The sequence below is a fragment of the Malus domestica genome, chromosome 11 (genome assembly GCF_042453785.1).
Source record: "Malus domestica chromosome 11, GDT2T_hap1".
Lineage (NCBI taxonomy): Eukaryota > Viridiplantae > Streptophyta > Magnoliopsida > Rosales > Rosaceae > Malus > Malus domestica.
The window spans coordinates 15,166,786-15,238,874 of record NC_091671.1 but is presented as its reverse complement, the minus strand read 5'-3'; the positions used below and the strand labels follow the sequence as shown (position 1 = coordinate 15,238,874).

General features: G+C 38.5%; 3 protein-coding genes across 4 annotated transcripts; 2 read left to right on the top strand and 1 right to left on the bottom strand.

Annotated features, from left to right (window-relative positions):
- The first annotated feature begins 57,801 nt into the window (after nt 1–57,801).
- Nucleotides 57,802–63,427, top strand: LOC103413068 (serine/threonine-protein kinase D6PK-like). 2 transcript variants are annotated; one of them, XM_029088633.2, is made up of 4 exons: nt 57,813–58,038; nt 58,815–60,741; nt 61,276–62,153; nt 63,222–63,427. In XM_029088633.2, the coding sequence occupies exons 2-3, from the start codon at nt 59,042–59,044 to the stop codon at nt 62,129–62,131; spliced, it is 2,556 nt and encodes an 851-aa protein (XP_028944466.1). In that variant the 5' UTR covers nt 57,813–58,038; nt 58,815–59,041; the 3' UTR covers nt 62,132–62,153; nt 63,222–63,427. The 2 variants fall into 2 exon arrangements, with proteins under 2 accessions (XP_008349782.1, XP_028944466.1); XM_008351560.4 differs by lacking the exon at nt 63,222–63,427 and having other exon boundaries at nt 57,802–58,038; nt 61,276–62,465.
- Nucleotides 62,235–65,746, top strand: LOC103413069 (uncharacterized). The gene is made up of 6 exons (XM_008351561.4): nt 62,235–62,373; nt 63,222–63,657; nt 63,912–64,047; nt 64,218–64,285; nt 64,390–64,476; nt 65,405–65,746. The coding sequence occupies exons 1-6, from the start codon at nt 62,366–62,368 to the stop codon at nt 65,483–65,485; spliced, it is 816 nt and encodes a 271-aa protein (XP_008349783.2). The 5' UTR covers nt 62,235–62,365; the 3' UTR covers nt 65,486–65,746.
- A 251-nt stretch (nt 65,747–65,997) lies between these two features.
- LOC103413070 (alkaline/neutral invertase E, chloroplastic-like) lies at nt 65,998–70,077 on the bottom strand. Its single transcript, XM_008351562.4, has 7 exons — nt 69,757–70,077; nt 68,662–69,500; nt 67,987–68,152; nt 67,617–67,828; nt 67,004–67,497; nt 66,875–66,923; nt 65,998–66,553 (listed from the first exon to the last, which is right to left on the bottom strand). The coding sequence occupies exons 2-7, from the start codon at nt 69,385–69,387 to the stop codon at nt 66,236–66,238; spliced, it is 1,965 nt and encodes a 654-aa protein (XP_008349784.1). The 5' UTR covers nt 69,388–69,500; nt 69,757–70,077; the 3' UTR covers nt 65,998–66,235.
- Between the last annotated feature and the right edge of the window lie 2,012 nt (nt 70,078–72,089).

Below are 72,089 nucleotides of genomic sequence, written 5' to 3'. Positions count from 1 at the left end.
GTTTGGGCGCTTTTGGGCTTTGTTTCCTCCCTTGGATGGGCCTTGGCTCTGTTGACCTTGGTGGGATGGCTTCTGGCCGCCCTTACCACGCCTCTTTTGGCGTTTTGGGTGCTGATTAGTGCTATAATGTGCTTCAGGCACAACAGTAGCCCCAGTAGGTCGAGCTTGATGATTCTTCATCAACAGCTGGTTCTGCTTTTCAGCAAGAAGTAAAACAGAGATCAAATCTGAGAACTTAGTGAACTTCTGAGCTCTATATTGTTGCTGCAGGACAATATTAGAAGCAGAGAAGGTCGAGTAGGTCTTCTCCAGGAGATCCTCTTCAGTCAAAGTTTCATTGCAAAACTTGAGAAGTGATCGGATTCGACAAACTTCAGAATTATATTCATTCACAGACTTAAAGTCTTGGAAGCGCAAGTGCTGCCAGTCGTGTCTTGCTTCAGGCAAGAATATGTCCTTTTGGTGATCGAAACGATCAGCCAAAGCGACCCATAATGCACGTGGATCCTCCTCAGCAAGGTACTCAGTTTGTAGGGCGTCATGGATATGTCTTCGGATGAAGATCATAGCAGTGGCTTTTTCAGCCTCGCCAACAGGTTTATCTGTTGCTTCTTCAATAGCAGGACGCAAGTTCTTTGCAGTGAGGTGGAGCTTCACATCTTGAACCCACTTGAGGTAGTTCCTTCTAGAAACCTCCAAAGCGGTGAAGTCGAGTTTGTTCAAGTTCGACATGTTCCTATCACAAAATAGATGGACAAGATGTGGTTAGTGTAATGGAGAAAAATCAATCCATTCACATAGGAGTAGAACATACAGGTTCTAATAGACATGTATTGGTTGAATTTTGCATGAAAAACTTCGGGTTTTCATGGGTGATATGTTTAAGTGAAAACTTCGGGTTTTCTAACAAGGCATGTGTATAAGAAACTTCGGGTTTCAAAGTAATTATGAACTTCAGGTTCATATATTCCTGCAGGCAAACACAAATATATATGCAAACAAATATGCAACAAGTATATGCAAAAATATAACCTTTAGGTGTATAATTATAATTGAATTAATTTATTTGGACTTCGAGCCAAATTAAAATGTGGGGAAAAAATATAAACCCATTGGGCCTAAAAATAATTAGGCGAATAAAATTTGGGATCCAAAAAAAATATGGAGCAGTGGATGGCTAAAAAAAAATTGGGTCCGTAAGACATATGCCCAAAAATTTGGGCAATGGAGGGTCTCGAGGTGAGTTGCAGGCTCACGGGGTGGGGAGAGGCAAGAGGCCGCAGAAAACAGGCCCTAAAAAAAACGCGGGCTGCTAAAAAGCTAACCCCTGAAAAAAAAATTTGCACTCGGCTCTCTGCAGGAGGGCCCAAATTTTTTATTTATTTATTTATTTATTTTTGTTTGTACGCGGGCTGGGGAAAAACATATGGGCCAGGAAACCCAAAAAAAAAAGGTTTGCGGGTCACCGTAGGGGGGCCAAAGAAACAGGCCGAAAGATGGAGCCCAATAGGGCTCTGGTGTTAGAACCAAGCACCTCAGCGTGTGCGGGGTGCGTTTCGCCGGAGAAGAACACCGGACCTGTCGCTTCTGGCGGCGGTCTGGGTTTTGTTAGGACTCGATTTGAGTCATGGTGACCATGTAAACGGAGATTTAAAAAAATCTCGATATTCATTGTAAAACCCTAGAAATTCGAATTGGGTTTATAGAAAAAATCCCAATGAATCGCAGTCCAATTCCGGTGTGGGACGACTTCTGGTCGTCGTCGACGTGAACAAAATGTTCATGGTGATGGCTGCAGGCCATCTAGTGGTCGATATGGACAAGGACATCGTGATGGTGTCGGGGTTTTGTGGGTTTTTGGGATTCAGAGCTTCTGCTCCGTGGGTTTTTATGGGAAAGAAGAGGGCTGCAAGCTCTTCTGCTTGGCGTGGAGACCCCATCCGCAGGATGGTGGTCACGGGTTCTAAAGAACTCATATCCCAATCGCAAAAAAAATGTTTTTTTTGTTTTTGTTTTTTTTTTTCTCAATTCAATTATATTATATGCATGTATAATTTTAATGAATCACATATTTACGTTGATGCATATGCAAATAATAGTTTCAATGCATGTACATATGTAGGATTCAATTCATGACAAATATCAAATTCACATAATTGTAGCAATTTTGATTATGAAGCATACACAATTTATGTAGAATCTAAAATACGTAAAACGTAAAGTTGGGTCATGCATCATGGTGAATGTTCATGCTATCAGGGCTTGCAAAATATCGAGTTAAAAACCGTTGTTTGGAAAGAACTTGATTGCGTGATGATATGGATGAACTGGTTTGATGCAGAAAAAATTTCCAACGTCAGATTCCTAAGCGCAGCGGTAGGAGCGTGCTGATAACGTGTTGTGGTCTATTTTATCTGACAAAGGGACTAGGGCCGGCGGCAGAGAGAGAGAGGAGAGAGATGTGTGTTTGTAGAATTGTAGGGGAATGTGTGTGTTGTTATCCCTCCTACATTGTGCCTTTATTTATAGTAGTAAAGGGAGAGAAGATATTTCTTCTTCTCCAAGTAATACAAGTTGTAATAGGAAAGGATAACTAGAATCAAATCTTATCTAGGATTTATACAATCATACTTAAACTAGGAATGTTTACAACATAATCCACATAAAATCTCACTTTAGAGAAAGTCTTCTTACCATTTCTCCAATTGAATTGGTGGAAACCAATCACTGCAATTAGATTAAGTGATCAACTTCAAGAACACTTTCCAAATTGATATCGTATCATATACTTATACAGTCTCTTTAATGTGACATCCCACATCGTCTAGGGGAGTGATCCTTAAATGTGTATTCCCATCCCTACCTAGCACGAAGTTTTTTGGGAGCTCACTGGCTTCGGCAATCCCACATCGCTTAGGGGAGTGATCTTTAAATGTGTATTCCCATCCCTACATAGCACGAGGCTTTTTGGGAGCTCACTGGCTTCGGGTTCTGTCGAAACTCCGAAGTTAAGCGAGAATGAGGCCAGGTCACTCCCAGGATGGGTGACCTACTGGGAAGTTGCTCGTGAGTTCCCAAAAAGCCTCGTGCTAGGTAGGGATGGGAATACACATTTAAGGATAACTCTCCTAGGCGATGTGGGATGTCACATTTAAGGGAAAGGATCCTAATTTTTTTCAAAAAATGAGGATTAGTTGTGGGACCGAGATTAGTTATAAGACCTACTGTACATCAAACTTTAGCGATCTGAACAGTCTATTTTGTAAGTCTCGATTCATAGATCATTCTTGCAAAAATTCAATTCAATCTGAAACCATTTGCCTATTTACTTATCACGATGAAATTTCATTGTTTTATATAGAACAAAGTGTTCGTCAAAATTTTTGAACTCAATTTTGATATCTCATATATATCCAATTTGACTAATAATTTGTAAAGATGATCTATGAGGTGCAACTTGAAAAATAGACAATTCGGATTGTTGAAGTTCGATACAGAGTGGGCCCCACAACTAATCTCAATTAAAAAAAAATAGAAATCCCTTCCCTTAAAGGCTTCCTATACTTATATTTCTTTATTTGCACTATGAATAAACCAAAAAGAAAGTATATTTTAGAATAATTAGGGAGGTTAAGAGAAGACTTTTCAATTGTTTAAGAGACAAGTGCTTGTTTTATTTTGTTGGCAAGAAGACAAGTACTTCGCAGTTAGAAATCTCTTAAATTTGGGTGACCAAATAAACTTTATGGAAACATCTTTGTTTCCAAAAATGTCTCTTCGTGGGGATGAGAATGAATGAAGAAGGAATGAAATATTATAGAAGTAATAAGGATGTGGATCGTGCCCTAGTATGGGGGTGTTGTTTATCCCAGATCCAATTCTTCACATCCCTATTCATTCTAATCCCTCATACCTTGATATTGCATATTGTTGAGGAATAAGATTTCATGTCGGTCATATAAAAAAAAAAATATAATATTATATATGAGAATTTTCAACCCTAATATAATTAAAATCTTTTGTGGTAAATCTAACACCTAATAATATATTGTTAAGTTGGGACAAGATTGATAATGTTAGTGATGAACCATGTTGAGCCTTAAAGTTTATCACATACCATGTAGTAAACCCGTTGAAGATTCCACATGAGATAACACAAAAGATTACAGTATGTTTTAAAATTTTCTACTATTATGTGCATTGCGGTCTTTTTGTGTATCACCCTATACTAATTAAGTTGAGAGAAATCTTGATGTTGATTTAATGGTGAGTTGTGTCATGACTTTGAGCTAGACTTTTATATAATATATATGTTATTATGTTATTATGTGATTTAATATTGATGTTGATATATATATTATTATGTTGATTTATTATATTGTAATTACATATTTTAGTTTTGATTAAAAGGTCCTTTCCATTTCAGTTGGCAATTAACGCTGTAATTGACGAGTCAAATAAAAAACCTAAAACCTGCATCAAAGTACAAACATGTAAATCTGCAACCACTTACAGCGTGCAAATTTATAAGAACCATTAAACCCAGGCAACCACTAATCCTTTCTGTCACCAAAATTTAACCACCACGTACGCATGCATGCAAACCTGAAATTATGAAATTAATTGAGATAAATTACACAAAACTATCTCAATTATGAGTCACATGACAATCTCATACCTCATGTTTTAAACATTGCAATGTCATACCTCATCTTATGAATTTGTTGCAATGTTATACCTCTCTCAACTTTTCAGTTAATTTTTCTGTTAAATGCTGATGTGGCATGAGCGGGCCGCACTCTCACTAATTGAAATAAAAAATTAATTAATTAATAAATAAATATTTGTTATTTATTTAACAATTAAAATTAATTATAAGCAAATAATTTTGTGGGCCCCTCATCCTAATCTCTCTCTTTCTCCCTCAAACTCTCCATTCTCTCCCAATGCTCGCTCACCATCTCTTACTTCTCTGTGTTCACAGAAAAGTGCTCCCCAAAGATGGCCACCCACCAGCTGGCGATTTCTGAAGCAACTCAAGAGCCTTAATTTTTCATTTGGGTTGCAAGTGTGGGCGTGAGTGCAAGCATTTGTGTCCTTTAAGCAGGTCATCAAAGAAGTTATCCATTGAGCAACTACTGGCAAGTTCACTGCCCATGTTTGGACCCGGAAACACCTCATGGTCGTCCATTAGGGTAAGCAACACGAAGACCAAGAGGAATAAGCTTTAAGCGAGTGAAAAAAACACCAAAATTTCAAAACCTGCCCTTGACCCAGACCAAGTTTTGAGCCCGATACTCTTACCATACTGAAATCAGAGAAACCCAGATAAAAAATTGAGGCTCTTGAGTCGCTGCAGAAATCGTCACTGGTGGCTGGTTGTTCTCTGGGGCTCGGCTTTTGTATGAACACAGAGAAGAAAGAGATGGTGAGCAAGCGTTGGGTGAGAAGGGAGACAAACCGACGGAATGAATGAAAACATCGACATTTTTTCAAGATGGGGTATGTAACTGTGACTGGTCCAATAGTTGAGATAGTTTTATGTAATTTATCTTTAATTTTAATTGTTAAATAAATAACAAACAATTGATTATTAATTAATTAATTTTTTATTTCAATTAGTTAAAAAGTGGGATCCGTTCATGCCACGTCAGCATTTAACAGAAGATTTAACAGAAATATTGACGGAAGTATAACATTGCAACAAATTTATAAAATGAGATATGCCATTGCAATGTTTAAAACATGAGGTATGATATTGTTATGTGACTCATAGTTGAGGTGGTTTTGTGTAATTTACCCAATCAATTAATTAAGAGATGATTGATGTAGCTACGTACCTGGAGTCGTGGTTGTGGAATAGCAGTTGCAAACCATCCGATATTTACTGGCAAAGGGCTGTGGATTTGAATGCAGTCATATTTATGACCATACTCAAACTGAAATGTGTTGACCAACACCTAGAAGATGACGAAGTTATAAAGTAGAAATAATGTGTAAAAAGTTGAATAAATTAAAACAAAGTCTAGAATTAAATTAATCTAGGAGTCTAAGTGCGCATTAGCAGGATAAATCCTTATTACATATGCAATGTCAGAGCATAAGTAGTTGTGCAGTAAAGTAAAGAATATTCTCATCCTAAATGGTGGATATTAGAGCATAAAAGGAAATTACCTACCTACGTTTTCAGAAGTGTTGATTAGCTAATGTCAGTTATTCCTCATTTCCACAAGAGCTCAACCTCAAAAGTCTTGGAGGAGCGTAAACCAAAGGAGTGGGTCGAAAAAACAAAGTATTGTAAAACCTGTACATTTTTCAAATACTCATACTACTCATACGTATAACAGTAAGGTACCCATATAGCAATAATAAATCAAGGATGTGAAATAGTAGTAGTAAACAATAATATATGAAAAGATCAATATATTCATGTAAGCACACATTTCATGCAGAAAGTAACTACATGAACAAGTTGGGATCGAGTATAAGTTACGTTCTAGTATTACAATCATGTGAAGCTGGCGCAAAACGCACACATAAGGGTCCTAGTTGTCTAGTGCAATCTAGGGACAAGTTGTCACCTACACTGGATTCAATGCGGATGTAACGGTGCATGTGAACATACACATGATGTTGGTTCTGGCCCAAGCAGTACAAATAAGGGAAAAACCGTGCAGACGTTTATGATAAGTAGATATAGTACAGGTATTAACATGCCAGAGTTTGTAATCACAACATAATAATAAAATAATAAAGTATAAACATTTATTATTTTCAAAGTCAAAACATGAAATGTCACACAATCACAACACATTTATATATGGAAACGATAATTTGAATGTAAAGACTCACTCACAGATACTTCATCAACGAAAAATAATTCAAACTAGGAGGGACAAAGTCACCAATAACAATCAAACTTAAGCAATACAAGTACCCATTAGCAAATCTCTACTAATTAATAAAACACCCATTGTCAACAAACCCTATGAAATTATCAGTTTAACCCTCAAATTAAAACAAAACATGAATAAGAAATATAGGGCATAAATGTAATTTCACACAACCAAATTTTGCTATTTTTTTTTCAAAGCCTCACCTACATGTAATCCTAACATATCTCTAATTAAAAAAAAAAAAATTCTATCACTCTCTTCCTCTCTCCTTCTATTTCAAAAAAAAAAAAAAAAAAAAAAAAAATTCTCACACACTTTGTGTGTGCCCATATGCTAGTCTCCATTAAAGCAACTGAATTTGGAGAAACAGAGTGCGAAAACATAATTAGGACGTCAACATAGCTAGAAGGGGTCCCGAGGCCAATTTTGTAAAAAAAAAATCAACACTTTGTTGACGGTCAACGGTCAAAGTCAGTGCCGGTCAACTCCCGTCCGAGTCGGTTTAAGCCACGTGGAATATTTTGTTACTAGAAGTGGAGTATTCCATCTGCCAAACGAACTATTCAGTTAAAACTAACGATAAGGTAATGAAATATACTTGGAATATTCTACTCAGATTCAGAAATGGGTCGGATTGGTTTGGGTTTGGATTGGGATTTGGGTCAAGTCGACCCACCAGTACTAGGTCGCGGGTTGTTGGATTCTTCCTAAATTCGCCTAAAAATTGGCAAAACTTTGAACGCTCCGTTATATGTCATTTCCTCCACCAAATAAGACAAACAATAAATGAAAATTCATCTACTCAACTAGATGAACATATTGGTAGTAGTTAGAGGTTTTGTCTTGGCCGTAATCGGTGAGAAACTCGTCGTGAAAGTAGTGTCTGAGTCAGAGCTTCTCAAATAAGAGGTTTCAGTCCGATTTCAATGAAACAAAAGGCATGACTGAGTTCGTGATGGTGGTGTTTGGTGGTTGGAACTCGCCTTAAATGGCGATGGTGGTGGTGTCTTTGTAGTTCGGGTGAAAGAGAATAAAAGGGATAGAGAGTGAAATGAGAGAAAATGGGAGAGAAGAGGGAACACGAGAGAGAGTTGTGGGCCCCCGTGGCTCACACAATAAGGCCAAATAAGACAAACAAGATATTTCTAACAAATAGAAAATTATCTATTTGCCCTTAGAGCAGTTCCATTGTTGCTAAGGCCCCCCGGGCTATTCACTATTCAATCCACCTAGTGAACAATAACTACCCTTAATAAATAGTAACTGCCTTTTGCATCTCCACCCCTAAAATTGAATAGCCATGACAATAGATAATAAAATATTAATATTTTTTTTCTAACCCAATCCATTAAACCTTGCAAGCCCCAAAGCCTCATGTTCCTGTCTCTATCAACAACTCTCTCTCTCCCTTCTCTGTTCGTCCCTATTCTTCTTCCTCCCTTAAACCCCTTCAATTTTTTCCCCAATTTCACAAAGCGCCATGGCTGAATCACTGAAGTTGCTGCCACGCACGTGCTCGTGATGGAGGTATTAGAATATCTGCTGGATAGCCACATGGCTGGATCACTGATTTCATATATCTGTGTATGTATATATTTTTAAATAAATATTTTCTTTAATTTTTTGTTACACTTACAGGGTAGGGTTAGTTCTTGAGAGAGAAGTTTTCTAGCTGTTGGGTTTGTGTAATTAAGTTCAAAGCTGAAGTGGGTTTTCTGGGATTAGGGTGTAGTCTGTGAGAGATGTTGAGATTTGGGAAGGAAGGGGATAAGCAAATTGGTGTTTAGAAGAAAGGGGATGAGTTGAAGCAACATGTCGAAGAGAATGGGGAGATGTCAAGGGCAGAACCAACTGAAAGGAGTTGGCTTTAGCCAAAGGCAACTTATGCGGTTAAGGCCGTGGATTGTGGCGCTGGGGCGCAGTGCTAGGTGAGCCACATGGCTCATGTCCTTGGGGCTTTTGGACCTTACTCGGGCCAGGCTGGCGACTGAAATAAATGAGGAGGTCGTGGGCCTCATGGGTTGCTGCAATGCTGGGCATGCAGGCCTCATGCCTACTAGAATGCTGGGTTGATCTCTGGTTCACCTTTGGAGAGACTTGCTATTATGAAGAGTGGTAAGGTGGACTCTGCTGCTAAAGTGGCGCCAAAGCCCACTCCCTTTGCTGCTGAGACTGATTCACCTGCTAGGAAGGAAGATACTGCTCGTGTGGGCAGCTGTGAGAAATCCATTAAGCCTGCTTCTGGGAAGGCTGCTGAGATCTATGTGCTTTTAAAACTATATCTGCTTGAAGTCATGGATGCTTATGCCAAGTTTGTTAATAGCGGTAGAAAGGTTGTTTGCCCAAGTTCCTTTGCGAAGCATACGACCCACTATAGAAGGACTGTTTTGCTTGCTGTGATGCATATATAACAAGGCTGTCAAGGAGGTGGCGAAGATTATGGCAGCTGAAGCTTATTCCTCAGCCGAGGAAATCAAGAGGTTGGATTCTGAGCTTGTTGCTTTGAAAGGGTCTAATATTTTTGCACCCACTTCTCTGCAGCTTGAGACCGCTCACCACGATATCGTTGACTTAAAGACTAAGCTTGACGCGATCCACGTTAAGTATGAAAGTGCAGAGAATGAGATTGAATGTTACATACCTCAGATTAAAGATCTTGAGTTTGCAGTTTTTGAGCTAGTCTACTTGAGAAGAATGAGCAGCTGAAGGGTGAGAATGATGGGCTTGAGGTTTCGAGACCTTATCTATTTCTCCGGAAGACTTGCTTGCTTTTACTTTTGAGGCTTCCATTGGTGAAGTAGTTGGAGAAGTTAGTGCCCAGGCTAGGGCAACCTGGGGTGAAGCGCCGGATGATGTCGCTGTTAAGAGCATTACAGCTGCTGAAGGTGTGGCAACCGAGTAGTTGTGGGATGTCCAAGCTGCTGTAGTGTAGTGTTTTAGGTAGCCTTTAGGATTTTCTTTGTTTTTCCTTGTAGCTCTTGTTTTGCTTGAACTCATTCGGCATTTGCTAGTTGTTTATAAACATGTTTTCCTTCGCTTTTCTTCATCTTCGCTTCTTTTGTTCATGCCTTAACCTTTAGACTTGATAGACCAGTGGCAGACATGCTACTTTTTTATAAGCAGACAAGCTCGCGTAGCCTATGCAGCCGTAGGTGTTGGTGTAGAACTTTGCAAAGTTGTTAGCCATAGGGTTGGTAGCCGGATGCCTTACTTACAGAAGTAGACAAGTTCGCAAAACCACTAAGCTGTTAACCTTGACTTTCTCTAATTTCGTAGGTTGCGTAGCAAGTATCACAACACTTTAGGACTTGGTGTAAGTTGTTCCGCGTTTGGCAGAGGTAAAGCTTATCGACTACGTAGCATGTCGGCAGTGGATAAAACTTCGTATATGCGTGCTAGTTTATTTAACCTTTCACAAGAATGTGTGGTTGTATAAGTCTAGCGTGGCTTTACTGCTCGAAGGGCGAGCCGTAGGCAGTCTTCCGAAATCCGTAGGCTACCTTAGTGCACTTGTTAGCAGCTTTTAGGTTCCAGGATAGCCGTCTGTAGGGCGTATTGAGTAATGTGTCCCCTCCGTTTCTAGGGCCCGGTTCCCCACGGATTAGGCCAAGAGACCCAAAATCCTTCAATTAGCTAAGCCTTGAAAAATACCATTGTGGTTGAAAAAGACCATTGTGGCTACTTCTATGAATCCCGACGCAAGCAATCGTGCATCTAGTTATACTAGGACAGCCAGGCTCATCCACATCTGGATATTCAGAGTGTAAAGTTTATCCTCTCGTCTTGGAGAGCTGACCCATATGGGTGTCGGAGAATTGATTTACCCTATCGCACTAGAGAGCAATTAGTTTACCCTTTCGCACTGGAGAGCATGGTTGGTCCCTCGGGGGGCGCAATTCCTGCGATAAGTCTCTAAGAAGGGCGCAGTCTTCTTTTGAAGTGCCAGAGTGATCAGTTGTTCTAAGCATGCAGCCGAGCTAAGTTGTGATTACTTCTGAATTCTTCATTGAAAAACGAGTGAAACGAACGAGAACTTAGCTGTAAGATAGGAACTGCATAATAACTGGACAATCATTGGCTTGTGAGGTGGTGCCCATCGAGCTTCTTGAGTCTTCGAGCTTTGATGTAGTGGGAGGTCACATATGGTACTTCTTCAGATTGTAGGCGCTTCACTACTTTTTGATCTTTTTATCGTTTCATGGTGGCGAGGGTGTAATTAAGCTTACCGCCTACTCTACTGATCTTGTACGAACCTTCCCAAATGAGATCCATCTTTTTGGAGCCTTCTCTGTGGGCAATGATGAAGGCTTTTCTTAGGACCAGATCTCTGGCCTGGAATTGCAGGATCTTGGCCCTTTTGTTATAGCTGGAAAGGAAATGTTGCTGGTAAGTTATGATGCGGGTGATAGTCTGCTCGCACTACTCCTCTGCCAGATTTAAGCTTGTGGCCATCTCCTTTCGGTTGCTCATCTTTTGGTGGTGCGATATGCCCATAGACATCCAGGGAGTTTGTCTAACCATTTTCTTTTCTTACTAGTGGTGGATTTCTTGTGGCAGTCGAGGATCATCTTGGTGGATACTTTGGCCCGCCTATTGCCTTGAGAATATCTTGGCGTAGACATGTGCTACTTGATGCTATATTTTTGGAATAACTTAGCCAAATCTTTGCCCACGAATTGCTGGCCGTTGTCGGTGATGATGGACTAAGGGATGCCAAATTGGCAAATGATGTTCCTCCATATGAAGCGCTCTATGTCTGTCTGGATTGTGGTCATCATAAGCTCTGCTTCTACCTATTTGGTGAAATAGTCGGTTACCACGATTATCATGCATTTGCCCTTAGTAGTCTGGCTGGTGATTAGTTGGGAATCGGAATGGATTGAAAGCTTTTTCACCGCCAAGTTTTTTGTTATTCGAAGGACTGCTAGTAGGGCTTCGTACTCTGCTTCGTTGTTAGATGCTTTGAAAGCTAGAATGATCGTCTGCTCCTAAACCTTTGTAGTTGGATGCGCCGTTGACATGTAAATTCCAGAAGTCTCAATCGGGTGGAGCAAGCGCTGCTAGAGTATGTTCGGTTACTTATGAGGTGTCGTTGGGCCGCTCTGTTGCGTCATAAATGCGTGGTAGGGAGCGTGGAGCTGGGGCCATGTTACACACAGCAGGAGATGCTTAACTGCTGGTATTGGACCACTCTAAGGTTAAATTATGAAGCAAGGGTCGGCTAGGACCGTGTGACACATAGTAGGAAATGGTGTTCGACTGCCAGTACATGTTACTCCTATGTAGAATCTTTTGGGGCGACGAAGACAAAACTTGCTTCCGAGTGTGTCATTCTAGTATTCGTCTGCCCTTGGCGTGTCTTTTAGGCCGAGTTGTTGTGTTCGTCAGAAAACTTTGCATTCGCCAGGATTTTATGCCTTTATTGTCGCGTGTCTGGATTGGGCAAAATAGTGCGTTATGAGGATAACTGCATGCGTTTAAAAGTAAAACTTGAGCTTATGGGTTACAACAACTATCGTCAAAGTTAGCTTTTGAATTTTTAATAGCATCGAGAAGAGCTTTTGAACTATATAATACAGGTATTCGGGCCCCCAGCTCTTCTCGTATGATGGTAGAGCTTATTGCTACTTCAGATGCGACTACTCGTCCATTCAGACTTTGAATCTCCTTCAGAGTAGTGGGGAACTTCATATTCAAGATCGCTTGGAAAATGCGCAATCGCTTGGTTAACTTCTTCATGAATTTGCCTTTGTTGAGGTAGTGGAGCTTTCGGCTGCCTCTAACCGTGACTTACTGGTCTAGGTTCCTCTTCCATATGTTTGGCTCATCTATGCCGTGGATGCGGTGCGTGTAGTGCGTTCCTAGCAGGCGAGCGAGTTCTTCGTAAGCTGCCGAATGAACTTGAGCCGTATTAAGTGACTACTTCTCTCAGTCCATCGTGCTGCCTACTCCGATGTGAGATAGATGATGCTTCTTGCGGGCTTAGCCGCGAATGAACACTTCGCCTGGAAGGTTGCTTATGTTGAGTATCGGAGTGTGACCCCAACCGTGAATGTATGCTCGTTTGTGGGCTTAGTTGAGAGTGCACGCTCTTTCGCGCTCTAAGACGGGAGTATAAGCTATCTCGAGGGCCCAATCGGGAGCGTAAACTGCTAGAATGCTCAGATCGTGGCTAGTTGATGGGCTGCTTGCCGGGACGCTGATAAAGAGGTTCATTGCCCTTGTCCTACTTCGAGACACCTTATCCGATGCACGTTGGATCTCGGTGCGTTGCAAGAGTTGATTCACCAAGGTTGTCTGTTGTGTAAGGACGCTCGTCAACTCTATGACTTGTCGAGACAAGTGTTGTTCGCCATTTAGATTGGAAGAACTTGGAATGAATGTGCCTTCTTGAGCAGTGGAAGTGTGGTAGGCTCTGGGTGCGAGATTTGAGTTGGAAAATATCAAATTTGCGAAGAAATGTGGTGAAAATGCCCTCAGTTTGATGATAGGTCCGGATAGTTGAGATAATCTTGGGCCGACTTGGGCTGCTTGGAAAGCCACAAGAGCAGATTGGGTCACGGGAGCAGGCTAGGCCACGAGAGCAGATTGGGCCGCGGGAATAGGCTGGGCCACGAGAGCAGGTTAGACCTCGAGAGCGGGCTGCTCGGCAGAAGCAGGATAGGCCGCGGGAGCAGGTTGCTTGGCAGGAGCAGACTGGGCCACAGGAATGGGTTGCTCGGCGGGAGCAGGCTGCTCAGTGCGTGATGCATGCGAATGCGAGGCTTGGGCTCGGGCCCGTGCAATCTTGGATGGCACGGCTTGGGCCATGGTGGAACCTCGTAGTGGTGGTACCACTCCGCCTATGACCACATTTAGCCTCGTGGATCGCTGCGGTCCCATTTCTTGAGTACTATAATTTTCACTTGTGGAATTTTCTAAATTTCTAGCCATTATATTTTTCGTATACGTTTTTATCAAAGAACCATTGCAAATAAAAATTTCTAATAATAAGAACGTATGAAAAATATTCAAATGGACTAGAAAATAGAGAAAAACCTTTTTATGCGAGAGTCTTCTATGAGTATGGATCTCACCTCTCAATGAAAGCACCAATTTGTGGATGCAAATTTCTTCCTCCTTGATCTTGGACAAAATTGCACCTACAAAACAAATAACACCTTAGGTTAAGGCCAAGAGCCTCATGAGCCCACGATGAATGGGGGGGGGGCTTTGGCCAAAGAACCTCCGATGCGAAAGTTAGAATTTTGAGAGAAAAGTGTTTGAGGGCTTTGGAGAATTTTAGCAAGAGTGAAGACCTAGGTTTATGGTGAGAATGAGAGCCTATTTATAGGGATAGGGTTCTTGATTTAGGTTGAATTTAGGAGTTATGGGAATAATTGACTAATTAATTTAGCAAATAAAATTATTGCCAAATTAACTAGCTAATTAATGTGATAAAATAGGTAAATATGATGAGATCAACAAGGGTGGCCGGCCCTTTGGGATTTTTGGGTATATTTTGTGGGTGATTTAATTGGTGATTAATGGATTAATTAGGAATTAATCCATTAATTAGCCAATTAACCTCCACTTAAATGTAATGTTATGTAGGTTATAAAATAATTACCTAAGATGAGGATGGATGAGAATATCTTTGAATTAGTTACCTATTTTGGACACTTTTGACTTGATTGACGGATGATTGTCCGCTGCTCGGGTGTAGGAATCCCGGTATGCCTCAAGGGTATTTTTGTCCTCTTTTACCCAAAAATTCACGTGTCGCCTTGTGATTATTTTTGGCTCCACAGTAATGTTGAAAACTGTCAAGACTTGTCAACTACGGTATTTCATCAAGCACATGGTGCTCAAGTCACAGACAAGAAGAGATAAAAGGGAGACAAACATGATAGAATAAAATAAAAGAAATAGGAGAAAGAGGTTGTAATTTAGTTTGCCTTAGCTGTTTATAGGGGTCAAATACAATACACAAACAAATATGCATGAAGTTTTTAAAGTTGTTGGGGTCAAGAATAACCAATGAATCCATACTGGCTCCACCACTGACCACCATGCCAACCGCAAATGAAGAGCTTTTAAATAATGTGATTAGTGAGGAATTGTCCTAATGATTAAGGTATTTGAGAGCTCTTGCGAGACATTGGCCAACCGAGAACAACCCAAACTCTAATACCACATTAACCGATCAATATTAGGTCTTTGAGTTTGGTCAAAGCAAAAGATTATTATATGATGTACAACAAAAAATGAAAGGTGACCAAAATTGAATTTTAAAAGAACACTATTTAGCTGTTGCATATTCAGCAGCAGAATTTGCTGTTACACAATCATGTTTGAACATGTGTCTAAATAATTGAATTTGTAAACATAGATTGAACACGTATTCAACGTGATGGGGTAACAATAGGGGTTGCTGCCGAATTTGCAACAGAAAATAATGTTTATTTTTTATTAATTTTTAATTTTTAATTTTTTTAATTTTTAAATCGTGATAAATAAATGATCTGCAGATGCATGGTAAAACCTTCAGTGGAGACGATCACTGGAATAAAAAAAACATTATAAATTAATGCTCTGTGTTAAGTTTAGATCTTAGACACCAAATATCCTTTTTATAAGAGTATTATTTAAGAACACACACATGTCGTACAAAAAATAGCTTCACATATGAAACTAGTAGCAATCAATTAAGTACCTTTGTGTTGAATATTTCAAGAATATATGCATATATTTGTTGGCTGAAATGTTGGGTATTTGCTCAACGGTTGCTTCTCTTTGAGTGAAGCATTGCAGCATATGACATATTATAATACACACACACACACACACACACACACTTTCAGGATACAACAAAGTATGAAATATTTGATTAGCAAAACCGAATTATATTTCCTTAGAAATAACTAGAAAGAAATTGTATGAATTTGATGGAGAGAGTAGAGAGCAAGGAATGTAGAAATAAATTTCTGAAATTGTTGTGTGTGAAACATTATGCCACAATAGGTATTTATAGGCATTAAAGCACCCGTTCATCGAGTCCTTTCATTTTAGTTGAAGATATACAATCCTTCTTAATAGTGTTGACCCAAAAGACATGTTTTCTATTTAGAATTTTAAGAAAATAAATATTGATTATTTATATCTTTTAATTTTACTCATACAATTTGAGTAAGTATCATGTTTTTTAACCAAAAGTTGTAGTTCAAACAAAAGATAAGGTTGAATTAAATCCAACCTTTTGGTACCAGCATTTTCGTACACACATGCTGCACAATGCAACACCAATATAAAAGCCATGATGATTACTCAAATTGTATGAGTAGAATTAAAAGATACAAATAATCAATATTTATTTTCTGAAAATTCTAAATAGAAAACATATCTTTTGGGTTAACACTATTAAGAAGGGTTGTACATCTTCAACTAAAATGAAAGGACTCGATGAACGGGTGCTTTAATGCCTATAAATACCTATTGTGGCATAATGTTTCACACACAACAATTTCAGAAATTTATTTCTACATTCCTTGCTCTTTACTCTCTCCATCACATTCATACAATTTCTTTCTAGTTATTTCTAGGGGAATATAATTCGGTTTTGCTAATCGAATATTCTATACTTTGTTGTATCCTGGAAGTGATTTGCCAAGAACCCTTTAGCAAACTCGTTTGAGTGGGGGCGAATAACACTTTAAGGAAATGATTCAAGTTGTACCTTAAAGTCATCATTCGGATTTTTCTCTAAATTTCTACATTTACTCAAACACCTTGCGGCACTTCATTGACCTGTAGAAGAGATGACCTAGTCTGGAATAGATGACATTAGCCTCACTCCTAAAATTGAAGTTCGCGATTTCTAAGGTGCAGACATAGCTTTGCGAACGGTGCGTGTTGATGGAATGTGGACCGTAGGATTAAATTTGAACAGCTAAAAACAAATCCATAAAAAAAGGACTTAGTGTGAAACCGAGTTGAGAAAGACTCGTAAGTTAATGAAAATGATACCCGTGAGAATTTAAAAAATAGGGAATTAAACTCTCCCCCTTCCCATAACAACAACAGTTCAAACCAGAAAATTTTCTTCACCTCTTAAAAATCTCCTTCTAACCCCAAGATCGTGCTCATTCAAAACTTTAGTAGCGGTCGAAAACTTCGTTTCCATTTCGAAACCCAGTCAGAGTATTGGTGTGGTTGTTGTCTCTGGGCTTAGCGTAGTTCGACATTCAGCCATCTTTGGTTTGAGGGTTAGTAGTTGCTTACACGGGAAAAATTCGGTGGTTCCATGATTGGAGTGGGTTAATAGTGGTTGTTTCCATGAAAGTCGATGGCAAACTTGATTCCGGAAACTAAATTTGAAATTTGTTGAGTTTGGAAATTTGGAACCCTAGGGCATAATTTTGTTATGTATGTAAAATTGTGTATATTTTTTAGGGTTTATGGTTAATTATGCAACTGGGTTGATGAAATTAGTTGATGTGGAAGTCATTGGAAAATTTAGTGAGATGTAATTTTATGAACTATGGTTGACAGGTTGTGTACAAGATATAAGTGCTTCACTTTGTTTTGTTGAATTTATATTGTTCACTTGGGAATGATTTTTGTCGATGAATCTTTGTTAATTTTATGAATTAATTTGTTATTTCTTAACTCATGAAAGTAAGTTTATAGTAGATGTACAACTATGAAAATTTGTTGATAAGATGTGTCAAGTAGATGTACAGATATGATAAGTTTGTTGACAGGTTGTGTTAAGGATAAACATTGTTGTATTTGGTTGTTATCGGGTTATATGTTGTTCAATTTGGTTCTGATGAATGGTTGTATTGTTATGTGTACATGAGATGACAAATCATGGGGTTGAACTCGTGACAAAACAGGAAGAATTTTATAGAGGAAGGGTTAAGAACATTTCTTAAGCTAGTCATGTCTTAGGAGTGTTGCGTCACAAGTTTAATGATGCACAACTTTTTGAATTTAGGACCTCATGCATTGGACACTTAGAGAGTGTCGATAGATTAGCCTTTAGTGGGTAGATGGTACATGAGTTATCGATCCGTAGAGTGGCAAATCAGGGGGTGAAGGACCTAGAGGGGCTTATACATTTAATAGGCTGTGAGGTTACCTTGTTCACGAAGAAGGACCTTTGCCTCATTACGGGGCTTTATGATGATGAACCCTATGATCTAGAGGTTGAGCCTTCCAACATTAGGTTGTTGACTAAATATTTTCCTCAGAAGTTTGGTTTTGTTGGAAAGAGTAGCAAAGGTAAGGGTAAGGTTGTGAAGGGAAAAGGTAAAGTGAAGACTGCCTCCAAGAAAGCTGCAAAAAAGGTTTTAGTGACATGTGCCGAGCTTGAAACGACATTTAAACAGTGCGAGGATGAGGATGATGCATTGAAGATGGGGCTGGTTTACTTCGTTGAGGGTGTGTTGATAGGGGTGAAAAGTAATGTTAGTGTGAACCTAGAGTACTTTTACCTCGTAGAGGACATGGATAGGTTCAACTCTTATTCTTGGGGTGCGATATCATTCGAACAACTACATGACATCCTCTGTTTTGCTGCTGCTAGGAGAGGGAGATGAAGGGGATGGTGATGCGGAAGGACATGAGAAGGAGGAGGAGGATGAAAAGGAACAAACGAAGGAAAGTAAGAGGAGGTAAAGATTTGGATGGGGCTGCAAAGGGTGTAGTTATGCCTTTCAGGTACAATTTGTTGGTTTGATTGAGTACTAATAAGGGCCAAATTGTTATGATTGTGATGAGCACTAATTCAGTGTACGTGCAGGTGTGGGCATACGAAAAAATTGCGCAACTGGAGAAGCCACTACATTATTGCAAGATGATTGATTTGGCAACCATCCCAAGAATTCTTCGATGGTCGACAACGAATAAGCAGCCAATCCATGAACAGGTCCAAATGTACATAACTAAAAGCCGAGAGGTATGACCTTATTTCAAAAGTTATGAACTTCTAAAGTACTATGGAGCTATTTTAATATCAGTTTGAAGTTTGATGAACGTTTATGAGTGTTTATGAATACATGTTTTGAGAAATGTACACAACTGAGAGCAGAGATGTATGACATTATTTGAAAAGTTATTAACTTATGATGACTTGTGAAGATATTTGAATATCTATGTGAAGAACGGTGAACCTTTTTGTATGTTTCTGAAAGCTTGTTTGGAGAAATGTAATTTTGATGACTGGCGATAAATGGTTTGCAGTGGGGATTCGGAAGATAGTGCCCACTGAAGTGGAGAAAAACTCAGGCTTCTGGACATGGGGCTATGATGCTGATGTCGTCATGCTGGAACTCCGGAGACAAATGATGTTGGCCAACTTAAAGCACAAATTAAGGAGTTGAAGGTGGCAATGGGGCATTTGGCCCACGAGAAGGATATTTTTTAGAGGAATGTGTTAAAGAAGGTGGAAGAGTTAATAGAGCAAGTGAAGGCATTCAGGAGGGAAGTTAAGGGAAAATAAGAGGAAGAAGAACATGAAATTAAGGAGGAGGAAAAAGAAGATGAGGAAGAGCAAGAAAATGAAGAAGAAGAAAAACAAGAAGAAGAAGAAGCAGATGATGATGATAAAGAAGGGAAAGAAGTAGGTTAAGAACAGGTAAAAGAAGAAGAAGATGGCAGTTAAAACTGCGATGCTTTACAAAATGGTGTCCATGAAAGGAAAGAAGAATCATATGGTGGTCAAAACAAGGGGGAAAAAGGCAAAGTGGGGGAAGCCAAGGGATTAAGAGGGAAGAAGGTTATGGGAGGTATGGAGGAAGTGGGTTTTCAAGAACTTGTAGGGACTGTTAATTTGGAATTCTTGGAGATGTGTGTGAAAGGGTGCTTGCACTGGTTGAAGAAAAGACAACGCACGACCATGCAGAAGTCTAAAGTTTCAATGATGATGATGTTGCTATTTACACATCCGAGGGTCAGCATGTTGGAACAAAGGGGAAAGTCAGGTACATTAGGGCGGTGGCAAAGACTTGGGGCACCAAAGGAGGGGCAAATAAGAAAACAAAAGTGGTGCGTCACACAAAATTGACATTTTGACGTGATAAAATGTGAAAAACTCTAAGACGGTGAGCCAATGGAACATGTTCTGCAAAGGGGAGAAGCATTTAAAGCAATCACTCAGCCTATGTAGTCGAGGCGCTTTAGTATTTCTATTAATTTCATAGATTGAAGAATGCCGGTAACAAGTAAGTGATCATTGTGTTTTGCTTATGGTGCTTTGGAATTTATATGCAATAAACAACTAGAATGATGACGGTAAATCTGTTTTTTTGTTACATTGTTAATCTGGTTGCCCGGTTAGAGACACAGACTTTTGGAGATGCCTCATTGACAAGGAAGGGTGGCTGTCAATTGATGTAAGCCCATAAAACCTATTGTTGATGTAGTGTTTCCATATTGTTGGGATTGTATTGGTGTGAAAGTTTAATTACAAAATTTGTATTGCTGCATATTAATTTGCAACTGTATTTCTTCCGAAAGCATGTCTACGAGGCTCAAATGGTACTGACAGTGTTGAGCACCAACACAAACGATTGGTTTCTGGTAAAATATCCAACATAATCTGTGCTACTTATGTAAATATGTGCAATTGTTATGTTGAGTGTAATTTTGGGGAGTATAATTGGTGTACATGTATTTTACTTTATACTTCAATGGTGTACAGACCTACTGTGAGCACGACCATACTTAAAGGATAGCTCAAAGAGCAACTAGAGGGCGGAAACCCAAAGCGTCCACTCCATTCTTAATTGTCATATTGAATATAGTTAAGTGGGAGAGGGGAGCCATTTTTCTAAATCTTGGTTGGTCAATGTTAAGAGGGTGTACATGCCCTTTAACCTCGATAACCATTCAGTTATTGTGGAGATGAACTTGATAGCTTCGAGAATCATAGTGTACGACTCCTTGAGATCAACAACGCACTCTCAAAAAACGATGACAAAATTGGCTCCAATCTCATATGTGTTGCCCGATGTCTTACGAAGCATGTCGAGAAAGGTGAAGGAGGGACCTTGGCCCATCGTTATAAGTCAAAAGGCTCCACAGCAAGATAACGGGTTAGTTAAAAATATATTGAATTGTTAATTAAGTTAAATGATTTAATTTTGTGTGAATTGTTTCTGAAACTTGTTGGTGGCATAGGGGGGATTGCTGCATTTTCACTTTAAAAGTATAGAGTTAATGTCTGTCGACCTTCCCCTCAATCTTATTAAGCTGCAAAATGTCTCTGCATTCCGATTAAGAATGACGGTCGACATGTGGCTTTGGGTGCATAATTTGTAGGCAGCGTTTGATGATTCAATGGTTGTTGATGTAATCTTGTAGACTTGTAGTCGATAAAACAAGTAGTATTTTGTAGAATATGTGGTGGTGTATATATTTTTATTTTTTTAACATATGTTCCATTGCTTGGGATGAATATAATATCTCATTCCTGGTTATTTGTTATTATGGATCAGTTAAGTGGAATGAATTTAAACCACAATGTTTCAAACAACCTTTTATGTGTCGTGAAAACAAGTGACAATTTATGAATACTTTATTACAAGTTATGAATGTTTGTGATCAATGTTGTCCTAAAGCAAGTTGAAGTACTATGAAACCCACTACAACAAATAAGTTAGACAGTGAACCAAAATCAGACAAAGGAAATTGGAAAGTAAACTTTAATAATTTGGACAATTTTGTACTTGGTGTGGAAGAATGTATTAGGGTTGGGGAAGAATGTACTGGGGTTAAGGATGCTTTCATTATGTCATTCCAGATGATTTTTTGTTAAGGATGAGTGAAGTTGAATAATTTGAAAGAGATTTTTGAAACAGCATTTATGTGTTGTGAATACTTGTGACAATATATGATGGAGTAGTAGGAAAAGGTCATGCACAAATGATAGGAGATAGTGAAACTAAAGGTGAAAAAATAAATTGTACAGTGCAATGCGATGTTTCCAACCCAACCAACACACTAAAAATAACCTTTGTAAATGCAAACATTTCAAACTTACTTAATTGGTCAAACACAAACATAAATTAATACATACTAAAACGAAATCTACTCGTCCAACTGCCTGAACAGTAATAAATAAAAACACGTCCAACATATAAGACAAACTAAAACATTAATTAAAACATGCTAAAATCCACTGAGCTACTTCATCACATCATCCAGCGTCATCAATTATTTGCACCCACACCGTCACCAGCACATGCACCTGGACCTGCAACCTCACCTTAACCTTCACTTTCATCTTCACTGTCACATTCATTCTCTATTCTTATTATTCTCAGAGCCCAACTGACAGTCCTCTCTGAGTCGTCCGCACCCACCCTGGAGTGTGCACCATCGGTGATAGCTTTTGGTGGTTGAGGGAAGCAAACGATGAGGTCATTGTCAAGGTCATCTAAAGTGAAGTTCGGATCGATGAAATCCATCAACAACATGTTTGGCTCATCACTAAACACCTTGTTCATCATAAACCAACTGGCATCCAATGCATTGACATCACAACCGCATTTGAGTACTATCATCCTTCCACAGTAAAAGCAAACCTCAAATAGACCTTCATAACTAAGGAAGGTTGGTAGCTCTTTGTCTCCGTTCACCACAAGGACCCGTTTCAAGGGGAGACGAACATCCACTTCCATTAACACCCTTATGGCCATTCCATTGAGGGAGTTAATACAAGGGTTATGAAGTCTAAGAAGGTCGCTGATGGGTTTAGTGATAGTCTTCAAGATGTTCAGCTCCCTATATTGCATTGGTATTCGAGGGATTTTAACCCACACCTCAAGTAAGATATAAGGTCTGATTCCCTAAAGTCTGTTATCCACCTTTGTAAGTGGAATATCTGGATTCTCATAAACCACAGACGTCTCTCCAATACGTTTTCCAATTCATCCTCGTTGGTGAACTCTGATGCAAACCAACTCCGGCCAAAATGGTCGACAAAGAATGGGTTTTTAACAGCTTCACCAAACGACAGAGTTAATTAGTTTGGTGTGTATGACCTCGGCGCTCTTAGGTTTCCCGACCAACCTTCCTATGAAAACACGTCGTTTCATATGCTCGACGTTCGCGGTGAAGACGACGTCGATGTTAACCATTGTGACAACCCTTTCAAATTTGAACACTCAGTTATCATTACGGACGACAACTGAGCCTTCCCCCGGGTTAGGAAGTGGGAATGAGTTTGCCCAAGAAGGAAGTTGGGGCATGGAGATTGATCGTCATGGATGGGAAGAAGTTGCAGCGATTGCCAAGTTTAGTGCCATTACTGAAGCCAAATAGTAATGTACAGTTTGCAGGTTGGGTTTTCAATAATGTTAGAGGAGTATTTAAGTTATGTGAAGATGGACAAATATGACGCCCAATAAAAATAGGGTTATAGTGACCTCCGGAAGAATGCGAAAGGTCTGCATGCTAATGGGTGGCAATCATGGCAGTTATTCCTAACACGTGTCTTCCCAACATGCGTGTTTTTTATGACAGCTTGTGAAATGTTATGATTGGAAAATCCTAAACCATTGCATGTGTGCCTATCATTGTGTCGGTTAAAAACCCAACGATCTACAAAAAAATGACCTCTTCCGTTACTAACCGCGAGATTGACCATGCGGATGCTTGAGATTTGCCCCCATCTGTTACCATGCAACCTCACACATTATGTCCCTCTACCATAATGCGGCACATCGATACCAACGTGGCCCCTTCAAGGTTTACCACTTGGATTAAAATGTGTACTAACATGATATTGTTAATGAAAATTAATAATAAAAAAATTCCAAATGGGGAAAATGAGAAAAAAATTACGGATACGCTCAGGTTGACATTATGCAAGGTATGAAGTGGGTGATATGGCTAAATGGCTGCAATAAAGGATCAAAACGCCCGTAAATAGTTTTCACAACGATAGGGACTAACATTGAAAATCAATTATTAACTGATTTATGGCCGTTAAAATTTGGGAAAATTACTGTAAAACTTTCACAAAGGATGATATTTGAAAACCTGTGCAGATTGGGCAATGGCTAATAATAACCGTCGGTTCGTAGTATTCATTTGCGCTTTGTTGGAGATTGCCGTAAAGGTTTGGGGGTAGTTTTATTTCAAATTATAATCTTTTAGCGGGTTGCAAAAGATGAACGGTTTAGATCGTTCACATAACATTCAGACATTTTTGGATTGCTGAAATATTGGTGAATGTTTTATATGTTTTAGAAACTTATCAAACATCGAGCAATATTTCAACAAACTACAAAAATTTGAATTCGATGTCAACAATCCGAACCCTTCATCTTTTCCAGGCCCCTAAAATATTATACTTTGAAATAAAAAGTTACCTCGAAACCCTTACGACGATGACCAAAGAAACCGTAATCGTAAACGATAATCTGACAACTAGCATTGGCCGCAACAGATTCTCCATGATCAGTACGTGGGTTAGACGTCCGTCCTTAACAAAAGTTGTATCCCTTGTCCATACAATCATTGCAATTAATTTTTCACATTATTCCCATTTATGAAAAAATTACTTTATTTTTACAAATTTATAGCCAAACTAGTGAAACCACTATTCATCAGTGTTTGGATTGTAAAAAAATTCCACAGCGGCATATGCCCGTGACCATCACGTATAGGATGCCATCCTGAGTGTGTCCATAATTTTTGGGAATTTTTAGCATTTTAATTCCTACAATTTTCCACGCGGCATTATTTGACTACGCCACGTGGATACTACAGTTGCCACCCACAAGTTGGAATTGAAAAATGTGGGGATCTTTTTCCCTTCATATTCTATCATAAACATTCATAAACACTCATAACATGTCACACCATATGTAGGCCAATTTCGATTAGTGGTGTTATGCTCAGTTGACAACAACCAACCATGGTTTAAGATGACCGTATGACACACCCCGACCCAGAATATCCAATAGGACCCCGAATCGGGCCGTGCTGGCTGACACCTGGAAAGTGACGAAGATATAAAGTGTGATAATGTATAAAATGTGAATAAATTAAAATCTAAAAGTGCCTAAGTACACGACTGCGTGGTGAGCGGATCTGGACCCATTTCACGCCTGATACAAAGCATATGTATAGTACAATAAGGTGAGATAATGATTATACCATCATAAAAAGACATATGTGCTGAAAAGTGCCGCAAATCTTCGTCGATACGGAACTCTGCTGCTAGAACTTGGAAGGGTACAAAAATAGAAAATGTGAGTGAGTGAAACAAAACTTTTCAAACCAATTCCAACTACCAAAGGTAGTAGCCCCTCACCATAATACCTGTATAATTTCCTAGAAAATAACAGGCGTGACTATAAATCAAAACCATAACCAAAATAATAGTCTTACAGTTATGCCACATCAAATATCTCAACAAGAATAAGTAACCCAGGTGAAATAAACCAATATGAAATGGCATGCTAGTCGGATCCACCTATCATGTACGGTTGAATCAATATCTCATCACATGCTAGCCGGAGTTACCTCACGTGACCTGTACGACTTATCCATATCTCATCACATATTCTGGCTCATAACATATCTCATCATATATATGCTAGCTCATAACATATCTCATCATATATGCTAGCTCATAACATATCTCATCATATATGCTAGCTCATAGCATATCTCATCATATATGCTAGCTCATAACATATCTCATCATATATGCTAGCTCATAACATATCTCATTATATATGTTAGCTCATAACATATCTCATCGTATATGCTAGCTCATAAGTCGGAGTCACTTCCAGTGACCTGTACGATTTATCCATAGCTTAATAGTATACTTGCACACGAGTTGGAACCACCTAAAGTGGTCTGTACGACAGGATTGGGTGTGAATAAATACGCTCAAGCGCTACAATCACGTGAAGACTGCGAATAATCGCATGTCACCTACAAGTCAAAACCATCTATAGTGGTCTGTACGACAGGACTATACACCTATTTTGGATCCAAGGTGAGCGTAAGGTGCAGGAGGTGAACATCACATGAAGGACTGTGCCCTGACCACGAGCGGGAGCACTAACACCGGGGGTGCAGGTTTATGAGCTCTAACTACATCTAATATAACATGTACGACTTATGCGCAACCTGTACGACAAGGTCGGAGTTGCATAAAACATAAATGTAGTCATGCCATAACTTCATCATTTCAATGAATACTATAAACTCACTTGAACTTACATGTGTGTCTTGCGTTCACCTTTGCACTTTAGAGCGTTCACCGTTAATTATGTGCAAGTAACATACATGTGAATATACCAGGATGTAAATCTAAAATTCAACCATATCATAATATTTCCAAACATATAAACATATATACAAATGGCATAAAATGCATAAGCTATATTGCCCCACTCCCAAACTAATTACCTTCGGAAATAATTATCGGTAATAAGCCCAACTAAACACTAGCTTAATTAACTATCATTACTAACTATTTTTCACTTCAATGTTACGATTTTTCACACATTGATTTATAATCAACATTTAACCACTAAAACATAAGGTTAAATCTCACATTTTCCATCAATCTCCTTCACATTTCTCAATTCCCCAAACAAGGCTATTGTCTCAATTATTTAGTCTTATTTATTGTATGGCTGCATCTAACGTCTCGTTAGACTGCCTACGTATCCTAAACAGGGATCAAGCTAATCGTAGTTCACAATAATTATTTGTAGGTAACATGCATAAATCAATTTAGAAGTGTTTGTGGAACTATCAATTATATACATATGACAAATTATAGAATCACATCAAGGCGTCCCGAACGATTGGCGCCTGTGACCAATTATAGAATCACATCTCAGAACTCTTATCAATAGAATACGTAATTCACATAAAGCACATCCTCAAGGACATTCTAAAATAGTTTGACACCTATTGACCACAAGTCAACCGTCGATCGATCGACGGTTGGGTCCACAATCCTGCAAAACTCGATCCGGAAGATCCGTATCTAAGATTCCAATCCGAAACCTCCAAATATCCACATTATGCTTCTAGAATAACATACTAAAATTTCATTACGATCCAACGGTCGGATTTCCGCCAATTGCCCAAAACCAAGTGGCGATTAACATTTATTTTATGAACTTACAAATCCAATTCAGGAAGATCCATACCTTGGATTTCCGATCCGTAAATTACTATGATCCTTAAATATTACGTATTATAATGTATCCAGGTTTGGTGACAATCCAACAGTCGGATCATCGATTCATATTTTGGCCAAACCAAGTATCGTAACAAAATTTGATTCAAACGATCAACCTATGTCATTCGGATATCAAAACTAAATTCAGGGCATTTAATTTAGCTTAAAAGTAGCATCGACAGTCTCCTGACCACGCGCCACCACATGTGCCATCGCAGGTGGCAGTCGGCCGCCCCGACTCACCGGAAAATCTAACTATTTCAAAAAATTACCAAAATTTACAGGAATGAAGATCTCAATGAGTAGAGTAACTTTCATACCTGTGACCAAGGCCAATTTGGCCGGTGAGAGCTTCAATTTTACATAAATCCATCGGAAACCCTAAATATGGTGTGCTTCGATTCGATCTCCATGCTCACTCCAACGCCTCTACAAGTGTTTGGTCTTTGTTCATGAGGTTGAGGGGAGTTGATTTGTAGTGGTAATTGGAGGAGGTAGCTTCCAATCATGGCAGAACGAAATCCAACCCGTGCGCCTTCTTTTTGCACGGTTTTACCCAAAATTCATCAATCTCCACCCAATTTCCACATGTAAATGGAAGAGGGATCGGTTGGCCTTGTGGTAAGGGTCATTTGACACTAACCTTGTCATCCAAGGTGGCCGGATATGGGAGAATCCACCGAGTCAGGTCATGGGTTGAGGGAAACCTGGTTTCCCCTTTTTCTTTTCTCCCTCATTTCTCCTCCTTGCTCTCTTCTCTAGTTGGTCCCTCACTTCTCTCTTCTCTTCCTGATTGGGCAGCAGCACACACACACGCGCGCGCGCACACACACACACACACACACACACGCACACACACATGTCCTCCTAATTTAGTATACATTAATATAATATAAATATAATAGTTATTTCTTCAAAATACTTTTGGTTTGTAATTCCAAATTCACTTCTGCTTGCGCTTACTCGTTCATATCTTCGAGTACTTTAGGAATACGCTAAAAGAATATTTAGTACGTCTCACTACACATTGGTCAATGAAAGTCAACACCTTCACCTCTAGGGCATTTTCGTAAATTCACACTTTTAAAATTACAAAAACCATAATTTTTAGGGACGGGCTGTCACACTGTACCCGTCTCTGTAGCACAAAAAATCACCCCCAATGAGCCAAAAAAAAAATGAAGGTCTAATATTTCAAACTCAACCCATCACTGTGGCAGACAAAAACACCCTCAGTGAAGCAAAATAATTTGTATGACAATTTATGTATGTCTGGTAAAGGTTTTATCATGTTTATTTGTGTTTATGAATCATTAAATTTTGGCATATGAAGCAATGCCGGTAATAGAAACCAAAGGTTGTGTTATGAATACTTGTGAGCATTTATGAGAAATTATTTTTGCATTATGAATCTATAGTCTTACGTTTTTTTTTACTGTATTACATTTACAGTTATCATTAAGAAATAATAATAAGAGCAGACATTTAGCGATCAGAAAAGCAACTATATTAATGATTGTAAGTTGGACTACTAAGTGGTGAATTCCCAACAACAAAAGGAAATTTGGCAAATAACATTACATCGCTACATACAATGTAAACCTTAAAACGTAAACCATCATAAACGTCAAACTTAGCAATCTAAAAATATTACTTAAAACATGAAAACATAAAGCTTCAACCTAACCATAATAAACCTTCATAGCATACCAATTCTTCCCAGTCACACTAGTTTTCACCCACGGTATAATTACAACCTGCACCTTCACCTCAACCACATGAGTGACTGTCTTGTTGTGGTGATCCGGAACGACCCTTGACTTGTCCCTGGCCCGTGTTCATAATTTCTGGTTAAGGGAAGCAAAAGATTAGATCATCCTCCATGTTTGGCAATGTAAGCCCTACACCCTTAACACGGTCTTTTGGCAACACGTTGGGATCATCACCGAACACCTTGTTGACCATGAACCAACTGACATCCTAATCTTCCTCATCACATACACAATTCTCTACTTTACGTTTGCCACAGTAAACTAAACCTCAAACAGATTTTCATGACTGATGAAAGTTGGCAGCTTCTCATCCTCATTAACCACAAGAACCCACTTGAGTGGCATACAAACATCCATAACTATCAACACCCTAATAACCATTACATTCAGGAAATTAATAAAAGCATCATCATGCCTTACAAGCTGGCCGATGGGTTGAGTGATGTTTTTCATGATTTCCACCTCCCTAAACTGCATCGGTATTTGAGGGATTTGAACCCACATCCTCAAGAAAGTTACAGGGTTTGATTCCTTGAAGTCTTCCATCCATATTTCCAAGGGGAAAATCTGGCCCCTCACATACCAAGGACGCCCCTGGAGCACATACTCCAATTCATATTTGTCGATGAACTCCAACTCAAACCAATTGCGGCTGAAATGGTCCACAAAGAATGTGTTTTTTACACCTTCAGTCCAAGATAAAGCGAGTTCCATGTGGATGACATCAGTTTTCTCGGGTTTTCTAAACGTTTTCCCCATCAACACCTTTGTCTTTGCATGCTCAATGTTAATGGTTGTGACACCCATTTCGATTGTTGCAATCCTTGTGACACCCATTTCGATTGTGAACTTACAATTCTCACTTTTGATAACAACAAGAGGTTTCCCTCTGTTAGGAAGTGGGAATGGGTTCACCTAGTTAGGAAGCTTGGGCATGGAGATTGATTTTCTAAAGCGGGAAGAAGTTAAATCGAATTGGAAGTTGTGAGCCATTGATACTGTGAAACAATCATTTCCAGTTTGCAGTTAAGGGTTTGAATGAAGAGATAGCAAGTGTGTTGATATGATGCACAAATAAGAGGACCAATAAATACAAGTATATGGTAATGTGCACAAGCACACGAAGAAACAATGATGATTGCAAATGCCACATTATGTGTGCAAATATGGCAATTATGTTTGCATGTACAATAAGTGGCATTTATTCCCAGCACTGAGTTTCTCAACCTGGGTGTGATGAAGCCATCAGTTTAGTTCTTTTAGAATGATGGGTTGTGAAAGGTTATGGCACTGGTTATGGCACTAAAGCCTGCGTTTGTAACCCAGAAAAAAAAATTCGCAACATGTCGACGTGGGAGCCTGTCATTGCGTCCCCATTGGGAAAACCAAATGTTGAAGTCAAAGTCCCCCACCCTACCCTTCTTCCCAACCATTTGATTGAACACATCGGAGGCTACGATTTTCCATGTTCTTCATCAAGCACATAATTGCATTTCCCTTCACCACATTGCCTCTTAAAATTATAGACGTGGCAGCGTCATGGGATTGCTACTTGGCCTTTCAAGTGTTATAACACAATTTTGTAAAAATGAAGTGCAATTTTATCACAAATATGAAAAAATATGGAGATGATCGGGATGACATCCAGTACGATATGATCAGGTTCATACGACGATCTTAGGCTGGGGAACAACTCAACGGTCATGAATACTAATTCAACTAATGTATGACACTATTTTTGACAAAATAGAAGATAAATTTAAAAAGGAAAAATGTGCAAATAATTTTGGAAACGCTTATGAACTCAAGGGGCAATCAATGTGTACAAAGGATTGAACTCAAAAACCTTAATCCATCGTGCATAAATATGAGTTATGAAAACTAAATGTCTGATTTAAGTTCTAGTTGACGACCTCTTGGTCATCGCCGTTAGGGTTTATCGGTTTTTTTTTTGTCCAATTTTCATATTTTGGTGGATTACGAGAGATGAACAGTTTGGATTGCGAGAGATGAATGGTTTGGATTGCAAGTAGGGATGGGCAAACTACCGACGGGTATGGGTAACCGCGGTTACCAGCTCATTTAAAATTCACGGTTATGATTATAGGTAACCGTTTAGACAAACAAACGGTTATGGATATAACCGTTTAACCGTGAAATTTAAATGGACGGTTATGGGTATTACCTGCGGTTATAACGGGTATTCATTTAATCGTTTATTCTAATATATGTAAAATTTAAAAAAAAATTAAAAACCCTAAATTGTTCAATCTTAGTGTTTTGTGAGAGAAAATAAGTTCTTATCATAGTAGGTGCTTTTTTTGGCCTGCATGTTCCATTTTCAAAAGTGCTCGAGAGTGCAGAGGGAGCAAGTAGTAGAGTATGGAAGCAAGGAACTAGTTCAGTCCCAGCTTTCCAAAATTATGACAAATGTTACTTTTTTTAATTTTTAAGTTGTTATAAAAAAAAAACATGTAGACAGTTGAAAAAGGGGTAAATGGGTAAGAAAGTGGATAAAAGGGTTAAAAAAAAGGTTAAACGGGTATACGGTTACGATTAAATGGGTACGCAGTTATCGGTATGGTTAACCTTATGGGTATGGGTATAATCGTTAGGCAATTACCCAACGGGTAAACGGTTATGTACAATGTCTTTAATAATGGAAGTAAGATTGGGTTGAGTACATGTTTTTTGGAACACAAATATTTGTACAGTGTCTTCAATATTGGATGTGGGACTGGGATGAGTACGTGTTTTTTGGAACACAAATGGTTGTACAGTCTTTTCAACATTGGATGTGGGAGTGCTCACATGTTTGTGTAGTACTGATTTTTTGTCTCACTTGTGTATTCATATATGCTCATAAACACACATGTATACAAAAACGTCAATTTTTTTGCCCTGTTGAAGTATACGAACTCAACATTTTGATGCCATTACAACACATTCTTACTGTCGTTACAGTAAAAGGTTTAGGATTTAGAAGGATTTTTTATGAACAAGAAATAGCAAACTCAGTTCCTAACAACTTAAACACCATTGTTCACAAGCCTTCATATACATACAATAGGCAGTCATAAATCAGTCAAGTCCATCCAGTTTTGTTGGTTCACATTTAATGACATCTAAATTGATCATCTACACATGGAAAGTAAGGACAAGTCATTAGACAACACTTGGTTTGTCCACGATACATTCCTAATGTAGTTACACAAAAAAAGGTAAACAATTGGAAGGAATATTGTAGATGAACTAGTTGTAAACAGACAATCCAGTTCCATCCATTTATGTCTTCCTGTGACATTTAATGACATCTAAATTGATCATCTATAAAATGCAGGCAACAACAATTTACTAGCCATGGTTTAACCATACTTGTCAGGGCTCTGTCAGAGAGTAACGGTGATTCCGATGTTCCGACTAAACAAATTGCAGAAACAAAGACCAAATTTTCTACAAACTCACGCTCTATCAATGAGTGACATCAAAAGTGCCTTGAAAAGGAGTCCACATTAGTTGCATTACAGCAACAGCTAAACGAGGCGATGTGCAAATAAGCAAAGTACAAACGCCTAATACATAGTTGAAAGCGTAAGTATGAAGCACTAGTTGAAAAAAGAAGGAAGATGTACGTCGTAGGTCAATCTATTCATGGCAGACAAAGCATCTTTAAGAAGAGTGTGACTCGGTTTTCTAAGATGGGTTTGACAAATTTCGTTCCTATCTCTATCGAGTCTGGCCTAGATATGATTAGGACTGCATTATGGCCTCACAAGTGGAAGACATCGTTAGACATGGTGGTGAGTACACCGAACACAAGTGAAGATGGCTCACAACACACCCAATGATGCTTAACCTCATATCTCCCTTGCTATATATTCGCTCCCATCCTAATTATGTAAATTTTCTAGGGACTTTTGTAACTATATTGTAATTTCAAGCTTAAGTACGTATTGTAAGTACAAGTTTCATAGATGTTCTTGTATATTCACAAATTTTCTTAGGATCTCATAATGCGTCAGCCACATTCCATCACTATTGTCACCCACACAGACTTTGAAAAAATCAACTGTGACCACAAGTAAATAGTAGTTCACCCCCTGCAAAATTAACACATCTTGCATACAAAATGAATATCAACAATTTAATTATTCACACCCTCTTCAATGGTCATTCATCATATATTCATAAAAATTATCTAGCACCCCCGAATTACCGCTCGTAAGTTCAATGTTACTGCTTTGGATTGGCATTGAATTAGGCTCAGGATCAATAGCTTCATTTTTCCTGGTAACATAACTATAACTGGTGCTCGGTAGTGCCTACGTGTGTTCTTCGAGCTCGTTCCAGCAGGAACTGGACAATTACCAATCAATCCAAAGTTATTTCAAATATTACAACCACGTATATATTGTCAAGCAAACTATATTTACATTGTGTACCTTCTATTTGGTCGTGGACAATTCTTCTTCTCGCCCATGCGTCTCTAATTTTGACTTCACTTCTCTTTTGTACTTGTCTTTGATTCCCCTTTTCTTTTAACTTGAATGAGATCTTTAAGCACCTGAGGTTGGGAACTCTTCGCCCCTTCTACATTATGTTTTCTCTTATGATCGATGCTACCACCACCCAAACAGTTCAGCTTCGTATTCAACGCTTTCAGAGTCCAAGACAGAAGTACGGTACCTTCCTTCGACATCACTGCCTTGTTAATCAAGTTTGAAGTTTTTTTTCGAAAATTAAGCTCTTTTGGACATGGTAGAATTGTCGGTGTGTTTGCCCACTTCTTTCCCTTCCGTGTCCAAAACAATGTCACATTTGGATTTGAAGCCACCTTTTTAGTATGTAACGTTCCACTAATAGCTTAATTTTTTTTTCATTCTCAAATATGCCAATATGTGTTGACAAGGATGTCCTCGAAACACTATCTCTTTGCAACTACATTTAGCGTAACCCGAGGTCGTATCAACCACCAACATCTTGATCTTTGTCATCCTCGCATCCCTCTCAAGTACTACGTACATTGCCTCATTCCCACGCCCAAAATGCTCCCTCAAGAAACTAGTCAAACTTTTCAACTCCTCCACTTGAAACTTTTCAAACATAAACCGTGCGTACAATTTGGCCTTTTGCTCTTCCATTGGCGTGTAAAGCTGCAATGGAGGGGCATGGTTTTCATCATTATGGTCACCAACCACCTTTTTCTGACGTTGTCATCCAAAGGCTCGATTAAACTAAATGATGAATTCAATCAAATAATGCTTCATATGCACAAATTACTTGAAAAATGAATGACTACTCCAAGCATGTTGATTGCTTGACATTCCAACAGAAAAAGCATGCTTATAAAATGTTGGAACCCATTGTGCATGCAGGTCATAAATGTCCCGAAGCCACGTTTTATCAACCAACTCACATTGTTTTACCAACACCTTCCACCTTACCTCAAATTCTTCTTTACTTTCAATATCCCATATGCAATCATGCAAATCCTTGAAAGTGCCCCTAACCTTGTCATTGAATTTGTTACTAATATGCCATATGCAGTACCGATGAAATGTGGTTGGTAGCTTGCTGCCAATATCCTTTGCTATGGCTCTATCTTGATCCGTAATTATGACTTTCGGCAGCTCACCCGACATAGCCTTAAGCATTTCTTCAAACAACCACTCAAAGTTCTCGGTTTTTTCATTTTTCAAGAATGTACAACCGAATACCATAGTTTGATTGTGGATATTAACTCCTAACAAAGGAGCAAACATCATGTTGTAGACATTGGTGTTGAAAGTGGTGTCAAACACAATCACATCACCAAAAAGGTCGTAACCACGTCGTGACTTAGCATCTACCCAAAAGAAATTCCCAAGTGTTCCGCCTTCGTTAATCTCCATCTTGAAATAGAATGAATCGTTTTTTCTTTCTCATCCTCAAAATACTCTTTCAACATTTTAGCATCATGGCCGATTAGATGGGCTTGCGATTGATATTCCGCATTATACATATCCTTAGGGGTGCAATCAATATTTCCAATTCCTCCATTTTGCATCTTTAATAAAGCCACTTGTTTACTTATGGAAATATTGGTCTCAGCGCATTGTTCAATTATAGCATTCTTTGCCTCTGAAACTCGACGGTGTGATCTTAATAAGTGTGACGCACTTGACATAGGGTGGTTTTGTCCTTCAATGAAAATCGTTACAACAAACTTTTCACAACCACTTCTCCTATTCAACACAAGTTTTGCCTTGCACTAAGTTCTAGCATCTCCCATTTTTCCTTTCTTATTAGGTTTGGGATTACCATCCTCCTTCTTCTTCCTTTATTTGCAACAAACAAATTCTTTCCTTAACCAACATTCAACATCAATGGACTTTCTACTACTATGCTCTTGAATCCCAAACCTCACTGCAAGTGTATAATTGTTGTAAAATCTATACCCTTCATTAACGAATTAAACTCCATTCTCAATTTCGGTTTCAACTCTTCATCTACTCTTGGTACCACAACAATTCAATCCTCCCTGCATCTATATCCTCTTTATCGACGACAAACCTTCTACTTCTACCTCTCCCCCCATCAAATTATACTTTAATGTCTACCTGCAACAAAGTTACACAAGCACAACACAACTTATCACAAGCTAGCACAACGTTTACACCTATATATCTAAAATTCACTTTCACGATTTCAACCAAATCCACTAATAACCACTGACCATTATGGTTTCAAATCCCAGGTTTAAAAAAAACCACATTGCAATGGAAATGCATTATAACATAAGTTTTACAACTATTCAAACACTCACTTTCAAAATATGGGTTTCTTCTGAGGTTGTGGATGAACCAACAATGTCAACTCCAATCCAAGCACAGCTTCAATTCTCTATAAATCGAGCACACGCACACCCTTCAACACTTCTCTCTCTCTGCCCCTCTTCCCCAGCGAAGAAAACCCTAATCTACCTTCCCTTGCTGTCACAAACAGACCCATTGAACAATGTTTTTTTTTTAAGTTATAGGATTACTAGGTCACAACCACAACCCAACTTCGATCCATTACAAATATGTTCCAAACTCCAACTCCCTATGCCTGCCTTTCTTCCCTTCTTTTTTCCTCTCTAACACGCGCAACTGCCAACCTCTATTTCCCGCTTGCCTCATGTTTCCCCCTGTCAGACAAAAACATGCTAGCTAAATAAAAAAATTTAAAATTTTCTAAATGCACCAGGTCACAACGACCTGGTTTTACTCGCGAGCTCGTCCATTTTCAGCTGTTAGATCCTTGTCCCACGCTCCATCCGCACCTTAGACACACCCAATTGAAATTTCTACTATCGTTAATATATACATTTATAAGAAGCCTTTAAGGGGAGGGATCTCCATTTTTTTTATAAGAATAGAAATTAGTTTTTGTGCCTAACCACATCGGAGTTTAACGATCTGAATCATATATTTTTTTCAAGTTGCACCTCATAGATCATCCTTACAAAATATTAGCCAAATAGAAAACATTTGAGGCATCTAATTGAGTTCAAAGAAATTGACAAACACTTTGTTATACAACAAACAATGAAATTTCATCGTGATAATTAAATAGGCAAATAGTTTTGGATTAAATTGAATTTTTGCAAAAACGATCTATGAATCGAGACTTAAAAGTTAGACTGTTCGGATCACTGACGCTCGACGTGGAATGGGTTCTACAACTAGTCTCCATTTTTACCCAAAAATAAAGTTCCCTTTAGACAAAGGGTCTTTATGTTTGCATATATAATGCATGTATGTAAATAATAATAATAATAATAATAATAATAATAATAATAATAATAATAATAATAATAATAATAATGATGATGATGTACATAATGCACATCATGGATCATCCTTGTAAAATATTAGCTAAATAAAAAATATATGAGGCAGAAATTGACGAACACTTTTTTTCTGTAAGAAACAATGAATTTTCAATGTAATAATTAAATAGGCAAATGGTTTCGGAATAATTTGAAGTTTTGTATGGATGATTTATGAATCGAGACTTACAAAATAGACGGTTCATATCATTAAAATTCAACTTGGAGTGGGCTCTAGAACCAGTCTCCATTTTTACCCAAAAATGGAGATCCCTTTGGATAAAGGGCTGACTGATCCTAATCCTTTATGTGAGTCAAGAAACAAAATCCTAATTTCAACGGGTTAGCCCAAATCCAAACTCACAAAAAACATCCAAACAATCAAATAAACCTAAAATACTAACATTTTCCAAGTAATATAATTGTTGTACAATATTTTCAATCTTTATTTATGTGGGATCAACTGTCACGGGTGAAGCAGTTTATGGATTCTGTACATGGGAAAATTGGAGAACAAGAGAATAGAGAGCTAATCAAACAGGTAACGAATACTGAGATTGAGCATGCTATTTATCAAATCCACCCAAGTCATTGATAAGCTCATATTTATATATATTTTACATAAATTCACTTGTCTTTTCTTAGTTAGTTCCTTATATTTTTGAGTTATTTACTTTGTTTTTGTGTTTTGTGGGATTTGTCAAGCAAATAAAAGAAAAATAGCACAAGTAGGATTTTTAGTAACAAATTCGTCAAAACTGCCTGTGCAGATCAGCTGACTTTGGAAGCAAGTTGCGAATAACTCAGAATGAATTAGAGAATGAGCCTTATATGCTTGGAAAGCTACGGATGTCTATTTTCTGGAGCATTTCGTAGATTGTTAATATCATTTTTCTAGAAGAAGTTATGGCCGTTTTAACACTGAAATGTTTCCAAGACGCTGAGCAGTTTGTAACTGCATTGGAGGCAATAAATCCAATAAAACTAGCAGCCAAAACTGATGCAGCCAAGAACAAGCCAGCTGACACCTATCAAATATCAGATGAAATGGAATTAAAGATGAGGATTAAGTGGGAGTAATTGGCATAAAGGTTGCCCAAAGAGTTACAATTGTTTTACCATTTCCTCTCACTTATTGTCATCACTAAATGACTGTTAGTGGGGTGAGTTATGGAGCAGAATTCGGGCAGCAAGCATGGGCATAAAGGCTGCAGCTTGCAGCGGCAAAAGAGGTTATCTTTTAGAGGAAAAAAAGATAGAAAAAAAAAGAAGGAAAGGAAGGAGAAAGAGGACAAGGCAGCTGCGTTGGGGAAGGAAGGAAAGAAATGAGGAAATTTTGGCATTCTCTTCTTTCAGTTTTATCTTCTCAAACTCATGTCTTTCTTTTGGTTTAATTTGAGAACTATGTGTAACTAAATTTTTAGAAGTTAGGGGCTGTTTTGAAGCCCCGAATATGATTGCAAGTTTGTTATGACATTTCGTTTGAATTACTTTTATGAATGGATGAAAATTGGTTCACTACTTGTCTCATTGATGAATTCTTTATTTGTTTTCTATGGATGCATACTTAGTAAGCATATCTAGGATTCTAATGCTATGAATATGTGTGTGCCTGCCCTTGTCCAATGAGGACCTACATATGTTCTAGAGTAGTACTTGTTAATTGCGATTAACATGTGAACTAATTTCTAGGATAAGTAAGACAATGCTAGTACTTACGATACCTTGTGATGACTCAAACTTTTTTCGTTCTTAATGATTTCTTCTTGTTAAATCTATGAACACGCCATTCTAGATTGCATGCTAGGAACTAAGTTAAGTTGAAAACGCCATTCTCTTAACATACTACGTAAGAAAGAGTAATAGGTTGAGTTCTAACATTGAGCCAACTTGAGCATCTTCATCCGGAAATAAAATAAATTTGAATGAAACATAACATGTTTGCATGATTATTTGGTCGTGGATAGCAATACCCCTAACTCGTTTTTCTTAATTTGTGAACCACTTAATATATGTTTCTATCCTGTTTTTGTTCAATTTAATTTAAATAGCAAATCAACTCCACAAATCCTAAAATTTTGTGTGAGTGTAGCTCTTTGTGTCTAGTATCTGTATATAAAATTTCGTAGAATTTAGATAAGTGTAAGTCGGTCTAATAATTATTTTTTTGGTGGCTGGTCAGTAGGGACAACAACCAGTTTTTGTGACATTTTAAGTAGTTAGATAAAACAATCTTCTGCGGGAAAGACCCTTATTTTCATATGCTACAATTGACAAATCTTATTGTTAATAAGGAAAATCAATAGGACATTTGTGTGCTACTTTATGGTGTGCATTTAATCCTATCAGTCATCAAGGCCTGCTGAGCCTTGTAGCATGGGTTTGTATTTAAGCAAGGCATTAAAGTGATTAGTTGTATAAAACATTACGTTACGAAGGTGATAAATTCATTATTACCTCATAATGAGGTCACAGTAAGCATGATGTGGATGCAACTTTCCATCGTCTTCTCCTTTGACAAAAATGCACCTGCAAAATAATAACACTTAAGATTAAGGCCAAGAGCCTCACACACCCACGATGAATGAGGGGGCTTTGGCCAAAACAATCTCCGATGTCAAAGTTAGAATTTGAGAGAGAAAGTGTATAGGGATTTTTTAAGGAGAGAATTAATTAGCATTTTAGTAGGAAAACATTACTATTTACAGGGGAGTGACCGGCCCTACTTGGAGAATATGAGCCGGCCACATATGGTCAAATTATGAGTATAATTGCAAGATATTATGTGAAATAATATCTTGCAATTAACTTGGCAATTAATCCCAAATTGAATAGGAAAATTGGGAGTTACCTTTTGAGTGAGGATTTGATGAGGAGTGATGAGAGGGTTTTGAATAAATACCATTTTGATCACATTTAACTCTTCCTTAATTGAGCCATTATTGTCCGTTGCAAGCGTGTGGGACTCCTAGTGTGCATCAAGGGTAATTTTGTCCTTTTAACCCAAAAGTACACGTGTCGCCTCCATAATTTTCTTGATTATTTTGGCTCCACAAATGCCCTACACATGCTGGGTTGCCCACAAGAAAGGGCAGCATGTGTAGGAATCTCCAACTTTGATGTAGATTCCCACTTGGACTTGGAATTAGATTATTCTAGGAAAGGGAAATAAATCGCCTCTAAAGCTTATTTAAGCCTACCTTAAGTAGGGGATTAAATCAACTTCGGAGGGCAATTATTTATCCCTACAAAAAAAAAAAAAGCTATAGGATATTTGTTCCCCTCCCATAGCACTCTTCTTTGCTTGCCCATGAAAAGAGTCGTTTTTCGTTGATTTCTTTGTCTTTTCCTTACCGCACCAATGTAAGAAAAACTTAATTTTCATTGTCTTCTTCTTGGGTGGTGCTGTCACAGGGTAGTTGTCGAGGTGGTACAGCACGTCGGCTGGCAGAGGCCAGGAGTCAGCTTGGCATGGGTCGAGAATGAGGTGTGGTAGGGGCCACAACTTGTACTGCTTGACTTGACTGAAGCAAAGGGTTGGCTCGGCATGGGCCGAAGAAGTGGTGTGGCATGGGCCATGGTTGGGGCTGCCACATCTAGGCTGCTTGCCAAGAATGAGGAAACTACTTGAGTTTGATTTCTCAACTGCCGTAGATAGTGCAATCAATGATGGAATTGCCAAGATCGGAGCTGCTAAAGATAAAGTGTTAGATGAGCGCATTGTTGAGTGAAAAATGGCTACTGCCCCCTGACCATTTGCTGCTTAGCTGGTCTTCGAGTATTCGATCTTTTGAGCTGTTTGGCCTTCTCGCACTGGAGAGCAAATAGTTTATCATCTTACATTGGATAGCAGATCTAGATGGGTGTTGGGGAATTAGTTTACCCTCTCGCACTAGAGAGCAATTAGTTTATCCTCTCGCACTGGAGAGCAAACCCAGATGGGTGTCAAGGAATTAGTTTACCATCTCGCATTGGAGAACAATTAGTTTATCCTCTTGCACTGAAGAGCAAACCCAAATGGGTGTCGGGGAATTAGTTTACCCTCTTGCACTGAAGAGTAATTAGTTTATCCTCTAGTACTGGAGATGACACATCCCGACTCGGATTGTCCACTAGGACTCCGAATCGAGTTATTCTGGCAGACACCTGAAAGGTGACGAAGCCATAAAGTGTAGTGATGTGGAATATGTGAATAAATTAAACCTAAAAGTGCCTAAATACGGGAATGCGCTATGAGCAGGAATGAACCCATTTCACACGTGATGTCAGGGCATAAGTAAAGTACAGTAGAGTGGATTGAAAATCATACCATCGAAGGTAATCTCCAATACCAAGACTTGCCATGAATCCTCGTCGATACCAAAACTCTGCAACTAGAACCTGGAGGGATAAAAAACAAGAGTGAGTAGGCCTAACAATAAAGCTTTAATAAAGACCTTCTCAACGATATAACCCCTCGCTGTAATACCTGTATAGTTTCCAGGAAATCATATTACATGTAAGTATGAAATCAAATATAAATCAACAATAAATCCAAAAATATTCTAAATCACTACATATTGGCAAGAACATAATAAAATCAAGTGCTCATCAATCTATGATAACCCACGAGTCGGAGTTGCCTAACGCAACCTGTACGACTCATAAATCAATCTATGATAACACATGAGTCGGAGTTGCCTAATGCAACCTGTTCGACTCATAGGCAACCTATACGACTCATAAATCAATCTATGATAACATATGAGTTGAAGTTGCCTAATGCAACATGTACGACTCATAGATCAATCTATGATAACACATGATTCGGAGTTGCCTAATGCAACCTATATGACTCATAGGCAACCTGTACGACTCATAAATCAATCTATGATAACACATAAGTCGGAGTTACCTAATGCAACTTGTACGACAATGTCGGAGTTACCTATTATTGCAACCTGTACAACAGTGTCGGAGTTGCATAAAACACTAATATAGTCATGCCATAACTCAATCACTTCAAATAACACCATAAACTCACTTGAACTTACCTGTACGTCATGCGTTCACCTTAGCACTTCAAGGCATCCACAACAATTATATGTAGGTAATATGCATATGGTTATGCCATGATGCAATCTAAAACTCAACCATTTCATAATATTTTAGAATATATAAATATATATATATATATATATATATATATATGACATGGCATAAAATGCATAAATCAATTTAAAACATTTGTGGAACTATCAATTATATATATACGATAAAAAGAAAAAGACTCACTCACCTAAAGTCTGCGCTACAATTCTCAAGCAAGAATATCAAAGCGTCATGAACCATCATCGCCTGGAACAATTATCAAATAACATCTCAGAATTTCTATCGATAGAACATGTAACTTACATAAAATACATCCCTAAGGACGTTCTAGAATGATTTGAAACCCATTAACCAAAAGTCAACCGTCGGTCAAAGGTCGGCGGTATGGTCCATAACCCTACGTAATTCGATCCGGAAGATCTATACCTCGGATTTCTAATCTGTAACTTTCAAAGATCCACATTAAGCTTCTAGAACAACATCCTAAGGTTTCGGAACGATCTAACGGTCGGATCTCCTCTAATTGCTAAAATTAAGTGGCGGTCGACGCTCTATTTTATGAACTAACAAATTCAATTCGGGCAAATTTGTACGCCAGATTCCTGATCCCTAACTTCCTATGGTCCTCAAATATTACATACTACAAAGTATTAAAGTTTAGTGACGATCCAACAGTCAGATCGTCAATTCATGCAAGGACCCTATTGCGGCCAACTAGGTGGTCAACTACAAAACTACATTAAGATATCGTAATTTCATTAAACGGATGTCAAATATGGAATCGGGGCTTCAAAATTAGCCTAAGATGGTCAGGTGGGGTCTCGGCCCACACACTGCCACACGCGCCGCCACGGCTCGTCGAAAAATTTCACTGTTTTTAAAAATTATCAAACTTCGTAGAAATGAAGATCTCAAAAAGAGAAATAACTTTCATACCTGCCACGAGTCCAAAAATGGACGAAAGATGGTCAGTTTTGCCCACAAAGCCGACAGGTGCCTAAAACTTCTCGGCGTCAATTCGTCGTTTACGGTGGTCCAATGGGGTCAAGGTTGGTTAGGATTTGCTCCTGGGATGATGGGCTACAAAACCCAAGTGGTGGCATTGGCCATCGTTTTACCGATTTGCCAGAAAATTGAAAAAGTGGTCGTAACACTGTTTTGACACGTCGGATTTCTTGGCTTCGCCCCGCCACATGTGGTGGTTTATAAAGGTGGTTTATGGTTGGGTTTTGTAGAGGGAAACGACAGCTTCAAGATGGTAGTGGTGGCGTCTAAAATCTTCATCAGAGTTGGCCGAAATCGGCCTTGGAAAATGGGAGGTCGCGGAGGTGTAGGTCAATAGGAAGGCTGGGAGCTTCCCTTTTTTATTTTTTATTTTTTTTCTTCTGATTTCTGATTGGCTCTCCTTTCTTTTAATTGATTGGTCCCTTGTCCTTGTAGCTGATTGGTCCCTCTTATTTGTGCCTAAAATCTGATTGGGCTTCTTCCTTGAAGAAGTTAAATTAATTTACAAACTAAAATATAAATAACCAAATTCAAACGTCAGTAACTATACCGTTATAATCCGGACTGGCAAACGGCTTTTGCCTATGCGTTTGTACCAATGAGTACTACGAGGATACGCTAAAAGAATCGATCTTACATCTCTCAAACCGATGGTAAACGAAAGTCAAAATTCTCGCCTCTAGGGGCATTTTCATAAATTCACGCTTTTAAAATTAATAAAAACGTAAAATTAGGGACGGGTTGTCACAGGAAAGCAGACCCATATGGGTGTCAGGGAATTGGTTTACCCTCCCGCACTAGAAAGCAATTAGTTTATCTTCTTGCACTAGACAGCAGCCCAGATGGGTATCGTAGAATTAGTTTACCTTCTCGCACTGGAAAGCAAACCTAGATGGGTGTTGGGGAATTAGTTTACCCTCTCGTACTAAAGAGCAATTAGTTTACCCTCTTACACTAGATGGCAGACCTAGATGGTTATCAGGGAATTAGTTTACCCTCTCGCACTGGAGAGCAATTAGTTTATCCTTCACATTAGAGAGCAGACCCAGATGGGTGTGGGGGAATTAGTTTCCATATCGCACTGAAGAGCAATTAGTTTATCCTCTCACACTAGAGAGCAGACCTCAATGAGTGTTGGGGAATTAGTTTACCCTCTTGCATTAAAGAGCAATTAGTTTATCCTTTCGCACTAGAGAGCAAACCCATATGGGTGTTAGGGAATTGGTTTACCTTCTCGCACTAGAGGGCAATTAGTTTATCCTCTAACACTAGAAAGCATACCCATATGGTTATCGGAGAATTGGTTTACCCTCTCACACTGGAGAACATAGAAAACTGGACTACTAAACAACTGCAATAATCCTCAGCATGTGAGGTCTTGTTTGGCAATCTGCTTGAGACTTCGAACTACTTATGGAACCCACGCAAATGTGCATGTGGGAAGTGCGATGAGCTACTCCCAGACTTTCTTCAAGTATTGCGCCATCGTTAGATGTTTCGTCGTATGCCCTTTTGAAGCTTGATTGGTGATTGGCTGAGAATCTAAATAGATTGCAAGCTTCTTCACAGTTAAATATTTTGCTAGCAGAGGCTGCTAATAAAGCCTTGTATTTTGCTCCATCGTTGGATGCTTTGAAGTTTGAAGTTTGAAGTGTCATGGGCTTAGTCGATGCGAGTCACAGGGTAAGATCTGCACGGCTATGTGTTGTGGTACAAAATCGGCACAGTTATGAGCCATAGTGATAGATCAAAGGCTGCTCAGAGTCATGGAGCAGGTAGGCATGGCTGTGGGCGCAGAGCTGAGGCTGGCTTGGGCCAGGTTATGCACAACATAAGGAATTGGACCAATAGGTCTATGATGCTCGGCTACTGGTGATGTGCAACTTCAGTATTGAATCATCTGGAGTGTTGAAAACAAGACATACCCCTGGTTCTTGGTAGTTGGGCTGGTGTGTCATTCTGGTACTCGTCTACCCATGACGGGCCATTAGGCTGAACTGCTATGTTTGTCGGAATAGAAGTAATCTTTATATTTAACAATCTATGTAGGATAGTCTTGTTTGCTTGATCTTGTCAATGAAAGGTGAGCTGCTTATGTTGGTCATGTTGGAACGTCTCGTCAATAGCTTCATTGCGCTAGAAATTGCGTAATCGTTCTGTCAAGAGCCTATCAACTTCTTCCTGAATTTTCCTTTAAGCTTCACTGCCCTTGGTCGTGACCTGTTGGTCTAGGCTTCTCTTCCATGTGCTCGAGTCGTCTATGTTGTGACTGTGGTGCATATGATATGTTCCTAGAAGGCGAGCGAATTACTTTCAGGTTACCGATTGAACTTGAGCCAAATTTAGTGACTGTTTCTCTTCGTCCGTCATATTGCCTACTCTGATGTGAGTTGGAAGATACTCCTTGCGAGTCTAGCCGCGAATTAACACTTTGCCTAGAAGGTTGCTTATGTTGATTATCAGAGTCAGTCCCCAACTGTGAATATATGCTTATCTGTGGGCCTAACCTATAGTGCACGTTCATCCATGCTCTAAGACGAGAGTATACACTATCTCGGGGGCCCAATCGGGAGTGTACACTGCCAGAATGCTTGGTTCGTGACTGGTTGAGTGGCTGCTTGCCAGGATGTTGCTGGAGAGGTTAATCATCTGCCATTGTCTTACTTCGAGACACCTTGTCTGGGCACGTTGCATCTCGACATGCTACAAAAGTTAATTCACCAAAGTAGTCTGCTACGCGAGGGCACTTCTCAACTCTATGACTTGTCGAGACAAGTGTTGTTCGCCATTTCGGGTGAAAGAGCTTGGATGGTATATGTCTCTTTTGTAGAAGTGTTATGAATTACGGGCTCGAGATTTAAGTTGGGATATGTTAAATTTATGAAGAAATAGGGTGAAAATACCTCCGGTTAATCGTCGATTCAGAAATATGAAGCCGAGACGTTTGAACCGATCTTAGACCGGTTAGGATTGCTTGATGGGCCACGATAGTAGGTTGGGCCACGGGAGTGGGCTGGATCACGAAAATGGGTTGGGTCGCAGGAGTGGGCCGGACGGCTGATGTGGGCTGGGCTGTGGAAGCGCGTATGCGTTTGGCATCTTCTCTCCTTGGCGCAGCGCGGGCCTGGGCTTGGCGCTGCTTTGTGGCATAGGCTTGGGTGTGCCAGGTTGCTGCTGCTGGCGTCTAGCTTTGGGCTGCTGAAGTGGCAGCAAGATGGGCTGCCTCCAAGGCTTACGCCTCTTGAGCTGTGGTCTAATAGTCCCGTTGCCATAGAGCTGGCCCACTCTCTACTGCCATGGTAGTCCCCATGGCTGCCATGGTAGTGGTGCTCCATGGTGGCAAAGTTGCTCCTCTTGCCATCGCGTTAAGCCTCGTGGATCGTCATGGTAGGGTTACGTCTCATCCTTCATCATTTGATAAGGATCTTTGAACATAGGAAGTTCTGTTTGTCGTGGTTTCTGAATTTCTCGTCATTGTATTTTTCCCTTACCTCTATTCAAAGAATTAAAAAATTCTAGGAATAAGAAAGTATGAAAAACTTACGAACGAACAAGAAATGAGAAACTTTGAATGCGAGAGTATTATTCGAGCGTGTGAATCAAAACTCTCAATGAAAGCACCAATTTATGGATGCAATTTTCTGCAGTCTTCTCATTTGACGAAAATGCACCTACAAAATAATAACACCTAAGATCAAGGCCAAGAGCCTCATACGCTTACAATGAATGGGAGGGCTTTGGTCGAAGAATCTCCGATGCCAAAGTTAGAATTTGAGAGAGAAAGTGTTTAGGGATTTTTAAGGGAGAGAATCAATTAACATTTTAGTGGGAAAACATGGCTATTTATAGGGGAGTGACTGGCCCTATTTGGAGAATAGGGGCCGGCCACATATGGTCAAATTGTGAGTGTAATTGCAAGATATAATGTGAAATAATATTTTGCAATTAACTTGGCAATTAATCCCAAATTGAATAGGAAAATTGGGAGTTACCTTTTGAGTGAGGATTTGATGAGGAGTGATGAGAGGGTTTTGAATAAATATCATTTTGACCACCTTTGACTCTTCCTTGATTGAGTCGTTATTATCCGTTGTATACGCATGGGACTCCTGGTGTGCTTTAAGGGTAATTTTGTCATTTTTACCCAAAAGTACATGTGTCGCCTCCATAATTTTCTTGATTATTTTTGGCTCCACACACACCTCCATAGAAATTAAAGCTTCATCTTTGATAATGACTTCCTCTTTGTTTAATGGAATAAAGTTATGTAAAGGGTTGCAGTTGTTGGAGCTTTATCTCGGATGATGAAGCTTTACTACTGCCATTGAAAGCTCCTTTCGTTTTCTCATTGCTTAAAATAAATTAAAGCTTGCTTTCGATATTAAGATTCCCAAGAGAAAGGAATATGATTCTATCTGGATCCTCTTTGTGAAGATCTTAGGGATCAGTTTATCTAATTCATTCATCAATCATCGTGCGACCAAAAATTATTTTGAATTTTTTGATTTGAGCACAAACAGTACCTAACAAAAATTAACTGTATAATTTACCATGAACAAATAAAATAATTTGATTTCTGAAATCCTCACGAAATGAATCCGAAAAAAACTCTTGGGATTGAGAAGAAGATTTTTTTTTCCCTTAATCTGCATTAAGAAATAAAGCCCACACCAGCACAAGAGAAAGAAAAAAAAGCTCAATCTTGTCGAATCCCTTTGCTCCCCTTGTTGACTGCTACCTTTGTATTGAAAACGTGGCGGTCGGGTTGACCAAAAAAAAAAAATCTTGGCGGTCGGGGTTATTCAAAAATAGGCCAAATTGGATTATTCATCCCCGTGGTCATAGGAAACTTGCATGATGACTCCCGTGGTGAAAAAATTAGGAATTAAACCCCTGTGATCAAGAATGTTAGCAAATTTAGTCCAAAAGTAAGATTTTTGTTAAATGACTATTAAAAGTATGGGTAAACCTGTATTTTCAGCTCCAATTGACATTTAAAATAAATAATTTTTTTATAACAATTAACAAAAAAAATAATGCTTAATTTTTTAAATAAAAAAAAAGCCCAAATTCAATGTCAATTGGAACTGAAAATACAGTTTTACCCCAACTTTTAACAGTCCTTTAACAGAAATCTTATTTTTGAACTAAATTTGCTAACATTCTAGACCACAGAGGTTTAATTCCTAGTTTTTTCACCACGGGGGTCATCATGCAAGTGTCCTATGACCACGGGGATGAACAATCCAATTTGGCCTTCAAAAATATGTTGGCGTGGGAATTTGATTTTTTATTTTTTTTAAAGTCATTGGAAGTCTTTAGGAAGGAGGCACAACTTTTTTCTTTCTTTTTACGAGAGGATCAGTTGGTAATTTTATTACGATAGTTTACTCAGAAATTTCTTGATTTTTAACATTTCATATTTTAAGTTTTTTTATTACAGTCTGGTACCTAAAGTTACATTTTTCTTTGAAATTCTTTCTTTTAGGTTGACCATTAATGTAACTCTGTTAAAACAAGACGTGATGCATACGTAGATGATAAATGGACACCGATAAATTAAAAAAAAACCCTATAAAAATCTAAATATCTAAAACTAAAAACAAAATAGAAAACAAATAAAAAGAAGAGCAGCATCCTCCCAAATTCCCCACTCAACCCAGGCCACTTGTTAGCCACAAACCCGTTGGAGCAATATTAGAAAATATAAAAATAATACAAGAATTTCAATTATTATAATTATAAAGAAAATCACAATATCAATTGCATATAAGATTAATATAAACAATTAGAGAGAAAGTAAGAAAAATTGACAAACTTGGAGATTGAGGTTTGTATAAATGCAATGTCCTAATGACCGAATTTCGCTCCTACTTTTGTTCTTGTAGTTTGGTAGACGTCCATCTTCTAGGATTCAACAATCTATAATTCGAAGTTGAAGCACCGCAATATTCGGACTCCAATGAACTTTATAAATTTCGTACTCTCAAGACACGACTCGAGATTAACCAACAAAAGAAGAACATAGAGTATAGGGTAATACTCTATGTCCAATACGTTCTAATTAACTCTATACCATTCCAATTCTACGAATGGAGTGCTTGAGTTTATATGAAACTCAATACACCTTTTGATAAGTTACGTGTCTTTTGGCTTTAACCATATAACACCTCTTTATACAAGTATAAGTTTTCAAGAGAAAGTACACTTAAGTTGCAACCTTTGTGAAGAATAATGCCATCGTTTATCAAAAGATGGCACCTATCTGAAACACTAAAACCGTTTTCACTAATTGACGGTAACAAATAACAACTAGCAATTTTTCCTTCAATTAGAAATTATAATTTCATATAATTTTCAACAAGGGGTGTGACATCCACACACCCCATTTTATTTCTCACACACCTTTTTAATTTTCGGCCGTCGGATGGGATGAATTGAAGAAGATTAACGGACATAAATTATCAAGGGGTGTGTGAGAAGTAAAATGGGATGTGTGGATAGCACACCCCTTTCAACAATCCTCCACATGAACAAAAAATTAGGAAGAAATTGAGAATACATGTGGACAAGAGATGCATAGGGAGATGTGTCTTTTAGACTTAAACCTACCCTAGTGAATACTTATCGAATTTACTTGGTGACGCAGTGGATATGGAAGATCTTGAACTGTTCACTGCAAAAGTAAATTGGGACAATAAGCAACACACATCACTTATCTTAATATATTACGGTTCATATGATTGTGTGTTATTTTGGTCTTGAACAAATCCTGGATCCATGAGAGCCTTAGAGAATTTAGCCATCTCATACTCATAGAAGTGACCCACTTCTACTCTCACATAGGTGACCACTGATTAAGAATATTTTGCAATATTCCTCTTATTTTGTAAGATATCATTGTCATTAAATATAAATATACACCTTAAAACTCCTGTAGGCAACACACTTCTTCCACCAAAGGAATGAGGTATATTGTGTGTTAAGAATACTCTGCAATATTCCTCTTATTTTGTAAGATGTGGGTGTCATTAAATATAAATATACACTTTAAAACTTCTGCAAGCAACACACTTCTTCCACCATAGGAATGAGGTATATAGTGTGTTAACTTCTTTGAATCATGCCAACCAGTTTGCCTATTAAACTTAAGACTATGAGATCTTCAATAAACTAAGTTAGGTTTCCGCCCAGCTGATTCATTGGTTATGTCGGCTTTAGCCTCATTCCCCTTGATGATCAACTTACTCTCTAGTCAATCCTTTAATAATTGGATTCACTACTAGATTGACTATCTTTAATGGTGTGCACAATCCATTTTATGAAATTAAGTTCATATGAGAGTAGTTGTTTTCCAATGTTAAGTCCTCAAAACATATGTTAGGACTTACAAAATAATTTGCTAACACTAGGAAGTAGACTTCCCCCACATTTAAGGTATTTGTAAGAAGGTCTCTAACCTTGTCATGCCTAAAACAATTACTCATTACAAGAGATGACATCTTGATTATCTCATTCAATTAACAATTACTTTTCCATTCTTCTGAATTAAAACTCATTTATCAAAAGATAGATAAGTCACCCTCACAATTTTTCCATTGATGTGGTTACTTTTAACGTTATCATTAAGTTGATCAAGTTTTATATTTTAAGAAGTAGGAAACAATAAAAATAAACTTTATCTATCTTCTTAGGCCTTCATGCTCTCGAGCTTCTTCAAGCTTCATATTCGAATTCTCCATTACCCTGTACTCTATGTTCTTCCTTTGTTGGTCAATTTCGAGTCGTGTTTAAAGAGTACAAAATATATAAAGTTTGGATTTGAAGCTCAAAGAAGCTCAAGAGCAAAACAGCTTCCGTTCTCATGGTTCCGTTACGGGTCAAATCGGGCCTCAGCGAAGGAGATTTCGAAGTGCAAAAAGCACTTTGGGTTTGGGGTTAACAAAAAATTAGGGTTGGGGTCAAAGGGAGTTGGCGAGGGCTTGGACTTGGGTCGGGTCGAATTGCTGAACATTTTGTTGAGCTCAACAGATGGCGGCAAAAGAGGAGTCGGCAAAGGCTTGGACTTGGGCCGAAGTTGTCGTTCTTGGCTAGTCAGAAGGTAGTGAGAGAACAAGATCATTCTTGCAAAGCATTGCTTCACATCTTCTTTGTCTAGACTAGCTTTAGGGGTGTTTAATGCAATGTCGGACTAAGTCACGGATTAAGTTATTTTTGGGATTCGAATATTTTTATAATTCATGTTATTAATATTTTTATTATTATTAAATCCACAACTTTTTGTCTGACACTCTCTCCCCTCTCTCCCTTTCCTTTCCTGTCACCCTCGTTTTCATCGAACCCTGCATCTCTCCCCTCTCTCTCTAGAATTCACTTCACAGCCTCATTCCAAAGAAAAATTAGTATACTTGTTCGCTGAAATTTGCAGGTGCCATTCGAGTAAACTTGTCCACTGAAATTTGCAGGTGTCATTTGGATTGGCCCAACAACCAGTCGATGAGCTTCGTGTAGCTTCAAGATCCTCGAATCTGGAACGATTGTGTGCGTTTTGGTTTCAGAGGCACAACGATTTTGTTTCGAATTTTGGGGGTTGGATCTGGAACGACTAGTGTGCCTTTTTGCTTTTTTGTTTCGAATTTTGCAAGGGTGCGTTTTTGCTTTTCTTGATCTGGAAGGACTGCTGTGCATGATCTGGGTTTCACTGGATAGAAAACAAGAAGCAAGATAGAGGACGCGGGCAGGAGAGCAAAGAGCAAACCAAGCGAATGAAGGTTTTAGCAGTCGCATGAATATTGGTAGGTCTCGCTAAGACCTCCTACAGAAGGAGTTTGTCGTTGCGAGTCCATTTTTAGTCTTATTAATCTTAATCTCACACGTAACTAACACGAGCCTAGACTAATAAGTAGGACTATGCTACCCACACACCTCTTGTTAATTTCTGTCATTTGATTTTTTTTAATTCATCTGATCCGATGACTGAAAATTAAAAAGATAGGTGAAAAGTAAAAAAAATGTGTGGATATCACACCCCAATAAGTAATTCAGTCCAATTCAGTGATTGCTAGTGAGACCAAACAAATACATCCTTAAGAGTTTTATTAGTGAGCTATTCAAGAAAGAGTGAAATCCGATTATATTCCTATATAGGCTGAAGGGGTTCTTCCATTGAATATACTTATGTGGGCTTTAGTATTCTAGTTATAAGTTTAAGGTCCCTACTCACGCTGCTATACCTCACAAACCCTAGAACTCTGCATTAGTTTGTGAGTCAAGAATCAATGATGCATAGAAGAGCTTCAAGCTATCACGTCCTCAAGTTTGTTCATCCATCAATTCATCATATCGATGTTAGTAAGGTTTTGTCTTTTGATTAGCATAGAACTATAAAAGTTTATACAATAAAAACCTATCAATATTATTATCGTCCTTTGTAGAGAATTTTCCACTGTATATAGGATCGCCTCGTGGATCTTAACTTTGTTACGCATGGATCTTTTCCCCTATTCTCATAATCATACCAAGGCAGACAATATCAGTAATCTTGATAGAAGTAGTAGAGCATTCAAAATTTCAAACCCCATAAGTGATCTCCCGTCAAAGAGGAGGGTAAAACCATGCAGAATGATGGTTTAAGACAGCAAAAGCTTCCACTAACCGAGAAAAAGAAGGCAAAGTTTTAACTCACCTTGTTCTTTATAGCCTATAAAGTGTAAAGTTAGTTTAGGTCTTAATTGTTCTTGTTACAATGTTGGCATCATGATTAAGATAATCTCCCCAAGTCTCTCTTTTTAGTATTTACAACATCAAGTTGGATGCATTTGGATTGGACAACAGAGGCTTCTGTCTCTCATGCTTTTGCCGTTTTGGTTCACATGTTGTGTGTTTTTTCTTTTGAAAATGTATAACAGTTTATGCTATTAATAAAACTCAATCCAGTCAAACCTAAAATGACTTTGTGAGTCTTCCCGGCCTTCAAAAAACAAAACCACCGGTTGGTCTTTTAAGAAAATAAATAAATCCTTAAAATGACCTTTTTTTTTTAAAAAAAAAAAAACTTATTAAGTTTTGGCATTTTTTTCTGATTTAATTGTTTAAGAGTAGAGGTCGCACTTGGTGCGATGGCAAGTGCCTTCGCCCATGAGCGGTAGGTCTCGGGTTCGAGACTTGGGAGCAGCCTCTCCATAAAATGGGGGTAAGGTTAGCCGACATTCACCTCTCCCAGACCCTACGTAAAGCGGGAGCCTTGTGCACTGGGTATGACCTTTTTTTTAATTGTTTAAGAGTAGTTTCCTAATTGTCACACTCTGTTTTATCGATGACAAAGCTGTTGCTATTCGAAGTCCACATAAATTTTTTTATCGAAAGAAATAATATTTTGTTTATATACAAAATACAAAAATTTCATTAAGTAAACTTCAATAGTTATATGAAAACTGTCACAGGATATCAAGATTTATATGAACTATGAACAAACACAACAAACAACGCACATCAGTGCAATACTAAACGAGGCTTAAATCTTTAAACTATTGCTATCACCTGAAACAAAGCAACGGTCAAGCTCATTGCATCGTAGTCATGCGTAACTTTCAAACAATTTGATTTAAAAATGGTTAAGAACCAAATTCAAACACTTCCACCCATATATATATCTGAAAAGTTAATAATTTGGTTTTAACTAAAGCCTTAGAGCACTTCTACCCATTGTTTTTAGACATGGCAAAGTGATTTTAAACACCCTCTACCCATTATTGTGATTCTTGGCAATTGGCAGTCATGGCCGGAGGCATTACAATTCTAGCCCCAAGCCCCGCGATGATAGGATGACATCAGTCATGTGAACATGGGCGTGGGGTCTGGTCAAAACCTGAAATGCAACCACCATTGTCACATAGCACTTTTTGGGTCTTTCGATTTGAATGGTAACTTCAATCTAACAATCTCGATTTTTTTCTAAATCAATTTTTTTTTCAAAGAACAAAAAATATTTGAAATACAAATTCCATTAAAAGTTGATCAATATATTTTAAATTTAAAAAATTCCCATTTATTTCCCCAAAAATAAAATGTGGACACATGGTGCAACTATAGTAACCTGTTATAAACCCTCATCCATTGAATAATTATTAAATAATTGAATCATACATGAAACAATAAAATAGTCATTGTGAATAGTAACTATCACATCTGTTACCATTCATAATGGTAGGGAGACGAATAAAGTGGCGCACAGATTAGCACGCGAGTCTGAGTTGTGATAATTCTATTCTTTGGTTTGAAGAACCTCCTGATGTAATTGTAGTACTTCTCTTTGAGAATAGTAATTCCTAATTTGTTTGGTGCATGACACTCTTTTTCCTTTCGACCAGGTTGAAATTCCCGGCAAGGTTTTTATTGAGGCCCATTGTATGCACCCTATCCTCATTGATTGTACGTATTTATATCATTAATGAATATCGTACATTTTCTCTAAAAATAATAAATAAATAAAAACGAAAAAAAAATAACAACTTCCCCAACCTTCTAGAAGCCAAATCCACCAAAATGGATGAAAATGTTCTTAGTTATTAAAACAACTCCACCTCAAGCAAATTGCTTGGGCTATTAGGCAATCCAATCCCCCAAAATCCCAAAACCTCTCCACCCTACCGAATCAGTTGGGTTCTAGGGGCGGACTAACCACACGGGCTAGAATAGCCAACATTGTGACTAAGTGGATCTGACGTCAAGCGATGTGGCTCACTTTGCACCATTGGATTCCCAACACCTAGATTTCTAGGCTGTTAGATTTCCAACAGTTAAATTTGTTTTGAATTTGAATGTAACGACTAGTACACGTGGTGAGTTCTGGTCCGTTAAATTTTCCAATCAACGGTCTAGATTTTTTAGCCTTAAAAAATTAAAACAAAATCAGCAAAAATTCTATTATTACCATTGGGACTACATGTCAAAATTTGGGTTGTTGGATTTAAAAAAAAAAATGGAATCCAACGGTCCATATTAATTAGGTTAGATAAAAATCATTATAAGATTATAAAACAATTCAGAAAAATATAAAAAATATATGTAATTTTCTTATAAATACCCAAACATCATCTTCCATTATACACCACATTTCAATAATTTCATATACTTTCAACCAAGTTTTTCATATACTTTTGTTTGCAAAAAGTTTATGATGCAGGCTCGGATTGGTCGATCATCAAAGATGTTACGTTGTATGAATGCTAGGTTTGAGTTTCTCATGACCCAATTACAGGTAATGAGTAGAAGACTCAACAACTTTGGAAGAAAGTTTGTACCTTGTTTTGTGAGAAGCTTGGCAATAGATGGAGCAAGCTCTAGCAAGTTGGTGAAAAATGCTCAACCAATCGTTTACTAGTTGGAGAAACTCCATCTCTCAAGCTCATGCTAACCTTCGAAGTGACACAAATTTATCGGATGAGGTGACAACATTTATTTATTTATTTGTATTACACCCAAATTGACATTAATTAGTTTAAACATAATTTTTTTCTCCCATTTTTTATAGGCACTTCAAGCACAAGCTTGATACTATGCAACCAACAAGAACAAATCATTCAACCGCTTTCAATGTTGGAGTGTTGTCAAAGATTGGTCTAGACACAAAATTGTGGCAAATGGTCCAGAAGTTGTCATGAATGATACCCTTCTACACTCAACATCATAAGAAGTTTTCCCTGTTCAGGGAGGCAACACATTTGAAGTGTTTGGAACCGACCCTTCATCCATTACCTTAAGGTAGGAAGGCTGCAAAGAAAAAAAAGGGAGTTCTTCCAAGAGTGATTATAAAATATATGGAAGAACTTACTCGCCAAGATGAATTGAGTTTGTCATGGGACTTGGCTAGATTTGAGGCAGACAATGCTAGAAATGGCGCTAGAGTTGTGGCTAATGAGAGACAAAGATAGTTACTTAGGCAAGAAAGAGAGATACTTAAAGAAGAAATGAGGGCTGAGAAAGATCGTGAAATTATGTCCAACCTCTTCAAGGAATGTCATAAGTTTCAAGGCCACACGTTTGAATTTGGAAAATCTTAATTACTTTGCAACAGAAACGAGGTTGGATTGCCATGTGCACAAGAACTTTAAATGGTATATATTCTAATTTACTCCGAAAGATATGGTCTTTTGATAACTATCCATCCTCAAGTAAAAGATCCATTTTAGATACGTAGTTAGGGGCAATTATGAGACCATGATATTTCCAAGGTCGAAGTGCGAATGGGAATATGCATACCTTAGAAGTTTGGTCATGGACTCAACAATTTCCATCAAATTGAGCTGCACAGACGGACTAATGATGCCACCACATCCTATGTTCCAAAAAAGTAGGCGAAGTCTGTCGACTTTGCTGAGGTTGAACATTTTTATTTCGCAAGATATGGAAACCTAAATCTGATTGGGATCATATAAGTTTCCTATATTCTTGGAGATTCCTACAATCAGAAATTGGTGTGCGTCGTAAATATTCATATTCCTAAGAAGATGCAATATTTACTCTTATATATCCTATAGGACTCTCCTAGTTTAGTACAGATTCTATATCCTAAAAGTACTCTCTCGACTAGCATAAATAAACACTTCTAGGGTCCATCTCTGGTAAAGCAATTATCGCACACTCGATTCTCTTGACTATTGCTTGAGTCTCATAATTTGTTTACTTATGATTGTTTGTTCTTTTACATGTAGTCGAGTTTGTGCATCTTTTCCACACACGATGGTGCGAGAATTTGGTTCTAACACAAACCATAGAGCGAACTCTTCAATCTAATTGAAAGTGTGTTCTGTCATTGAGAATGTATTGATTCAGGTATACCCAATCCTGTTGGGACTTTCATATAAATCTGCTTATCTAGATCCCTACAATGATACGTAGTGACCACATCCATAAGCTGCATACTTAGTTTTTTGAAAAATAGTAAATTGATTAAGTAGTGAAACATAATAATGTCCATTACAGGAGAATACGTTTCCTTATTATCAATCCTAGGGCGTTGTGAGAAACCTTGCGCCACAAGGTGGACCTTATATTGTATGACCTCATTATTCTTATTATGTTTCCTTACGATTACCCATTTGAAGCCCACCAGTTTCTCGTCCGAGGGTGTTTGAACGACCAGTCTGAACATGCGACGTTTCACTAAGGAATCAAGTTCAACTTGGATTGCCTCATCCTATTTTAGCCAGTTAGATCGACATTCAGCTTCATCAATGGATCATGGTTCAATGTTGTCGCTTTGTACTATTCTAATGACTGCATAAGCAAACACATTATTGATAATGATCTCGTTCAGTTTCCACATGTCTTCCAAACAAGTATAGTTGCCAGCGATCTCAAAGTTCATAGGATAGGGACTCACATCCCATGATCTAGAAGAATGTCAAGTTGTGGACGAACGAGGTAGAGAGAATGACCAAGCTTAGGATGACTTACGATGTCCCTTTATGTGTCGTTGCTATCCTCTTCTAGGGAAGCTTGTTCTTCTTACCAACATGTCTGCCTCGGTTCAGGGAAGGGACACAGACTGTTTAGTCGCCAATATTGTTCTTCGTCTATCATGAGCGACATACTCTTTCAGAACACAAGATCTGATTTGGGCGACTTTAGGAACATCAATCCTTGCAAGGTCATTTGTAACAGGAATGTGTGATAATATGACTGTCGCTAGCTCAGCAGAGGCATTTGGCAAATTTTGAGCCACGATTTTTGTCGTCTCGCTTTCGTATTCAAATGGTAAAAAAATTAATATTTGGATATGAAAGTGAAAAAAAAAACTATGATCGAGAGAGTAGTAAAACTGAAATTAAACTGAAAAAAAAGTAGTGGGTGGTAGCACAAGCGTAAGAAAACCCCAATGGGATTCCCACATGATAACCCACCCCCAATTTACTCTGTTTCCCTCTGGATTCCTGTGTACGGTGCGTGATATAATTTATAAACAGTGTTTTTCCGCCCATTTGAAAAATGAGTTTAAAAGAAAGAAAGAAGATATTCAGACAGAGCATCCAAGACTTTTCTGCTGTCTCTCACTCCCTCACCCGCATTTCTCGTGAATTTCATTCCCTTTCTATTGAATCCACCCCTACAAAAATTAAATAATTAAAATTAACGATATACAATCTTCAAACCCTAACTTCCATCAACCCCAATTGTCTCCTCCTTTCAGCTTCTTCTTTGGAGTTCATGTTCAAGGTAAAGGTTAATGATTTTTTATTATTTGTTTATATTTTTAATCCTATTTTTTTGTATGAGTCTGATTTTACTTGGTGTGAATTGTGATGTACATTAATTTTGTTAATTGAATTGTTTTTGTTGGTGATTTGGAATTATGGGTTTTTGGTTTTTGTTTGTTTTGAAAGATCTGTGTTAAAAGATTTGATTTGAAATGGCTGAATGTGTCTGTTTGTTGATAGTAAGATTTGGGTTTTCTGTGTGGGGATGATTGTGTTGGATTTGTGAACAAGATTTGTTGTTTGCCTTATGTTCTGGAGGTATTATCGATACGTGATTTTGTCATTCTTCGTAGTCTCCAAAGTGGTGGGAGTGGCACTTCTTACTTTTGTTTCTTTCCGTTAAGCCGTAATTGGCCAGTTAAGAGTTGTGTGCAGGTGACGATTGGTGTTGTTATTGTCAAAACTTTCGGGCATTGCAATCGTTGATTGTGTTAAATGTTGTACTTCTTGTTAATAAAGATCGAATTGGATGTCCTTTTGTTTTATTCTTTTGGATCTTACCTTGAAATTGAAGAAATAATGAATTAGATTGTTGACATCTTTATTAATTGAGGTTGAAGTAATGTCAGTTGACGTTTCCCTTTACCTTTCGATTTACATTTAGTTCTATATAAATTGGTATTGGTTTTAGGTAATATTTATGCTAATTGTAGTATTCCGTGGATAAAGCATAGACATGGCTGATACTTTTAGGAAATAGAAATTTGATGACTTTTGATATTAACTGAAATGTAGCGATCATGGCCGGCTTTGGATGCTACATTCTGGACCGAGTAAAGGGATAGTGTTGGGGCATTTCAGTCTGCAAAAAATCAGTATGGCTCTAGCAAACTTCAGAGGATATGTAGCTCTATTTCCTTTTTCTGTGGCTCGGTATCTTCACAATGCTTCGTCAGAAGTGGGTTAGTATGAATTCGCAAGGATATTACATCATCTGCTGTATTTCATTTGGTTCATGAAAAATGAGTACATTGCGCTCAACGTGTGAAATTGTTGAATCAAGAGAAGAGGTCCATTCAGAGTCCAAAATGGACGAGGAAGGTGGAAAACACTGTATGCTGAAATCAGAAAACAAATATTCCATAGAGGATGATATTAATCAGCTTTTTCAGGCAATTGGTGGTAGAAAGTCAGCTAGGATATCAGGTATGTCGCATGAGGCTAGTAAAGAAGCTTTGAGGAAGAGTGCTATGAAAAGGCCAATGAGAGTTAGTTCATCAAATGCATCAGGTATCGGAATTTCAGAGCCTGTAAGTTTGAAACAAGCACTAAGAGGATTGTGCATCACTCAGGCATCAGAGTTGGCTGCCATGAAGCGGTTTTCGAGGCCAGGTCGTTCGTCAGGGGTCTCAGAAGCAGGAACTATCAAAAGGTTGTACGGCACAGTGGTAGCCGAGCCCAATGGGACTGGCCTGCCTATGACTGAAGGTAAAGGGAATTATGTAGAGGTGTCCCTTGTGCCTGAAGCATCCAAAAATTCTGAAAACAATCCTGGGTCCATGCAATCAGAGATACAGGTTGATACGGCCACAACTTTGGGCGCTGCACTGATGCCAGATGCTAGTAAGACCAGATTAGCACCGCATGATCAAATTGCTCCTTCTTCAACAGCAGTGAAAAGTGAGATATCAAAGGGAGAAGATAGAGAACCGGAATCAGCGGAATCTTCATCTTGCTTTCATGATAGCAAGAAAATCATGCAGAGAGGTGCAGTTGCTTCTATCTCAACCGAAGTTCCAATTAATACTTCAAATTCAAACAAGGGGCTGCACTCTGCTGCTTCTCCATCTGGCTCTAGCACTGGTAGTAAGGTAAGCAAATCCTCTGGCAGTAGTTCACATTTAATCAAGCCGGTACCAAGGAGCAAAAATATTGTTAAGAAAAAAGTGCACGATTCAAGTTCTGGCTCTAGTAGTTCGAAATCAGATAACCGACAGGTTGATAATGATTCATGTTCTAGTACTAGTAAGTTAAGGGACCAGACACACAACTGTATTCCAAAGCATGAAGGGAAAGGAAATGAGAAAGAATCTCTGGCATCAAGCACTACGAGTCTTAGCAAAGAAATGAATTCAGGTACAAGCAAACCAGATTTCTCCTCAAATAGCAGTAGTAGGATTAACTCTGTAGTGACAAAAGTTGATGAGAGGTCAAGATCAAGGGAAAACGGGGATTTTTCACAAAGCTCAAAAAGTAGCATTGGTGACTATAGCAGCACTACATGCACTAGTGAGGAAAGCAGTCTAAGTGGTTCTGGTCGTAGCGGCAAGAGACCTCACATGTCAAGAGACTTGAGATGGGAAGCCATCCATCATGTACAGAAGCAGCATGGAAGCTTAGGTTTGAAGCACTTTAAGTTGCTTAGAAGGATTGGTTCTGGGGACATTGGGACTGTTTATCTTGCTGAGCTAACTGGAACAAATTGCATATTTGCTTTGAAAGTGATGGACAACGAGTTTTTGGCTACCAGGAAGAAAATGATCAGGGCCCAAACAGAAAGAGAGATACTGGAAATACTGGATCATCCGTTTCTTCCTACACTATATTCCCATTGTGTGTCAGATAAGCTCTCATGTTTGGTTATGGAGTACTGTCCGGGTGGGGATCTGCATGTGCTGCGGCAAAAGCAACCTGGCAGGAGTTTCTGTGAACAAGCTGCCAGGTACCTTTTCTTTTTAAGGTCCACTTGTAGTTAGCTGTGCCTGCGCTTTTTTAGCTGTGGATGACGATCAAATGCATACATTTGACATTATTATTTGTAGGTTACATGTTTGTCTTCCCCTGATTTTCCATTTCTGAAAAAATTCCTTTGATAGTTGTTTGATTCTAGTGCTTACTTTATGTTACATCTTTCTTTTTTCTCCTTGAGTTTCCGAAATTGACTTGTCAAGTATATAAGACCTAGCAGTCAACTGTTGGTGAAGATGGTATTTACACTAGATAACATGCTCTGGCCATGTGTATACATGTTTGGTTTGCTAAATTAGATGATTTTATTCCGTGGGATTTAAACTCGTGATCTAATAACATCGAAACAATCTCATTTTGCCAATTGGAATGTAGAAAGCATTGGCCACTAAGGGCTGCCCTGGTGCCTTTAGAGAACTACATGATTGATTTACATCAGCGCAATTGTACTCCAGTATTTTAAATGTTCAATAGACTAATTTCAAGCAATTTTATACTGTTTCTTCAGATTTTATGTTGCTGAAGTCCTCCTTGCCCTGGAGTATTTACACATGCTAGGAGTTGTGTATCGAGACTTGAAACCAGAAAATATTTTGGTCCGAGAAGATGGCCACATCATGCTCACAGATTTTGATTTGTCACTTAGATGTGCTGTCAATCCAACGCTGCTAAAATCATCCTCTCCTGTTTTGGAGAGCACAAGAAAAATGTCAAGCCCATGCATAGAATCTAGCTGCATTGATCCATTTTGCCTTCAACCATCCTGGCAAGTTCCATGCTTCACTCCCAGACTTTTATCCGCCACTGCAAAATCTCGAAAAATGAAATCTGAGCTTGCAGCCCAGGTCACCCCACTGCCACAGCTTGTAGTGGAGCCAACTAGTGCCCGGTCCAACTCATTTGTTGGAACCCATGAATACCTTGCCCCAGAGATCATTAAAGGAGAAGGCCATGGGAGTGCTGTTGATTGGTGGACATACGGAATCTTTTTGTTCGAGCTGTTATATGGTAAGACACCCTTCAAGGGGTCAGGAAACGAGGATACATTATCCAATGTTGTGTCGAAAAGTCTCAAGTTCCCAAGTACCCCTATAGTGAGTTTTTATGCAAGAGATCTGATCAGAGGCCTCTTAATAAAGGACCCCGAAAATCGTCTAGGATCAGTGAAAGGGGCTGCAGAGATTAAGCAGCATCCTTTCTTTGAAGGCCTCAATTGGGCATTGATTCGGTGTGCAGTACCGCCAGAGCTTCCCAAGTGGGGTGATGTTGGAATTTGTACACCATCTGCTTCACAGAAACAGGAGAGCTCAGGTTGCAAGGAGCTGGAGGGTATAGGAGAGCATATAGACTTTGAGCTGTTTTAAATCTTTTACATTGGGAAGAAAGGTGATGTTCTTTTTCCGAAATGTCTTTTCGGTTTCAACTGATGATATAGCTTATAGTGTAAATTAAATGTAACTCGAAATACTGGTGGATAGTTGTAGAGCATGGATACTGATACAGTAGCTGAGAGATGGAAATCGGATTAGCATTTTTCGTGTTCTTTTTGTCTTATAACTCGGGTGTATTCATGTTGCCAGAACTTCTCTTCCCACAATATGATCCGGTAAGAGATGCAAGTTTTTACCCTCATCACGTGAAGGTCATGTAATTACTTTTGTTCTTTTCCAAGTTTAAAATATCCAATTTACCTTCTCTGCTGGGTTGTGAATTGTTGTTTAACGTTCTCGTGGACAGTCTTCCTTCTAGTTCTTTTCGTTGTTTGTTTCCGTTTTCTTGCCCTGGCCGGGAAGGATGGTAGCTTAGTTGAGACTTGAGAGTGTGGTTCTGTATGAAGCGCTTTTAATCGCTTGTGCTTATGTTGGAAGCAAAACATTTCATTAAAAGCACAAGTGCTTATTATGTATTCTCTTGAAAGCACTTGGTGAAGCACTTTCGCACTTTATAAAGTTTTTGTAACTAAACAGAGTATGATCCAAGGGGATTATTGATGGTGCTAACCGTTATATCTTTATTTAAAATTCAAGACCCAACGGTTAAAACCCATACATCACCATAGATTATTTTTTTATCGAAGACTGTCCTTCAAAGAGTTCTCATGTAAGAAGCAGCGCTACTCGTAAGCTTATTATAATTGTTTATTTGTTGTTGGTAAAACTACAAGCTTGTCATGGAACAACATTTGGAATTGCTCTTGGTGGAACATTGCTCTCCTCTTAATAGCATTCTCACAATGAACGTTAATTTGTTTGATTCATATCGAATATTATATGTCTTTGATTCATATCGAATATTATATATCTTTGAACTGAAGGAATATATTTCTAGAGATGATCTTTAGTCCTCCACAAAAATAATAAAAAATTTCGATAATGACGTGTATACTGTGAAATGATGTTACATTTTTATTGAAAGATGAATAGCTCCTTACATGCCAAGTATTTATCCTTGTAGGAATAAAAGCACTGCCACTCAACTCCATAGCCAGAAGCACTTTTCCATAACCAAATCTAAAATGAAGGCATTGCACGCTGCAGCAGCGACCCCTATAAATTTACAATTTTGCCACTCCACCAACTACCACTCCCTAAAACCCCCATTTCTTCTTCTTCCTCCTCCCCAATTCCCACCCCTCCAAACTCCAACCTCTCCTTCAATTTCTCTCAAACCCGGCACCCGTTTCTCATCTGGGTCCGCAATCAAAGCATCAATGGCGGCTCCTACTCCGTCCACGGCGGCAGAGACCAAGCCCTTCGCCGTCCTCTTTGTGTGCCTCGGCAACATCTGCAGAAGCCCGGCTGCCGAAGGGGTGTTTCGAGACTTGGTCAACAAAAGGGGTTTGGATTCCAAGTTTAAGATTGATTCAGCTGGAACCATTGATTACCATGAGGTAGGACCTAATGTTCAATCATATATTTTGACAAGACGATATTCTAAACTGCTCTAATTTACGAAAATGGATTCTAACTTGGGTGAAAGCCGGGCGGGCACGCTTCCATGGCTAACTGGTCTAACCCACGTCTACGCTATCACCACCGCTTAGTTTCTGAGAAAACGTAGAAAGTATATGAATTGTTTCATTTGATTTTGGTGGTGTTAATAAGTATAATTTCTGAATTTTAATTGTCTTTTTGGTGTTAAAAGGGGAATCTAGCAGACCCGAGGATGAGGGCAGCCTCGAAAAGGCGTGGCATTGAGATAACTTCATTATCGAGGCCAATCCGGCTGCCTGATTTTCGCGATTTTGATCTTATTCTTGCAATGGACAATCAAAACCGAGGTGGGATTATTAATGCTGAATCCAAGAATCATCACATGCATTTTACTTGGCATTCTTGAAAGTTTTGATCATCCCTTTGTATGTTTTCGTACTCGAATATTCGTACATGTTTATAACTTTATATGTATGTGTTATACTGGATTAACCTGTGGTGTGGATGTTGGCTACAGCTGATATAATAGAGGCGTTTAATCGGTGGAAATTTAGAGAACCTTTACCTGAGGACGCTCACAAAAAGGTTTGTAATTTGTAATTTGTACTTAGTGCTCGGTTAAAGGATGCTTCCATGGAGTGGTATGGGTTTTATTCCTTGATTTTCATATGTGGTTATTCGTAATGCAGGTTAAGTTAATGTGCTCTTACTGTAAGAAACATGATGAAACTGAAGTGCCGGACCCTTATTATGGTGGACCACAAGGTTTTGAGAAGGTGATACTGTAAATTCCCGTTAATCATCGTTCTTCAGCTTATCATTAATATGCCAAATGCCTGCATGTAAAGTGTCAGCATATAACATGATGGTTTTATCTGTTATGCTATGCTTGTGAGATATTTAGTGAACTTATCAATGATTGACGCATTACAGTGACAAGGGCTGTATACAATATTGATAACATGCTCATGGTTTCAATATATATCTCAAACCTTGTTAACCGTGCCGTACAAATAACAATTACTAGAATATAATTCAAACTAATTTTTTGTTTTAGTGTTCGAAAAATGTTCTCCTTGCAGCTGATAAAGTTTTTGTTCAAACATATCTTCACAGTCAAAAAACCTTTTCATGTTCATTTTTTGTTTATATTTTTTTATGTGATGACATCTGAAGATCATTTCCATATTCTACCTTTTCAGTTTCTATTTACTCTATACGATGTTTCCTTAGAGCATGCAGGGTTTTGAATCAGTGTTTAATCTTTGAATTCTTTAATCGAGGTAAATGAAGTTTGATGACACTATAAATACAATGCTTGTTGTGTTATTCAACAAGCTATCCCAAACCGAAATTTTAGGATTTAAATCTGTTAAACAGTAGGAAGATGATCCTGTTTTTTTCTTGGTTGTTTAACTATTTAACCAGAATACAATGACTCATTTTTCTATTAAAAGAGAGAAGTCCCAGAAAACCGTAGGGAGAGATAAAAAACTCAATTCACTACCTCACAGTCAAGAACTCAATAAAGGAATTCAACCATTGGATTCTGCTTATATAACTTTGAAAGGATGATATATATATATAGAAAATGAGAGAAAATGAGGAGAAACTGTAAAAGAAGGATAAACCGGCTCACAACTGGCATTGAGTTCTTATACTTTGGTAGATTGATGCTAATTATGAAACATCATTATCTTGCAGGTTTTAGATTTACTTGAAGATGCGTGTGAATCATTGTTGGACAGCATCTTGGCTGAGAACAAACACATCTTCGATTCTTAAACTTACTGTGAAATCCAGTTGGGTTGATTTTCGGGATTTCGGTTGATCAGCAAACTGTCCATTTTGCATAATGCTTCTTGTTTGTTATGTAAAGCAGCTTTTTGCTCAAGATCCGATGCCATTACATAAGATCCGCATTGTCATTTGTAAGTGAACGGTAGCTTCAACAGAGAATTTATCGCTAACTTCACTTAATCACTCTATAAACTATTGGTGCATTACTTGATTTAATTACGGCACTGGAAGCGTGTCAATTTTTGAGTCGTAGTTTACCCCGACAGAAAATAGAAATGAAAAGTTATTTGATTACTAGTATATCGGTTTGTTTGTCCGTTGTCTGTCTGCTCTTGTTTTGTAGGTGAAAACACTGTTCAGAAGGGAGGAAATCAAGTGCACCTTGGTGAAGATGCCACAACTCTGGTAACTACCTGAGTTACAAGCCCTTCAACTCGTGTAAGATGCTAGATACATTGTCATGCCAAAGATCCTTCAACTCGTGCTAGTTACACTTCTTTATACTTGTGGAAATTCTTTATCTAAAAACTTCTAAAACAAAAGCGTATATCGAGTATTACTCGGAGACAATATCGTGATGTCTACAACTGTTTACAGTATCAAAACTAGCTATGTTAAATACATTAGCCGTATGTTGACGCAAATGTACAATGATACCGACATGGCTTCGTCCGCTGCAAATGAACTACTTCGGAAACATTCGAGACTTGAATGCTCCGCCAGATCTTCGTTTCTTCATACTAAAATCTGATTTTTCCAACCACGTTTCCTTCTCGGACTGGCGCTTATCATGCACGAAAGTGCATTTACAAGCTCCGAATCCTCTTCATTCACAAGGTTCTTTGCTGCACTTGGGTCGGCAAGGAGGAGCTTCGCTACAAGATATCCGGCAGCCGACCAAGTCTGATACAGCTGTGCCTTCTTTCCGATAAACCTCGCTCGCTTGGTGTCATAATATTCAGGCCAATTGTCCATAGATATGCGCTTCTCAGCAACCTCGACGGCCTTCGCTGCAATTTCTGGTCGATTAAGCTTTATGCATGCCACGGTGAGCTGAAACAATCCCGCAACGGTTTTAACTCACACAAACAATCAGATCACTGCTAGATGCTAATGGAATAACAGCTAAACTTTGCCTTCTTTTCAACACATTCAGGAATTCTGTACAGTTAATCGCACAAATTGCATTCTTTTTTTAACATCAAAATTTTGAAGCTGTTGTTTCCCCTCACAAGTCCCACCTCCTTGTAAATTATGTCTTCAAAGTCGTTTGAGGTGGGACTTGCGAGGGGAAAGAAACAGGTCCAAAAATTTGAAACGACTTTGAAGATGTAATTTTGAAACGATGCAAAACCTATAACATAAAAGATTTACCTGCCAGAGCAACGTTGGCCACGAGCCTCCATTGTGATAAGACCAGGGACTACAACATAAAATCAGATAAAGGAGGTGTTAGGAAACAGGAGAGTGAAAATTTCAAAGGTCCGAGGATAGAATCATTACGTATTTTTGGGATCGCTGCCTGCGATGATTTGCCATTCCTGGCCTTCGAGAGCAGGGTAACATATTTTAAACGGCATCTCTGCTACTAATTCGTCCCATTTTGATTCAATAAGATCCAGTATAGCATGCGACTGCTCGTCTGTTGCAAGACTGCTTACAATAGACCATAAGTTTCCGAGAGAAAAGAAACGAAAGTCCATGTGCGCAGGCTGCAGGTTTCCGATCAAGTACCCGCCTGTACTGGGCATGAATCCCATCAGCCAGGATGGAATCTGATCTGGGTAAATATTGAACTTATTAACAGCATCGTACGAGTATTCCTCTGTCCTGTATCGGTAAATTTCATTCAGTTTTCTCGAATCAATCCAGTAATATTCCCTGATATGGAAGGACAATGCAACCAGACGGTTGTTAAGTGCTCGCGCAAGGTCTGCTGATGCTTCCTCTGGAGCAAGCATCTCACGCGCACCAAGTAATGCTGAATAAAACAGTGCCTACAAGGACAGAAAACACTCCAACAACAGTATTCACTAGAAATGACATGCACACAAACAGATAAAAGCATTCAATTGAAATGCACTTACGACCACCAATCCACAAAAAATGTATGTACCTGAATCTCCAAAGGATGGCCATGAATTCCCATGCGGCGATCTATCATGCAAGAACCATCTGTAACCAATAATGTTGGAAACATGTCAAAACCATCAGCAAGACATAGCTTTAAAATCATTTTTATCCCCGTTTGCACATCAACTCTTTCCTGCACTGAAACATCTCCAGAGCATTTTCCATAAGCTCGTAACAATATAATCCACCATAACCCTACAGAAGGATCAAAAGCCAGAGATTTATTAACTGATGATGTGACGGACTTGAATTACGAAAAAAATTAAAATGATACTGCCTCCCTATCGGGTTTGGATCATCGAAAAAATAGATTGAATTTCAAAGATAATATACAAATGGAACACACTTCCTACCAGAGTCAACTGGGGCAACACGACCAATAGCAGCGTCACCAAAGTCAGGATCCAACACATCTTCAGTTGCAAAATCATCACCTTCGAGTGGCACCGTGCGAACCTTAAAACTAGCAGGCATTAGTCCTTGACCAGGACTATAGCAATCCATGGTTTTCTCCCAGCTCTGTAATAAAAGGGAGGGTGATTCAGCAGGACAGAAACAAATTAAACTTAAAAAGGAGTATGATTCACTTGAAGAAATTGAAAGATAAGATAAATTCAATAGAATAGCATAAACAAATTAAACTACGTAAAATGAAAGTCGGCATTTATAACAGAATTCATGTTTCCAAAGAGCTACCTGGCCCTCTCTAATTCCAGATAATTTAATCACTAATCTGTCAGGAGCCAAAGGATTCATATGCAGACAATACGTTGGTGTGTAAACTTTAAAAAAATTCAATTTTTATGAAAAAGATAAACAGGTAACTAACATAGGAAGTTAAGAACCTGTATTGGTTATATGAACGGGGAGTCCAACTATATCAAATTTCTAAGAAAGCATGGACGAGAAAAGAGGACAAAACACCGGATGCACCAAACCAAAATGATTTCAACAGAATATCAAATGAATTTAATTCAAAATCAAGCAACCGTGTATATGCGTATTACTCGAATAGGAGAGTATTTTACCTGCAACTGAAGGGTATAAAGAATGAAGTTCCGCACAATATCATACTCCCCTTTCAAAAGGAAAGCTATCCCAGAAGGTATGAAGTCACGAATAAAGACCTGATCGTAGTTAAGGGTACTAGGAGAGCTTGGATCATTAGAGGCAATGGTTCCAATAGGATTGTTACAATAATAGACCATGGAGTTCTTTATTAAGGTCCATGCTTCCTCCTCAATCAAATTGGCCTTCGACTTCTGTGTAGAACCTTTACTTTTTCTAGCTGCAGTCGCCTTGCTATTTGACCCAAAACCTCCATCTTCATGTTTCAGTTGTTGATCCGCCTTGAATTCACCATTATCTGGAGTAGGACTAGTTACACCATTAGGAGGAAATGGTATCGCTTTATCTGATTCGTCTACAAAAATTTCCCCGTGCTGATCTTCTGCGGTTGCCCCTCTAAAACTCTCTGCCTGTTGGCATTTGCAACTCATTGAATCAAACCTACTAACATGATTCTTTCTATGAAAAACATCACTTCTCCCCTGAAACGCACATATCCTCCTGCGGTCCCACGAAACTCTCGCATTTGTACACAATTGGGCATTCACCGAGCTTCTTTTCCGCGCAGTATTCACACCAGACTTAACAGAAACAACTCCATTTATATTTCTCAAACATATATTAAAACAGCCAAATCGAGGTAATGCCCCAGACATAACTTGTCGAACGGCTTCCGAAGTAGCCATTGGGCACAACGTATACAACTAACTCTTCCGAAAACCGTAAATTAACCCCTCTGATGACGAAACCTCGACTAAGTACATTCGATATTCAACACCCCTTGTCTCAATTAAGGCACCTACATCAACACATTAGCTTAAACTCATCAACTACTGCAATTAAACTTGCCCAACAGTGCTAATTCAATCTGTTCCACCAAACTAGAACCGAAAACTGAAAACGAGATGGTTATCATCTACTCTCCAATCAATCACATAAACAAAGTTCAAAAAGCATGAATTTAACAAGCATACACAGACAAAGTGGCAGGATTTCAATATCCAAAAACAACAAATATTAAATTTGGCTAAATTTGTACTGTTTTCGAATCTTACCTCAGAAACCCAACACCAAAAGGGGAGAGTTTTGTCGAGCGTGGCACCAGAAGGACGACAGTATTCATACACGCAACGAACCAGGACTGAGCTTCTGTAATAACGATGACTCCAGAAAAAGAGGAATTTTATATTTATGGTTTGAATTTTGTCGAGATAATATAAGCGATATTTGTCTTTGGTCCAACAAATGAGAATCATCCTCGTATAGGCACTTGCTCATGCACAATATCAACAAGCTGGAGGTATATGATTTGTCATCTCAATCAACAAAAAAAAAACATGATACAGAGGAGAAAATTTTCATTCTGATCGGAACACGGATGAAATACCATATATTTTAGTATAAGTGGTGAGAAATTTTGTTCGTTAAAGTTATTAACTTTTTAACACATATATTCTATCATTTATATAATAACACGTGATGTATTATCCCGTGTTCCGATCACACTGAAAAATATACTGATAAAAAGGGTTGCAGATCTATTGCCTCGAATTGCATGTCTCGTTTGTATCTCCTTGTCTAAATCTTGTACACGTGCCCCAATCCTAACTATTACAAATCAATGTCTCATTTGTATCTCCTTGTCTAATTACACGTGCCGCAATCCTGACTATTACAAATGAGTAATACACGTAACAAGTATTCATCAACCACATCATCGTCTAATCCACCTTTGTATCTTGATTGGCTATCACTGGATTAGATTGGATTCAAGATTAGCGAAGTTCAATGTTTGTTTTTAACAGGGACTAGCTTTAGTGGGATTAAGTTTCAATCGTCTAGACTAATGGACTCACTAAATGGCCTTAGCAAGACCTACTGAATAACAGACGTTAAATTCAATACATCAAATTTAAATTTGATGGCTGACTTGGCATCCTCCATCTCCGACGCTAAGATCCCCCTCTCTCTCTGCCATCCTCTCTCTGGCGTCCTCCATCTCAGACTCCTTGTCATCTCCGATCCGACTGCGCCGTCTCTGAGATTTTTGAATTGGATTTTGGGTTTTATAAAACGAAGGATCCTCTCAGACTCCTCGTCATCTCCGATCCGACTGCGCTATCTATGAGATTTTTGAATTGGATTCTGGGTTTTGTAAAACGAAGCATTCTGCGTTTTTTGGACTGGATCCTGTATTTTGTGGATTAGCTTCTGGAATTTTTGAAATAAGGGTTGGATTCCGGGAAAAAGAGGGGAAGAGAGAGAGTTTGGTGAAGAAGGGTCTTCTTCAGTTGGACACACAAGGTTTGTTTTGCAAATGGGTTTCTTTTGGAAGGCATGGGAATTCCATGAAAGAGGATTGGTTTTGCGATTTGAGGTTTGGGTTCTGGGAATTCGATGAAGCAACAAAGGTTTGAGAGGATGAGGTTCACGGAGAAGTAGAATCTGTGATGGTATAAAATGATTATGATATTTATTTTTAAAAGTGATTTAAAAAATTAAAAAAAAAAAAAAAAAACTTTTGAGTTCCTAATATGTTAATACTTCACTATTTTTATTTTGTTTAATCCAAACTAGTCCAACTTAATCTCTAAAGTTAGTCCAATCTAAAATAATTCAGATGCAACAAATGCACTTTTGTCTCTAAATAGTTGGTACATTTTGACTCCAACCAATTCGTTCCACACTCGAAATACTCAATAAATATTTTTTTTTTTGTAGGCATAATTTATTGAACAATTATGGAAGCCATAAAAGACAGGGGGTGCGGCATATAGAGGGAAGAGAAAGATGTGTAATTGTGAGGTGTATGTTCTATTCCAACCCATTGTGCTTTTATTTATAGTAGTAGTGAAGGTTAATTCCTTACCATTTTAGGATTACAACATAATAGGATATTAACTACTAAAAGGAATATTCAAAGATATTCCTAGATACACTATGATTTACACAATCACATTCCTAATCTAATGGGACTGCAACACTCCCCATTGAGTGTGTAAATACTCAAACAAATGGCGCATCAGGTCTTCAGCGATGAAGCAAGTATAGTTGATGAAGTCGTTGGCACAATGAGTGAATGCGAGTCTCAAATTTAGGGAAGAATGCATAAAAGGTAAAACTTACAAAACTTCGTTATGGTAAAATCCAAGGTGAGAGAAAAACCCATAGACTAAGGAGAAAAGTAAGAAGTTGCATTAAGTCAAAACTATACGTCTTCTGCACGCAAGTAGAAGAGCTCACAAAGGTATGACCAGCCCAGGATGAGTGTCTCGTCAAAACCTAGTTAGGTAGCAAAAACCCAGTGGGAAAAATGCTCCTAATTGTAGGGTAAAAGAGTACATTAAGATCAAGTGAATATACTTTTGGATACTCCCCTTGAGTTTGA

Excerpts from the sequence above, each read along its gene's own strand:
- LOC103413068 (XM_029088633.2), top strand. The coding sequence starts at position 59,042 with ATGAGTACATTGCGCTCAACGTGTGAAATTGTTGAATCAAGAGAAGAG. Across the intron at positions 60,742-61,275 it reads TTCTGTGAACAAGCTGCCAG|ATTTTATGTTGCTGAAGTCC; the intron begins GTACCTTTTCTT and ends CTGTTTCTTCAG.
- LOC103413069 (XM_008351561.4), top strand. Across the intron at positions 63,658-63,911 it reads GAACCATTGATTACCATGAG|GGGAATCTAGCAGACCCGAG; the intron begins GTAGGACCTAAT and ends TGGTGTTAAAAG. Across the intron at positions 64,048-64,217 it reads AATGGACAATCAAAACCGAG|CTGATATAATAGAGGCGTTT; the intron begins GTGGGATTATTA and ends TGTTGGCTACAG.
- LOC103413070 (XM_008351562.4), bottom strand. The coding sequence starts at position 69,387 with ATGGCTACTTCGGAAGCCGTTCGACAAGTTATGTCTGGGGCATTACCT. Across the intron at positions 68,153-68,661 it reads TTTATACCCTTCAGTTGCAG|AGCTGGGAGAAAACCATGGA; the intron begins GTAAAATACTCT and ends CTTTTATTACAG. Across the intron at positions 66,554-66,874 it reads GGCCAACGTTGCTCTGGCAG|CTCACCGTGGCATGCATAAA; the intron begins GTAAATCTTTTA and ends GGATTGTTTCAG.